The 72,089-nt window shown below is 34.6% G+C and overlaps 1 long non-coding RNA gene across 1 annotated transcript; it reads right to left on the bottom strand.

The window, feature by feature from the left end:
• Positions 1–21,890: 21,890 nt before the first annotated feature.
• On the bottom strand, positions 21,891–45,548 carry LOC116657452. Its single transcript, XR_004312523.1, has 3 exons — positions 45,459–45,548; positions 24,423–24,441; positions 21,891–21,901 (listed from the first exon to the last, which is right to left on the bottom strand). It is a non-coding gene; the product is annotated as an uncharacterized LOC116657452 (long non-coding RNA).
• Between the last annotated feature and the right edge of the window lie 26,541 nt (positions 45,549–72,089).

The raw sequence follows: 72,089 nt of genomic DNA, 5'->3' as shown, positions 1-72,089 counted from the left end.
GTTTCCCTTTTGCATCCTTATTTTTCACCTACCTTATGATAGCTCCTTTGGAATCTAGTATAATATACCTTTAGAGCTTATTTAAAAACATGGGGACTAGGTTCTACAGCTCCTTTGAAACATAGATCCTCTCCTCCCTCAGTGGCCCAGCATCTCCCTAGTTTCGTTAAATCATAATATGACCATAGTTAACAGTCTCGTGATCAGGAGAGGAAGTGGGGTTAGATCCTGAAGTCTTTGCATCCTCTCCAAGCAAGGGAGGAATGCTGGCCTCTTCTTAAGAAAAGAGAGGGAGCTACCTCTGCATATTTAGTAGGCCCAGGGAGATAATGGAGTTTCAAGGTTTCCAAGAACACCACGTCAGATGTCCATATCTCAGTCTGAGTGTCAGTGTCCCACTTCTCAACCTGACCTTGGCAGAGCAGACTTGTCAGGGTAGAGAAATCATCTTTCTCTGGAGCACTGCTCCTCCTATGATCTTCCTCTGACTGTAGGAGATAAATATCCCTTCTGTGTTGCCAAGAAGTCGCTTTGACTTTTAGCCAATATTGCTAAAGCAGGTATAACTGATAATTAATCACCCTCAGCCTTTCATTTTCTTTCTCCAGAGCATCAGTGGCACTCAACATAACTGTCTGATTCCATTGTTCTTGTAATTAGAATGTCCTACATTTCTCGAAGCCCTGAGATACTGCAACCACCAATACAGTATATTTTGCTGGTGTCCTGTGTTCATTTTCCACATTTGTTAATGTTATAACAGACGTACTTACACAGCATGCCAGGGGTTACTAGGGCTCCACCTGCTACCAGTGGTGAGGTCCTGATTGCCAGCCAGTCTTGAAAATATTCTTAGAGATTGATTCATCAGATAATTCTTGGCACCAAATATATTAGTTCAAGTTCCTTGGAAAAACAGACTTTGAGATGGAGATGTGCATGCAGGACTATTGTAGGGAGGAGTAGTGTTGGGGATTGCCCTTAGCCTAAATGCTTAGTGTAAAGTAAAGAAATAGGATTGGGCAGAGGGAGGACTTGAACTGTGATACAGTCACAAAGTTCTTAGCCAGTCCTATGGAGAGTTGGGATGTCCCTTTGTATTGACCCTGAGGCGAATTTGTCACTGTCTTACGACTTCCATTGTTGCTTCCAAGAACCATCCTAGTTTCCTAGCACCGGTCTTTAGATGTGAGCTCTCCTGGAGGTGAGGGCATGATCTGACAATTGGGTTCTCTTAGCCTGAGAGTTATGTTTCCAGAGGCGCTCAGCTGGGGGCCGTCTGCCACTAAACATAGGGCAGGTGGGTAACGTAGGGGTCAATCCGATAAACTCCCTAAGACTTTATTTTTTCCCCATCTCCCTTCTCCTTGGTGTTTACCTGGTTTGTTAATTCAATGCAGTCCTTAGCGTTACCTCTACCTCCCAAGTGACTTTTCACTTGCCACCAGTAATAATGACCCAGCTGCAATGACTCACATACCCATCCCCTCTTCCCTTGCTCCTGGATGGCAGGGTGCTGTTGCAGCATATGTAAAACGATGCGGACCTGTCCTGGCGCAGATTCATGCTGTGCAACTACAGTTACATTTTCACAATTATAAGCACAAACATATGAAATCACCTCAGGCAATGCTTTGACGGTTCCCTAGGGTATTGCTCAATTCTGAAGAACACTATGAAATAGCTTAAAAAAATATATGCTTGACTACCTAGCAGCAGAATACACAGACAGAACTAAGCCAGGCCTCAAGCAAAGTGAATTCCTTCTCCAACCACTTGACAATGTTATGAAATGGTAATGAAAGTTATGCATAACTAACAACTTAAAATTCATACCTATTGAAATTTCCCAGTGTAAAAAATAGTGTTAAATTCATTGAGTAAAACTACAGGAACAAAGAAAAGCCATCTCTTATATTTCTATCTCCCTTCAACCTTGGACATACTTCAGAAGAGAAGAATATGAGAAAATACTTTAGTCAGGAAATACTTTTGAACACCTACCATGTGCCAGGCACTATTCTAGGATTTGGAGAAACAGCAGTGAAAAGTGGTAGCAGGAAGAAAACTCCTGGGTCTTGCAGTATTTTTCACTTGCTGTTCCTCAGTTGTTCCCTGCTCTCTTCCATCTCCTGGCCCCTGTACGTGCCACTCTGTCATTGTTGCATTGTCTAACTCGCGGAAACCCACCTCAGCTCAAGTGTAACCATTTTTTTCCTTACTCCTCTGCCTTCTCTAGTAATTTCACCTTTTTAATATTTCTTCTTTCTCTTTTTCACCAAGTCTTGTTTATACTAGGTTTAAGTTCCTCCATGACCGGAACAATCATATTATTTGTTGTATCTCAAGCATAGGACCTCGTTTTGTTGGTGCAGTTTGACATAAATGTCTTCAATATGTGAAAGAATTCATATAGGTTGATACTTCTAAAGAGGAAAACAGGAACTGATGTGCTAATAATTAGTTATGCATCAGTTTTTGTTTGATCATTTCTTAAGAAGAAAGAAAATTAAGCCATCTATAATAAGAAGAGAAAATACATTTTATCTCACTTGTCACTTTCAGTAAATTGGTAATGATTTTCTGGAGTACTGACATGAGAAAAAAATCACAGCTGTGCTCAGATTCAGAGGGAAGGAGTAGCGTGACCCATTACGTAAGCTGGCGTTGAGCTCCTTTGAAGGGAGATGCCCATTTCTAATCTCTCTGTCTCTCTGGTCTCTTTCTCTTCCCCATCCCCGTCTCCCTCTTCCTTCCCTTCTTTCTTGCTCATTTACTTTCTAGCACCTTTCTGTGGATTACAGTAGTAAAGGAGAGAAAAAGAACACCATGTTTTATGATGTATTTCCTTCTTTGGAAGAAGGAAAACAATTCAACTGAAACAAAACCAAAAATTTTTGTGGTACAAAGTTTTAAAAGAAATTTATATTGTAGATCTTTATGTAATGCAGTCACAGTAAACTGTGAGTTTGTAGAATGCACAGACATCTTCAACAACTGACTCTCCTTGGTCTCTTTTCTCTGATACATTTCCCCTTCACTCTGTTTCAGAAGTCCCTACACACAGATAAGCTCTGTCACTAAGAAGAGCTTTATCTACCAATTTGAACTAGGAAAATCTCAGACCACAGCCTCCTATCCTTCCAACTCTCACTCAGGTTCTTTCTAAAACTGCTGGTTTTAGTTCTTCCCTATTTCAAAAAGTCTGCCACCCTTTTCTGACTTTATTTTCTTTCTTATTCCACATGGAAACTGTAACTAGTCTCTGCCCTCCATTTAATAGAGAAATTCACATCTCTGCAAATCCCCTCTGTTAGAAATACATAAGCAGACAAGAAATGTGTTCCATTTGGTTGAAAGCAATTTCATTCACAGTCTTTATTTCTTATTTCACATATAGCGTGGTAGCAAATAAATAATGTGGCAAAGGACAGGTATATAGAAAATGTTTGTGGAATAAAGAAAGAAAAATCATGTAGAGTTTTAATCAAGTATCACATAACATTAATTAACATTACTAACACTATATTTTTATTTTAATATTTTATATATACTTACATATAGAGTGTTTTTCATACTCAATCACACCTGAGATTTAAGATTTTTTATCTTCATGTTTAACTATCAGTACCCCTCCATCTGTTTTCAACAAGGTGAAAGATACAGCACAGATCAGTGACTCAGTGCAGCTGATAACTTCCATTTTAACTCCAGAGATGATAGTTTAGGAGTGGATTCGATACTCATTCTACAAATTCAGAGGTGACAGAAATTTAATTTAGTTTTTCTAATCTTGAACTTAATCTCACAATCTAGCCCTTGTTTTATTGGTCATGAGAACTTGAGTTCAGGTAAGAATTTCTCTCGGCACTTTCCTTTTCTTTTAGGCCACAGTTAAAAATGAGGGCATTACATCCTGCAGCAGTCAGTGGGGGAGGGGAGCCCGAGAATCCTGCTGTTGGAAACTGTATGCTGTCAAATGTTGAGCAGCACTTCACTCTACTCTCAGGTGCTGTTGGGAATACAGTGGGACGCCTGCTCAAAAACACGTCTTTCCAGTGTTTTCTCTTTTTCTCAGTGTTTTCTCACCTTCTTAGATACAAAGGAAAACTGTATTTCTCCCAGTGTACTTGGGAGCTGAAGGAAAGAGTGAAGTTGTGTAAAGCTCCTCATTAACTTCATATTCATCTTGCCAGCAGTGGTGTACATCTAACGCTGTTCACATCACAGTGGGATAGGAATGAGCTCTATGACAAGATTTCTCAACTTTGGCACCCTGGGCTCTCTGGGCTAGATAGCTCCTTGTGGTCCTGTGCACAATAGGAAGATTAGCATTATCCCTGGCCTGGATCCACTGGACTCCACCCACTCCCCCTACACACAGATCTTTACAATTAGAAAGTCTCCAGCCATTGGAAGTCACACCCAGTTGAGAACCACTGCACTCTTGAGGACACATTCTTTCTGTACTGCTCCCCACCACTTCAGTGACAGAACTCTAGATCCTTGTTAACAACCTGGATTCTTCTTTGGGAACTGGGAGTATAAATCTTCTCTCATCCTTGACCCCCTCAGATCTATCCTTTACCCCAAAGACTGTATTTGACTTGGTAGGGCCTGAGGTTCACAGAAATTAGATCATCATGCCCAGTAGACATACAGGACCTAACTTTTCTTTTCAACTCCCTCTTTTTCCTCCCTTCCTTTCCCTTTCCTTTTTTTTTTTTTTTTAATCTCCTCTTCTCTTCTTATATATCAAATACCATTCTCAGTGATTTACCTGATGGGTACAACTTGGGGTTTGAATATGAAAGATGAAGAATTTGACTCTTTTGTCTCCCCAGGGGAAATGAATACTGTGGCTCAAACTGCCCGATGATAGAAAGAATTAAAGAAACATAGAATACTGATGAAGGAAGTATGCATTAATGTCTCAAAATGTAATACCACTACTGCCTTCTGCAGCTTAATTACCAGCAGATCTGACGTATATTTTCAGTTCTGATTTTATTTAAAAACTAAGAAACATCTGAGTGCACAGAGATCAGTTTCAGGACATGCATATAGTGTGGTATTACATGACAATTGAAAGGGGAGATACTGGCCTGAAAATCAATTTTGCCATACTGGGAGTGATCATACTGCCTTCACATGGGCTTTTGTCAGTGTTACTTAATTACGTTACCAGCAAGAGATCCAAATGGACATTAAATAATGTTAATCCAAAATTGATATGTGTGTGTACAACAGAAAAATGGTGTTAATTCCTTTATTTGTTTATTTTGAGAAACACATATACAATCATTATTTTGGTTATCTGTTGCTGAATAACAAACCACCTCAGAACTTAATTACTTAAAACAAGAGCCAGTTTCTGTCCTCTATGATTTTGCAGGATAACTGGATTTGGCCCAGTGGTTCCTATGATATAAGTGATGTCATCTGAGCTTTACTCTTATGGGAGCTCAACTGGACTGGACCATCCAAAATGGCCCACTCATATGACTCATATGGTTGTTGGCTGGGAGCTCACCTAGAGCTGTTGAATACACTGCTTTGGTTATACCCACTTGGCCTCTACATTTGGCTTGGGCTTCTCAGAGCATGGAAGCTGGATTTGCAGAGACAAGAGGCAGAAACTGCCAGTCTTCTTATGGCCTGGGCTTTGGGGTTCCAGAACATCACTTTTACTTCATCCTATTAATCAAATCCATTTGCAGACTCTAAAAGGAGTATGAATTTCTGGGGCCATCTTTGGAGACTAGCAACCAATTATTTTAACAGCACATGCATTGAACAGTGGTTGTATTCATGAAGAATTAAGCTCTATAACATTTTATTTTTTAAATAAATGCTTATTTTCCCAAAAGTCATATAATATTGCTCGAATGTGTCATTCTTTGCTTTTGTGCCTATTCTGTGACAATGTAAATGTTTGAAGTTACATATGAAGACATGATTTCTGATTGCACGTTAAGATTTGTAATGTTTCTTATACTCTGGGGGATGTTTGATTCATTTGTAATGGAAATACGGACTCCCTTTGCTTTCCTCCAATTCAAAACATGTTTGAATTGTTTTCAGTTTTAAGGTATCATAAATAAATTCTCATACACTGCTATAAGGATTATAATTTCATGAAACCATCCAGGAAAAATGGTTGGCAATATCTATTATAGCTAAACGTAAGCCTGTTTTATGACCCAGGGTTCTACCTCTGAAGGTACCCAATAGAAGTGGGATGATTACTTTTTATCTTCTAAAGTTTAAATAGTCAAAAACAAGTCAAAGTTTAATTTTTGGCTTATGAGCTATCAGCTTAAGATAATCTTAGTTAAAAAAATCTAAAAAGTTTTTAGAAAGGATGCATTAAATGCTTCAATAATTTTACATTCTGTTCTCTTCTTTGGGAGATTAATACCTTTTTTGCAGTTGACATAATAGATCTCTGCTTTATATTAAAGAAAAGAATAGAGATTTAGTCATGACAGTGTCAGTAACTATGATGACATTGTAATTGTATGCTACTTGCAAGCCCACACATTAGCTTTCTGCAGTTTCATGAATGCTGGCAGAGGTCAAAGACTCCAGGATCAAAGGAAAAAGAGTTGATTACTGATGGTGCATTGAGCATTCTGAGCTTTGTGCTTGCATTGGTTCCCCTTGACGTCCAAGTCTAATGGGGTGATATGAAGAGGCCCAGGTGTATGCTGTGCATATAGTAGGTTTATATCATAGCTAAGGAACCCTGAATTTAGGAAACCCAAATATTTTATAATGGACTTGAAGAAAAAAACTATCCAATCTTTGTTCCAGAGGGGACATCATCTTTAGTATATAGTCAATAAACTTGCCATCTACTCCAGGGTGAGACTATGCACACAACCCTAGAAGAAAGCCCAAACTAAGGCCATCAGTGCTTTTGCTGGCAAGAGATACAGAAAGAAAGAGATCCATGGAAAATTATGTACTAACAGATAGAAGGTTAATTACTTGCTTTTACTATTTTCTCTGTTCTACAATTATTGAAAGTTTTGATTAATAACTGTCTTTAGTTATAGCTCCACATAATTTATAAGAGCCTATAGAGGAATTTGTTTTCATTTTTTTTTTTTTTGCTAACTTGTATGAGATTATTTTATTTACTGAATAAGCCCATTGATTAATACCCTCTAAAGTCATGTGCAGAATTGACGAGGTATCTTTGCACTGTATGTCACGTAGTACGCTGACAAAAGATGTTTGTTAATCATAGCAAAAATACTGAGTATACTTTCAAGCTTATAAACGAGCATAAATATTTTATTAGTTTGCCTTAGAGTGTTCTGAAAAGTATTTCAAACATAGGTGGGAAACCACTAAATATGGAGTCAGACAACAAGTTTTTACATACTATCTCCTCCACTAAAAAAGCGATTTTGCCTTAGGCATATGACTTTTCTAATAGTTATACTTCATTTTTCAAAATAGAGAGGGCATGACAGTAAGGATCCCATGTTTAGACTCTGGAATAAGTTACCAAGAGTTGAATTTGATTCAGTCATAACTGTTAATGATTTGGCTTAGATAAGCTTCTTGGTCTCTTTTTGTTTTTCACCTTGTTAGAATAGCACAATGTCTTAAAAAACACATCTTTAATAAGTGTCAGTTTGCTGAAATGTTTAGTACAGACTTACAAGACTTATTATGAGTTTTAAATGAATTAAGTGTGGGACAAGTGGAGAATATTTTGGATTATATACTATGTGTATACTAAAAGTTGATCAATTTATCTTTCTAGATTAACAGTCAATCAGAATTATATAAGTAATGAAATGTATATATATATATATATATATATATTCAAGTATAATCTATTTTGGTATCATTCTTATTGGCATGCTGTCTTATATATTTGGGCAATCATAAAATTAGAAGAGGAAGTCCTAGGAATTTACACTATCAATTCCTGTTCTAAAAAAAAAATTCCTATTCTAAAATATCTGAACTGACTTATAATGCCATTTGAGATTTTTTAAAGAAACTATCATACCATATTAATGTATTATATTATGTATTTAAAATTGAAAATGACATGTGTAATGACAGTGTTATATTGCCTTAGTTTACTTCGAAATGCTTCAGTATACAGAGTTCAACATAAATGTGTATATGCTGACTTTTAATCTACACTTTTCAGAGAGCTTACTTAATGGACGCAGAAACGCACATTCCAAAAGTGGTTACTTGTTATTTGAGCAATTCTGATTCAGAATCCATGCTTTTACTTAGTCACACTTACTCATTGTTAGCAAGTTGGTGAGCATGAGGAAGAGAGAGGATGGAAGAGGAGTGGAGGCCGGGGCTAAGGGGATGACTTCCTGTTCCCTTTTTGCTCTTGTTTTGTGTTAGCACACTAAGAGGCTAGGAGTTGGGGCAGTAGCAACAGCCCAAAATAAAGAAGCTGAATGGGTAGGGAGTAAAGTTAGAGAGGAAGAATCACCAGTGACAGCCAAAAAGACCCAAAGAGAGGGAAGCTGAAGTCCCTGCTGAACAGTATCCAAGGTCCAAGTGCCTAAGTTTGAAGATCCTAGTTTATTAATAATGGTTGGAGAACTTTCCACAAGTTTGGGAGAGTGATTTGCAGAGGAAGAAAATGTGCCCTCTCTCCCACCAATCCTTACTTCGATAAACTATGTATTTTCTCCTAGTGAAGTGAAAAATGAAACAAAAAGAATGGAAAGCTGTAAAGGTGTTGTTGAAGTAACTATCAGTGAAACGGAAGATACTATGGCATGGACCTTTGGTGAGACCTTTCTTCACCAGGCTGGGGCAAGAGCAGGAGAAGGGGAACGCTTATCAAGGAACCCACTTATAGTCACCTAGGTTTGGCTGCAGGCACACTAACACAGAGTTTATCCCTGAAAGCAGGAAAAAGCTTTACTGTATCCACACATCTACCTATGCTAGAGGGTGGTAATTGATTTATCAGCAGTTTACTGTGTTCTTCTCTGACATGCTAAATAAGGATAGCAAAGGTCCAAATCAGTTCACAATTTTCTGCCTAGGGGCTGACAGTGATGAAACTAGCTCTGTGGAGTTAGCAGTAGTATCAACAACTTCATGCTTGCTTTAGATCATTGTATTCCTATCCAGCCAGACACAACTGACCTTAACACTGCCACTATCTCCTATACTATTTGCATTTTGGACTCATCCATCAGTGATCTGCTAGCTGCTTGAAATTTTTTTTACCAATTTTCACTTTTACCGTGACTGCCTTGTCAAATGTGCCTTTCTCACTTCGCCAGTCCACTGATGTGAAACAAAACACAGATGCAACAGATACCAGCTAGCAACATTACAATCACTTCCCTCTTGTGTCCTCAGAAGACACATGTGAATTTGTACAGAGTGCTAACACACTGAGTGGTCTTTTCAGATTGTTCCCCACACCTCCCTGGATCTCAACCATAATTTTATTGTATTGCAACTTCTTAGTAGACACTGCATACAAAAAGGCTACAGAGATGGTGATTTAGGCAAAAGTTAAAACTTAACATTATCTCATGCAAAATGATTATCAGTAATTCTCATGATTCCTGGCTTGATGGCAAGAGACTAATTATATCAGCATTAGAAATACTTTGATTTTTCTGTTCTAGATATGTGAATTGGCTCTAAATATTCTTCAAGAACGTTTGCCGTTGTATAAACAAAAATATAACAATTGCTACCCTTTGCATTGGTGCTCTGCACATAGGACGTTCATCTGATTCTTTTTTTTTCTTGTTGTTTTTGCAACATAATGGTGAATTCTGTAATGACATTCCAACTAAAGGTTAGCTGGCTCCTGCTGCTAAAATATCATTGCATGTGTCTTGAATCAATCATACAAAGTGCTTAGGAGTGTCTGCAACTTTGCTGAGCTCACAGGAATAAGATGTGTTACTTAATTTTCGCCTGCTTGCTGGTACAGAATACATTCAGAGACTTGCTCTCATCTGGTAGCAAGATTGTGGGAGAGTCGAATTAGAACCCTCATCTCTAATTTCTAATGCCTATGAATATCTACCAAAAGAGCCCAATATTGTAAATGGCCAAACTGACTTAGTTAAGTTCACAAAAGCTAGTGTCATGATGAATACATGGCTGATGAACAGACTTAATTGACTGGCAATGCACCTCCCAACATGGAGGATACCTTATTAAATTAACTGTATTCCAGACATTTGACTTGAAGCTTCTAAGCACAAAAACATAATTTTTTCTGTCTTTTTTTCCCCCCAAAAATGAAATTATACATGATTCTCAGGGGGAGAAATTATATTACCCAGTTTCACATAGAATGGTATTATAATCCAGGCAGAACTATAGTCCAGTAATTTGCAGTCAGAAAATCAACTATCCAAGAGACTAAAATGTTTGAACAATGAAAGCAGCACATTCTTTACCCAGTGGAAAGCTTCATGGTCAGACATATTATAATCAGAAGTTGAAAGCAGAAACAGAGCTGCAAAAGTTAGTGGGCTAAGCCAATATCTGCAATAGTAATACCATAACCCACATAAAGACCCAAGCATTCATATTTCAGTCCAGGTGACTTGTCTTTTGAAAATACAGGAATGAGCACAAGGAAATCTCTGGGTGGTTGGATTATCCTTTTCTACGAGACCATTTAACCAACTCCTAGCATAGTATTTCCCTAAACAGGGTCAGTATCAATGATCAGATTTTCTGTAATTAATTACCATCACTCTGAGGTACAATAATTACTTTAAATTATAATTCCAGATAATAGTTCCATATAGCCTAGTTGATATGCTAGGTATTTATTTATAAATGTCTCAGGGAGACACTTTGTCTAAATTGTTTTATTCCCACTACCTGCTTATAACTGAATGAATAAATAAATTTGACCAGGGTAAGTCTTAAAATCTACCTGAGTTCCTGTATTTTTCACATTCTTAGGGGACCCCACACTGTACTACACAGATAATAACACAGCGTTTTATTGTGCACAAGTAGATGATCGATTTATATTCTGATTCAGTCCTTCTCAAGGGCTCCATGTCTTCATTCTCTGTTTAAATCTTCTTTGACTCATTTTCTGTTCTTCTTCTTGTGGTTTTCCCAGGAATAGTTTGAAGATAAGACAGGAAGATACTAATTGGCATGAAAAATCATACAATTTATAGAATACAAAAGAAGAAGGAAAAACATATTGTCCTTATTTCCCTTTCTGTGATTCTTCTGGAAAGAATGGCAGTAGACTTGAACTCTTTTCTTACAATTTTTATCTATGACTTATTTTAAATATGTTTACAATTTTGGTCATTATATATTGTCACAAGTCAGTTACATGACAGTTTAACCATGTCTGGAGCTGCAAAATCAGTGGCGTGTTCTCATCTTGATCCTCTCAGAATGCCACAGACAGCTCAGAGTTTACCACTGTCTTGCTCTCAGTCCTCATGCTGCCAAGAATGTTTTTTATGTTTTATTAAAGTGTAGCATTCTTCTGATTGTTAAATCTGCATTAGGATAGAGTCTGAGACCAAAATTTCCTGATGAGCCTCCTATAGAGTATGTCACAAGTGATGGCAGACACAGTAATGTTCACAGCAATATGGCAGCTGCAGAGGGAAGCAAATGATAAGCTCTAAAAATGCCAATTTTGACTTAAAAAGCTATCTATAATTCTCACAAGGTAAGAACCCTGCCTCACCACAGAATTTTCGGAACAATATGCTGAGGAATATGGATTCATATGCCCTTGAAACCGACTCTGAAAAAGTCTGCCTTAGAAACAAAGATCATGTAAAACACTCTTTTGTTTTGGCCTCTAAGCTCTAATCAGACAGAAAGCAGCACATTTTGAAGAGATGGTTTGCTTTTGAACCAATTACCAGTATCAATCCCGTAGGGAACTGACCTTTGCAAAGAAATTTTCAAACAACTCTTAAAGGTGTCTCATGGTAATCCCTTGCCAGACAGAACCTTACTAAAGTACAGGATGTTTAGAATTTTCATGTCTCACGTAAAAGAATATCATAATGCTATGGATGACTGTGTCAACTGGGGCTCATTAATTCTGATCACAACTATAGTTTAAAATCCTTAAAGCCCAAAGTGACTACAAAAAATGTAACCAATTTCATAGACAAATCTCCCATGTTGCACAAAATATTAAATATTTTACCTAAATGTTTCATATTGTGTACTTTTTCTTTGTGTCTTTCATTTTAATAAATGCTTCATATTTTTTTTTTTTAGTTTTTCAAAGAGACCATACGAACCATTTTTTAAAAATATGTATGTATGTGCATTTTCTTTAGACAATGTTCCTAGATCTCATTAGATTTGCTAATGGACCTTTAACGGTAGAAGTTAACAAACTGCAGGAAAATATTTGTTTTCTACTTAGAGATTATTATGATTTCTGCTGGTTGTACTCAATAAGATTTCCTTTCCCCATTTCCTTTTTGGATAATAGGATAATGCAGTTGTCTATGCTTAGACTATAGTCCCTGGAGTCCAGTTGTCTGGCTTTGAACCCTATGTCATCACTTAACATCCTGTGCAGCTTTGAGGAAGCTACTCACAGATTCGGATCCACAGTTTTCTCACCTGCACGCTGAGGGTAGTAGTGATATGTAGCTTCATGTGCTAATTATGAGGATTAAATGAAGTGGTATTAAAGCACTCAGGTCGATGCCTGGTGTATAGTAGAAGTTCATTATTTACAGGATCTGGAGATTTAATTTTTGTCAATACTGAAATATATGTTGGAGTTTTAAAATGAAAATAAATTAGATTTATCGTATTTCTCTATAGTCACTTTTTTCCTTAGCATTACACCTTTGTAAGTATACAGTGACCTTCACTACTAATGTACATCTGTCACTCATCCTCATAACATCATAGACATTGCCGACACCCAGAACTACACTGTTTCATAGGAATAAATTCAGCCATTCCACTGTCTGACTTCAACTTAAGTTCTTTCCAGTCATTTCCGCCTTTATTCCACTGAAACTGCTCCTCAAACTCATAGGACAATCGGCCTCTTGATTCCTTTCATACATTTGGTTTCCTCTTTTATTTTCCTTTTTTGCATTTTGGCTGCCAAATTTATTGCCCTTCTGTTACACATGTGTGCATAAACCATAAACAGCTTTCACTGGACTTTCTCAGTGCTGCTATAAGAAAAAGAAATGGGCCAACAAAAGTAATAAAAACTGCCAAAAAGAACATTTTACTTAAATGCTGTTTAAAAATGTTTTAATGTTAGAAAACTCATACAACTTCATTTATTCCTTTTTTGTTGTTATTTAAGTAAGACATTGTATTTTAACTTCTTTTTTCTTTATTCCAGTTTTATTTTAGAATGTTTATTGGCTGAATGGGTAATGAATATATGCATGAATGCATTTGGGGCAAGGCATAGTCATTTGGACCACTTGAAAGATGATCAAGTTCCATAGAAACCAGGTAATTTTCATTTTATGTCATTTTCAAGAAAATGTGCTAGATTATCTGAGCTTTAATATTTAAAATGAAGACAACTTGGATGAAGATATAGATATATCTTTTATTTTGGGATATATTTCACAGTGTTCTCATAAAGTAGTCTAGGATTGACTCTGTAATTTTTATGCAGGTAAAATTAAATCCTTTTAAACAGTTTCTTTATTAAAGGAAAGGGTCTAAGTTCAGTAATTCTGTGAATTTGAGCCTATATGCTATTTCTATCTTATAATTATTTGCACTGATTTATGTCATAATGACATGCCTTTGCTTCATATTTAAAAAATTCAAGCATTAACAGGGAAAATAATTTCTCCCAATCATTACAGTCCTCTAGTACAGTGTATTGTGGGAAAACGGGCTGTGGAAGCAACACAACTGACAGTAAGCAAGTTAGATAACTGTTTGACAGTCTGTACCTCTGAAACATACCTGCCTTGTTGAGATGCATACTTGGTAGCACTGTGTTCTGATTATTTTTTGGTATTGCTGAGATGAATGATGTTTATATTAGATTCCAAATACCTTTTGTTCCATCTTTCCATTCCTGAAAACACTTCCTCTCTGTGTCTAAACTCCTTTATTTCCATAAGTATTTCTCACTTCTCCTTAGTTATTAATTACTAATTGCTAAATACTGACTGCAAACTTTATTTCTTCATGTTTGAGATTTTCATAATTAGTAGATTTTTTCATATTAATTGTGGAAACTATGAAAACATGTCTTAGTAACAGATTTTTTGAACAATTCATGTTCAGTACTCTTTTTTTTTTTTTTTGATAATTCTATTTGACATCCACTGTTTAAGACAAACTAGACAAGTAACAGTTTTCCATCAGTCAGATACCAATGGAATGAAATTGAGGGGATAGTGACATGTTGGTGTTGTGCTCAATTTGAATTTGAATTAAACTGAAAATTTTTTTATACTACTTATTGTGGATGATTCATGAGTCTCCTTTGTGTACTGGTGAAAAACAAAAAAACAAACAAAAAATAATGTGTTGTCTTTTACTCTCATCACCCATAAGACTAATCCTTAATTTTTAATTTCTACAAGTTAAAATCAGTTTAAAAATTAATATTAGCACTTCATATTGATGCTAATGTAAATAAAGCATGTTTCTTCACTCCAACCCACCGCATCTACCTTCCTACAAGACTGATCTCTATATAATTGGTTACTCTTCCTGCTGTATTGTCTTCTCAGTCAATGTCTGGAAATTGTCATGTAGAGTATAGTTTTACTTTTCTTGTTGGAATTCAGTATTCCTCCTTTCCTTTCTCCAGAAATCAATTGAATGTTACGACTTTTCCTTTGGGACTGGTAATTTCTGGCAAATGTGTGTGAGAGGAATAAAAAGAAAAGCAGGAAGGGTTTTGATGAAGCAAAATTTTGAAAGAATAACAAGGCAAATCACATAGTGAAAGCTAAACAGCAACTATATATAATTTAGTGCTGCTAATTTATGTAAGTTTTCCTACCATGATCACTAAAACATAGACTCAAGACATCTCATATTTTTAATCCTCATTGCTTTCCTTGTCCTGACTAATCGTACAATCTCGAGTCTGAGTGTATTGTGATTATACTTCCTGAACAAATAAAACTCATGTAAGGTCTTCATTCATTTTACCTTCTCTACCTGCAGTGCTCTTTCATCTTTTTATTAATTTGGAAGTGTTTTGGCTTTAAGCAATAAAATGCAAATTAGAACCAGCAAAGAAAAGGGTAAATTCCAAAAATTCAAATCATTGAAAGTTCAGGAATTAAAATAGATTTTAGCGATGAACAGAATCTTGGAAAAACTGATTTTCTATCTCTCTGGCTGAATATCTGTTTCTCCCTGCATGTCCCTTTAATCTTTTTCAGAATGACATCCTCCCTGCATTTATAAATAAACCTCTCAGCTTTTGATGAATTCCTGTCAGCCTTGTAATTGAAGGAAACTCAATATTGTTATCTTTAACCCCAAATTTAGGGTTTCTATGGAAAGAGGTTCAAATTTGGTTAAGTGTCCAGCCTGGAACTAACCCATTGTGACCTAAGAATATGGGATACGTGTCAATCTGTAGGCCATCCAATGAGACTTAAGTTTGAAAAAATGCAAAAAGCACTGAAGTTTCCATAAGCATCAAGTTGTTGGAGGGAAAGCATGCCCTTTAACTGGAAAGGAGGGAAGAGTGTTGAGCATTAAATTCTTTAAGGTCTAGCATGAAAACATTTTGTTCATCAGACTTTTCAAAGCTGCACTAATTACTACTTGCTTCATATTCCCAGTAGAACTTCATTCATACTCATGTTATGCTAGTATCGAAATCATCATATAACATTAGACAATCTTACATACCTGTCTCCTCATAATGAGAGCTACTTGAGTTTGCCCCATGTCTTATTCATCCAATGATTTAGTAGTTCAGACACATTGTATCTGCTCACTATATATTTTTGAATAAATAAACTGTCCTGCACATTGTTCGATACAAGTACAATTTATGCATCCTTTCTTGTTTCTTCCCTTCTTCTTTCCTTCTATCATATTAAGCATGTTAAGCCAACTTTTCCCATAACTAATGCCTACACATACTCTCTATTAATCTGCATTATTTTCTTCAGAATGCTGCTCACTTTCCTAAATTGTCTTATTTTTATTCACATTTTTATTTAATATGAGTTTCTCCCCTTAAAGGAATGAAAGCTTTATGATATCAGGGTTCTTGCCTTATTCATCTCTGTATTCTTAATACCGAGAACAGTATCAGATATGTAGCAATTTCTTTCTATACAAATTAATAATACATGGAAAATTCAATATAAATCCTCACCTGCAGAGATTATTGTTTTATACTGGGTGAAAAAGGTAGCAATTAGTTACACAAAGTTACTATGAGAACTAAAATGTGCATAAAAATATTTCTTGGTGGTGCACTTGAAAAACTTTATTATAGTTGACTTTTGAATGAGTCTGAAAAGATGTAATGAAGTTGTCTAGGTGGAGCTAAGAGTGAAAGAGAATACCAAACAGAAACATCAACATGAATATGTGGTCCAAGTGACTCAGGCAGGCACAAGTCTTTACAGTGTTTGACAGGGAAATAGGGTGCTAGCAAGTGACCACTAAATGAGATGGGATATAATTTGAGGCAAGGCCTTGGAGAATTTTGAATTATAACCAAGGAAATAGTATTTATTCTTCAAATGCTGAAGAAGCATTGGTAAATTTTGATCAGATGATAATGAAGTCATTGCATGAAAGGTAATGTAGTGTGAACTAGGAGATAGGGAATAATATGAGGGAATGTGTGAAAATATTGTTGAGGCAAGATAAAAAATAATTAGTAACACATAGTGTCACACAAGGAAGACACTGAGGTTCTGAGTTTAGGTGACTGGGCAGATACTGAAATAGGAAAATATGAAACTAAGGAAGTTTGAGATGAAAAAAATTTCATACTTTGTAGAGTCATTGGGTATCTGGAGCTATCTAGAAGGATAAACTGAAAATTTGGGACTGGGAAACAGATAAATCCAGGCTAGAAACAGATTTGGCAGTCCTGCACGTAGAGGTAAAAATTAAAGTCAGATCTGTTGACATGGTTCAGATTAAACTCATAGAGATGAGAGAGAAAATGAAGAAGAGACCGATGATATATATATACACACACATATATACATATACACATACATACATACACACACACACACACACACATATATATTATCACATCTTCTTTATACATTTGTCTATAGATGGACATTTAGTTTGCTTCCATGTCATAGCTATTGTAAATAATTCTGCACTTAACTTTAGATAAGCATATATTTTTTTGAATTAGTGCTTTTATTTCTTTCAAGTAAATACCTAGAAGTGAAATTGCTAGGTCATATTTTTATTTTTAAATCTATTTTAAAATTTTTCTAGTTTTACCTTTTTGAGGGACCTCCATACTACTCCACGGTGGCTGTACCAATTTACATTCCCACCAGCAGTGCACAGAGGTTCCTTTTTCATTACATCTTATCCAACACTTGTTATTTATTGTCTCTTTGATGGTAGCCATTCTGACAGGTGTGAGGTGGTATCTCGTTGGTTTTGATTTTCATTTCCCTGATGATTAGTGACATTTAGCATTTTTTCATGTGTCTGTTGGCCACATGTATGTATTTTTTGGGAAAATGTCTATTCAGGTCCTCTGCCCATTTTTAATCAGATTATTCTTTTTTTATGATGTTGAATTGTATGAGTGCTTTGTATATTTTAGATATAAACCTCTTATTGGATATATCATTTGCAAATATCTTCTCCTATTCAGTAGGTTGCCTTTTTACTTTGTTGATAGTTTTCTTTGCTGTGCAAAAGCTTTTTAGTTTGATATAGTCCTGTTTGTTTATTTTTGTTTCTGTTTTCCTTGCCTGAGGAAACAAATATTGCTAAGACCAATGCAAAGAACATGTTTTCTTCTAGAAGTTTTATGGCTTCAGGTCTTACATTTAAGTCTTTAATCCATTTTGAGTTTATTTTTGAATATGGTGTGAGAAAGTAGTCAGGTTTTATTCTTTTATTGGCAGCTATCTAGGTTTTCTGACAACATTTATTGAAAAGACTGTCTTGTCTCCATTATATATTTTTGCCTCCATTTGCATAATTAATTGACCATATAAGTGTGGGTTTATTTCTGGGCTCTCTGTTCTGTTACATCGATATAAGGGTCTGTTTTTGTGCCACTCTCCTCTGGTCACCAGAGCTGTATGTTCTATAGGTCCCTCCTGTGTGGGCTGCGTGCACCCTTCTGATGTGGCAAGGCTGACTACTGTGGGCATGCTGGTAGGCATGGCTGACCCCAGCCTGGTTGGTTTCCGGCCCTGCCTCGTGCAGTGACTGCTGGCCTGCTTGTGGGTTGAAATGGCTGTGTGGCTCTGGAGTACTGGGGCTTATTCCTCCCACTGGTGAGCACATAAGCTTCTGATTCTGATAGGCTAAAGGAAGGATTCCAAAATTGTGTTTGCCAGCATCAGTGTCCTCATGGTAGAATGAGCTCCTCCAAGTGGCTGCTGCTAGTGTCTGTATTCCCAGGGGGAGTCCCAGTTGCCTCCTGTCTCTCCAGGATTCTCTCCAAGATCAGCAGGTCCATCTGATCCAGGTTCCTTTCAAATTACTGCCACCGTGCTGGAATTTGGAGCATATAGATTGTGTGCCATATCCTGTAAGAGCAGCATCTCTTTTTCCTACAACTCTTCAGCTATCCCATATGTAAGCCCTGCTGTCCTTCAAAGCCAGATGTTCTGGGGGCTCCTCTTTCTAGCACAGGACCCCAAGACTGAAGAGTCTGATGTGGGGTTCAGAACCCTCACTCCTTGCAGAGGACCTCTGCAACTGTGATTAACTTGTCTTTTTCGGATTGCTGACCTGCAGGTATGGGTCCTGACTACACAACATTTCTACCCCCCACCCCTATCTCATTGTGGTTTCTTTCTTTAGTTGTAGAAAGTCTTTTCTGCTGTTTTTAAGAGTGTTCTCATTGATAGCTGCTCTGTTAATAAATGTAATTTTGTTGTGCCCATGGGTGGAGATGAGCTTAGGGCCATCCTACACTGCCATCTTGGCCACACCAGGAATAAGGTAATATAAAAAAGAATATATATATATATATACACACACACACACACATACACATACATATAACATATACATATGTATGGCTGAAACATTATGCTGTACAACAGAAATTGATACAACACTGTGAACTGGCTATACTTCAATAAAAAAATAAAATAAATAAATAAAAAATAAGGTAATATAATCAAAATGATTATGTTATTGAATAACTCAATATAACATAGTGATAGAAAAGAGATGTGATTTTATATTCTTTCTTCCAAAGCAACTTGTCTTTCTTAAAAGTCGGCAAAAATTTCTCTATTGTCATAAATTCTTTATTCAGCCCATGAAAACTTGATGGCTCCCTTCTAGGTGCTCTGTACTAGGCTTGGCAATTATCTCCCCCCAGTCACCTTCCATGATTAAGATAACGATGAACTGATTGCCAGGCTTCCAAAGAAGATGGTGGAATTGGATCTCAGAGTGCAATGTAATCCACGCTGAGTTTTTCTTAATTTGCTATGGAAAAATCATTTATTTGTCCACTCAGCAAACAAATAATGATTACTTATTATGTGCTTTAGTCACTGATTGTAGCTTATTTGCTTACTAGGTTTGACTCTTACCAGTTAGATGAAATCCATACAGTTTATTCTTAAAGAAAACTAGCCAACTGTAATTTGTGGGAAATTCATAAAAATTGTTTAGAGGGCACTAATGCTGAGTAATTTAACATAAGATTGTGACACTAATATGAAAAAATTGCAAAGAAGTTGTACAGGAAGAAATTTCTATTTTCTACTTAATCAAAATATTTCTATCAAAAATGGCAACACTTACAAAAATAGAAATTGAAATGTTTATGGCAGGGCATAAAGATAATACTCAACTTGATTCATATGCAATCATTTTCATATTTGAAAACATTTTATGCCTGTCCTTTCCCACTTCTCTCCATTCTGTCTTCTGACAATCACAAGCTTTTGATTTCTGGTTTTAAATTTTTATTTAAGATATTTACTTTATTTCAATGAGGTGCTTTTAGAATAATGCAGTTCATCATTTTATTATATGTAGCACTTTAAGTTGTATTGTGTTAAAGCAATGCAAGCAATTGGCTAAAAAAATTTAAATTAAAAAATATGTAAGGTACTATAAAGTCTATAGTGAAAAGATTAGTACTTTGCATCATCCTTCCCTAACCCCTACTCCCAGAAACCAGGGCTAACCATTTAAATATGTTTAACTATTATTATTATTCATGGTATTTACTTTCATATTTACCAACAGCATGATATATTAGTAATTTGATGTAAAGGTATTTTACATTAGATATCAACTTCTTGTTAAAGAAAGTGCATTTTTATTGTACCGCTACTCCCTCAACTTTAACTCCCTGGACACTACCATGTATAGTTCTATTAGTATTTTTGTTTAAATAAACAGCTATATATTTTATTATATTGACTATATATTTAATTTTTAAAATTTCTGAATCAAAATTAAAGAATATTAAGTTTCTTTCATATAAAACTTACTGCTTTTTTTTTATGGCATTAGTGATTAACTTGTGTCTTGACTTGTTTTGTTTTACTTTAATCTCATTGCTTCCACATGCTCCAGCATATATGATAAGTACTTACCAATATTAGTTTGAAGATGTCTGTCCATGCTAGATAATCCAGCAGAGGTTTCCTGTTTTGTTTGTTTTTTTTCCTCCTGGAAGTTCCCTTATCCCTGTGCAGTAACCCTGGCTGTTCTCGTAGTTGATGGCACAGCTATCAGGCTGATACTTTCCTTACCTTATTCTGGATCATCCTTTACTCTTCTAGGCATTGGATTTCCTACTTTCTGGGCTTTACATTTTATAGTAGGTCCATAATAGACGCAGAATGGAAAGTATATATGTATTGGGAATTTTATATTAAGTAAAATGTCTCCTTTTCTACCCTCATGTTTGACTGCTAATTTGTTTGGTATATAATTTTAAGCTGAAAATTATATTCCTTCAAAGATTTTAGCCATGTTGCTAATGAGAAATTTGATGTAATTTGAATTTTTCTTTCTTTATTTGCAATATAACCTTTCTCTCTGGTGACTTCTTTATTCCTTATATTGTATATTTCATGATCAGGTGCCTTAGGTAGAGTATGTCTTGTGTACCATTTCATGCATTGTGTTGGGCAGTTAGGTACACAGCAGAATATACCTTTCTATATGGCAACTTCTTTGGTTGGCAATTTAAAAATACTGTCTTTGATAACAGTTTATGTGTTTGTTCTTTGTTATTACTTTGTTCAACATCTCTGTGACAAATGAGAACTTCTAATTTTATTCTTTAAATTTCTCAGCTCTTTTTTCCATTTTGTTTCTTTTTTTTATTTGTTTATATTCTCTTAGATTCTTTATGCGTTATCTTCTGATCTTACTGTTGAATAGTTTTTATACTATTAAAGTTCTAATTTCCAAGATCTCATTATTCTTTAGTGATTGCTCATTTTTCATATATTCCTATTATTACTTTATAAATGCAATATTTTGTCTCACTTTTCCTTAGATACAAATTGTAGAGTTTTTCTTTATCTATTACCTTTATTTCATCTGGGCCAAAGACCCTCCCCTATTTTTGATCACTGTGTTTTATGCTGGAGACTTCCTTTTATGACTGGCATTTATTGATGGTCCATTTATCATTAAGAGTGAGATACCAATGATGGATTGATAGCTCTGCATGTCTAAGTGGAGAAAATTGATTTTGGGGCTAGATGGTAATATAGCTTTTTATTATGGACTCTAAACATCAATGTTTTGAAGATTTTACTCTGAGACTCTTAATTTCCTTCAACAAAGAGTTCTTCAGTCCTGCCTTGGAGAAGTAGACCTGGCTGCACACATTTTTGAGACAGTGCAAAGGAATGGGGTTAAAGATAGTCTCATTCTTCAGACAGGAGCCTCTACATTGTCCTCTGGTATTCAGTGTGACTCTTCTCTTCCTGTCTCTTCTGAGCAGTATTAGTTATTTGGAGTCCTTCATAATCCTACTTGATCATGGAGTAGAGAGCTGAGGGCTGTCATCTGACTGAGAAAAGGAAATAGAATTTGGGGACTCCCACTGATCTGTATATAAGGCTTATTCTCATCTCAGTACTGTTACAAGTTCTGGTTCCATTATATGGGAAACTCCTCCTTCAAATATTCACACAGTGTACTCCCTTCCATATTTCATCTCTATTTTCATATGTCACCCTGTCGATGAGAACTTCATTACCACATTCAGAATTGACTCTGCCCTCCTGCTCGCTACATATGTGAATTCTTCAACTTATTTTCCTAATAAATACTTACAATTTCTTGATAATTTTCTTTGTCCTTTCCTTTAGGATATAATTTCCATGGGTGTGAGGATTAACTGCTAAAGCTCCAGGTGAACAAGGTCTCAAACATAGAAGCTAGTACACAAATAACTGTTGAATAAAAATGCTTGCTTTTATTTTAATAATCTTTGGAGTTTTCTATACGGACAATCACATTGTCTATGATTAAAGACAGTTTTATTTCTTCCTTTCTAAACTGTATGCCTTTTATTTATTCATTTTCTTGCCTTATTGCGCTGCCTAGAACTTCCAGTATGATGCTGATTAACAGTGGCTAGAGTAGATACTCTTATTCCTGCAATTAGAGAGAAATCATTCAATCTTTAACATTAAGATGTCATGTTGGCTGTAGATGTTTTTTCAGCTCTGTATCAACCCAAAGAAACTCCTGTTCATTCCTAGTTCACTTAGACTTTGGGTCATGAATGGATAAATATTGCCAAAATATATGGTTTTACTAGTGAAATGATTCTAAGATTTTTTTCTCTATCTGTTGATACTTTTGATTGCTCTTTTTGTTGTTGATCCAGTCTTTATTCCTTACATATACACCACTTTCCAATGCTGTATTATCTTTTTTATATTGCTGAATTGTATTTGCTTATATTTTCTTGAGAATTTTGTTCATTATAAAAAGTCTTTGGTTTGAGAATCAAGGTAATGCTGGTCTTATAAAATCAGTTAGAGATTATTTCCTTCACTAATATTTCCTGGAAGAATGTATGTTGAATTGATATTAGTCTGTTAAATGTGTGATTGAATTCACCAGTGAAGCCATCTTGGATTGCATTTTTCTTTTGGAATATTTTTAATTATAAATTCAATTTATTTAATAAACATGAGACTGTTCTGGTTATGTATTTCTTACTGGGCAAACTTGGTTTGAGTTTTTCAAAGGATTTTTCCATTTATTTTATTGAACTTATCAATAAAAGTTTTTAATATAGAAGTATTATTTTAATGTCTATCAGGTCTCTTGTAATGTCCTCTTTTCTATTTCTTATATCAGTAATATATGTCTTCTCTTTCCTTGATAAGTCTTCCTAGAAGTTTATCTACTTTATTCATCTGTCGTTTTCTGTTTATAATGCCATTGATTTTTGTTCTTAAGAATTTTTTTTCTATTTGCTTCCGTTTTAATTTGCTCTTTTCTCTAGTTTTTTTTTTCTTTTTCTTTTTAATGTGGAAATTTAGTTCATTGATTTGAGACTTTTAGTCTTTTTAAATATATGTGTTAATACTGTAAATTTCTAATCACTGTCTGGCAGCATTCCACGCATTTCAATATGTCTGTTTTTGTTTTCATTTAATTCAGAATATTTTGTAATTTCTCTTCTGGCTTCCTCTTTGAACTGTGAGTTATTGGGTATTGTGTTTTTATTTCCAGATATTTATGAGACATCTCTACATAGTTCATTTGCAGTTTCAAATCATTTTGGTCAGAAAATTTTGTAATGTCTCTGTCTCTCTTTATTCCAGGAAATACTCTTTATCCTTTGTCTGCTTCATCTGATATGACCACTGCAGATTTACTTGGGTTAGTACTTGAATGCTATATACCTTTCCATGTTTTTATATATATACACATATCTTTGTATTAAAAGTGAAGTTACTTTAGATAGGACATAATTGAGTCTTGCTTTTCTATTCAATCTGGCAGTCCCATTTAATTGGTCTGTTTATATCATTTGCATTTAATTAAATTGTTGATATGTTTGAATAAAATTTACAATCTTGTTAGTTGTTTTCTCTTTTTGATTTATTCCTTTTTTTCTTTTTCTTTTTGCTGCCTTCATTTGAATTTAACATTTTCATTATGTCTTTTTTTTTCTCCACTACTGGCCTCTTATTTCTACCTCTTTTTTTTTGTTGTTGTTGTTGTTGTTTAGTTGATAATCTATGATTAAAATATATGTCTTTATTTAACCACAATATAACTTCAAATGCTATTATATTGCTTCATGTGTAGTGTCAGAATCTTACTATTTTATATTCTCAAATCCTTTCTCTACTCCTTAGTGCTCTTGTTCTAACTGTTACTTTTATATAAGCTATAAATATATGATATATTGCCATTAGTTTTGTTTTAGACCAGGGTTATCTTTATTGTGCTGATTCAGACCTAGAATTAAACAGATGTTGGGTCTCTTAAGGTTTACGTATGTGACTTTCTGTGATTCTGTCTCTCCCTTAGTGATGTAAGTAAGACCTCTCATGGTCTGGGCTCAGGGGAGCTCCTACACCTGTCTAGTGGTATCAAGGACATTTTATTTTCTGTTCTCTTTCCCTAGCTTCTGTAGGTGTTCACCGTACAGTGTGAGTGACGGGGTTTTCTGTCTTACCTCCAGTGGCTTAAGGATTCCGTTCCACAGGGAAGTTGGGGTAATGGATCCAAATAGGATTTCTGCATTCCCTGCTGCGGTAACTGTCCCCTTTTCTCAGATCTGCAGCATTGAGAGAAGCTTTAACCAGTTTCATATTCTACTATAAATCTTTCTTGTGAGCATGCAGTAGGGTTCATACAGAAAAGCCTTCACTTCCCTCTGAAATTCTCAGTAGTTCTACACTTTCATGCCAGCCCCCAATCTACTTTTAGATAATTATTTTAAAAATTGCTTCTATGGTTCCCTTGTCTTCTTTCGTGCTCTGCTCCTAGTAAGCCAGTGTGTATGTCTGAGTCTCTCTTTGGTGTGGGTTGTATGCTTTTGGATTTCAGGATTTTAATTGCAATGTTACCTTGGTTTTTGATGAGGCTAGAAAAAGTTATGATTTTGAGAATTCTTGAGCATTTTCTTGTTAGAGTGAGAGCAATGCTCTTTCCAGATTTCTGCAACCTTAGCAGAAGCTAGGAAGAACTTTTTTAAAATTTAAAATATTTCAGTATATTACTATAAATTATTTTTGTTCAATAAACCTAATTTGACTGAGAAGGCTACCACCAGTCAGTGATATACAAAATGCTCACTGTGTGTAAATCTCAGTATCTCCTCAAATTACTACCATGGAAGAATCTTTTAAAAAGATTAACTTGGTGGCACTGTGCAAACATTACATATGTAGTGTTTATAAACTAGTCTATAATGTCTTCTCGTAACTCTTTCCATCATGGAATAATTAATTTGTGTTAAGTAACTCCTTCACAAAAATTATCTATAGAATGCAAATATATAAGCCAGGAGGATCATGACCTAATCTCCAGTAGACTCTAAAACTACATAAATCTATTAATTCAAATATTCAGAAAAATTTTTAATTGTCTTGCAGGTACCAAGCACTAATGAATATGGTAGATTCACAGTGGAGAATAAAGTACACATTTTTTAACTTCATGATCTTTAAATACTTAAATAAAAAATACCAAAATATGTTACATAATACAGAGAAAAAACACATTATAGAAATGATTAAAATATGAAGAAAACAGGGAGTAGGTGACACTTTACTCATGAGTTTAGGGGCAGTCACTCTGAATAAGAAATATCTACACTGTGTCCTTAAAGATGCTTAAGAAAGAAAGGGGTGGGGGGGGAGAGAGAGGAAGAAAAAGAAAGAAAAGAAAGAAAGAAAGAGGAGAGAAAGGAAGGAAGGAAGAAAGGAAGGAAGAGAGGAAGAAAGGAATGAGGGGAGGGGAGCGGAGGAGAGGGGAGGGGAGGGAGCGGAGGAGAGGGGAAGAGAAGGGAGGGGAGGAGAGGAGAGGGGAGGATAGGAGAGGAAAGGAAAGGGATGCTATTCCAGGTAGAGGGAACAGACTGTTGGTATGACCCTTCAGAGAGACAAGAACATTGTGCTTTTGAGGATATGGGTAAAGGTCACTGTAGCTGAAAACAAGGGAGCAGTGAAGGTAGGGTCAGATTTTGAAGCTGCAAAGATGGGCAAGCAGGGTCATATCCTTGGGATTTTGGAGGCTCTGATGAAAATGTAGCCTTTATTCCCCACGCAGTGTGAAGCTATTTTTTCACTTCAGTAAACAGCAGTTCTGTGTATCCAGTTGTAGGGATTTTTTTGTGTTTTGTTCCCTTGTACATCCTGAGTGCCATAAAGGGTGCTTGATAAATATTTGCAGTTAAAGAAATGAACTTGAAATTTTGCTTTGCACGAGAACTAATATGCAAATCCATTCATCTTTCTTTTGAATTAGCATTGTGTTCCTTCATCTGTACTTGTCTTAATGCATTCTGACAACTGTCCAGTTGTTGCTATTTGTTTTGACCATTCTATTCAGATTTTTTTTTACAGACTGCATATAGCTCTTTGGCTGGAGGAATTAAATTTTCAGTTATCTGTACATAGGTTTGAATTCCAAATTTATAGTGTAATTTGGACAATTTGCTTAATGTTTATGAACATTTGTTTTATTTGTAAAATAGGAAATTATTTTATCAGGTAATTTCTGTAATGAGTAAACAAAATATGTTAACAAGAGTTAACAAGAAAATACCAAGAAACTATTCAATAAATGGAACGTATTATTATCATTAACAGTAGCATTATTATTTTATACATTTTAATTGAAGTATAGTTGATGTATAATACTGTACCAGTCCTTACAGGTGTACAGTATAGTGGTTCACAATTTTTAAAGGTCATACTCCATCTATAGTTATGAAATGTTGGCTATATTCCCTATATTGTACAATATATCCTTGTAGCTTATTTTATACATAATAGTTTGTAGCTCTTAATCCCCTACCCGTATGTTGTGCCTCCCCCATTCCCTCTCCCCACTGGTACAGATTACTTTGTTCTCTATATCTGTGAGTCTGTTTCTTTTTTGTTATGTTCACTGGTTTGATGTAATTGTTAGAGTCCACGTATAAGTGATACCATACATTGTTTGTCTTTCTCTGTCTGACTTATTTCACTTAGCATAATACCCTCCAAATCCATGATGTTGTTGCAAATGGCAAAATTTCATTCTTTCTCATGGCTGAGTAGTATTCCACTGTGTGTATATATCTATCTCTATATATAGATATATGGATATATACCATATCTTCTTTATCAAGTCATCTGTTGATGGACACTTAAGTTGCTTCTTTATCTTTGCAATTGTAAATAATGCTACTATTGGAGTACATGTATCTTTTTGAATTAGTGTTTTTGTTTCTTTTGGATATAGACCCAGGAGTGGGTTATATGGTAGTTCTATTTTCAGTTTTTTGAGAAACTTCCATCCTGTTTTCCACAGTAGCTGCACCAATTCACATTCTTGCCAACGGTGTACAAGGGTTCCCTTTTCTCCACATCCTCACCAACATTTGTTATTTGTGTTCTTTTTGATGATAGCCATTCTGACAGGTGTGAGGTGATACCTCATTGTGGTTTTGGTTTGTATTTCCCTGTTGATTAGTTATGTTGAGCATCCTTTCCTGTGTCTGTTGGCCATCTGCAAAAGACAAACTACTGCGTGGGAGAAAATACTTGCAAATGATATGACTGATAAGGGGTTAATGTCTTAGATATATAAACAGCTCATACAAACCAATATCAAAAAAACAAACAACCCATTAAAAATTAGGCAGAAGACCAGAACACACATTATTGTTATTCTGGGGATGTAATTTTCCCATGGTGATGAACAGAAAAACATACCTCTTCCCAAGTAATTTTCTAAATGTTAGTCATCAAATTAATATTTTTAATAAAAAGATAATACTTCAGATATCTCATCAAAATCTTAAACCTATAGGGAGAATGTTGCATAAATTATGTAGAATATATCTGGAATTATTTAAGAATGCTCTTAAACACCAGGGTTTGTGACTCTGCACAATTAAGGAAAAAAAATCTAATAGATTTGCAAAAGATGAGTCTGATAAGGACTTAATTTTCAGAATATACAAACAGCTCATACAACTTAAAAAAAAAAAATCCAGAAAGGAATTTTAGGCAGAAGACCTAAACAAGCAATTCTCCAATGAAGACATACAAATGGCCAATGAGCACATGAAAAAAAATGCTCAATATCACAAGTTACCAGAAAAATGCAAATCAAAACTACAATGAGGTATCATCTCACACCAGTCAGAATGGCCATCATTCAAAAGTCCACAAATAATAAATGCTGGAGAGGGTGTGGAGAAAAGGGAACCCTCCCACATTGTTGGTGGGAATGTAGTTTGGTGCAGCCATTACAGAAAACAGATTGGAGATTCCTCAAAAGGCTAAAAATAGACTTATCATATGATCTAGCAATCCCAATCCTGGGCATATATCCAGAGAGAACTTTAATTTGAAAAGATACCTGCACCCCAGTGTTCATAGAAGTGCTGTTTACACTAGCCAAGACATGGAAACAACCTAAGTGTCCATCAACAGATGACTGGATAAAGAAGTTGTGGTATATTTACATAATGGAATACTATTCAGCCATAAAGAATAATATATAATGCCATCTGCAGCAACATGATGGACCTGGAGATTGTCATTCAAAGTGAAATAAGCCAAAAAGAGAAAGAAAAATACCATATATCACTTATATGTGGAATCTGAAAAAAGACAAATGAACTTATTTACAAAACAGAAACTGACTCACAGACATAGAAAACAAACTTATGATTACTAGAGGGAGAAGGGGATGGGAAGGGATAAATTGAGAATTTGAGGTTTGCAGATACTATCTACTATAGCTAAAATAGATAAACAACAAGTCTATACTGTACAGCATAGGGAGCTATATTTAATATCTTGTAGTAACCTATAATGAAAAAGAATATGAAAACGAATACATGTATGGATATGTATGACTGAACTATTATGCTGTACACCAGAAATTGACACAGCATTGTAAAGTGACTATACTTAAATAAAAAAGGAAGGAAAAAAAACATATAACAGCATTTGGATATTTTTATTCATTCAGCTAAAAGAATTTCATGGAAATTTAATATTAAAAAATTTTCTTTATTGATATTTGATTTCTTTTCCTTTTTACACCACAAGGGTATTTTCTTAATTAAAGTAATATAATCGAAATTATTGAAGACATTACATCACAGCTCATTTATATCCGTCTGCCAAATTCATCCCTGTCACTTAGCTGTCTTTCACGTCCCATGACTTTATAACTATTGTATAACCACAATTCAAATGGAGAAATTTATAAACTTGCTCTGTTGGACCTCAGTCTTAATTGTGAATTGAATTGTCACAGGGCATTTTCTTTGACTTTCAGCTAATTGAACTCACTCACCCTTGACACAAAAGACTAGCAGTCTTGATCCTTGATTGTCTATAAAATCCCAGGAACCTCTCTACTCTAAAAGCACTTTTTTTTATTGATAAGCTGTTTTCGCAGCGGCCATTCTGATTAAATATAACCTGTTTGCAGGGAAGAATTCCTTCACTATCTCTCCACTGGCAGAAGAGTTTTGCTGTCAATACAAAAAAAAAAAAATAAGTTGCAGAAATGTGGATGGAAGGTTAAAAACTTTCAAATAAGACAGAGGTGAGTTAAGAAATTGGGAGAATTACACCTCAAAGAAAAACACTTAAATCAAGGTGCCATCATTGCATCTCTGACTAGATACACCAATTATCAAATTCTTCTCCACTCTGTTAGAGAGAAGAAATCTGAGCTTCTTCACTTACTAGCTCAGGGAACTTAAGGTGCAGTTTTCCTAAGTTCAATTTTCTTATTTACGCTATACGTTTTTCCAACTCATAGAGCTAATTCTAAATTATGATTATTGATTACTTGGTTAAGGACTTTTGAGTATTTCAGTTTTCAGTGACACTCTCATTACTGACCTCTCATTTGCATGTTACTACTAAGCTTTACCAATGTTCCTGCCCCATTTAACCTCCTTCTTTCACTGAAGAGGAAGTTTGTTGTTGTTGTTGTTGTTATTTTGGAAGGGGAGACTTTGACTTGACCTTCTGGTAAGAGCAGAGAAACAACCCTGAAAAGATTGTCCTAAAATCTCCATACAGGGGAGCTAAGTTTGGTAGAAAAAGCACATCAGCCAAATGGGTCCAGATGGGTCCAAAGGGCAGAGTGGCTTGAAGCCAAGAGAAATAGCAGAGTCATTAATGGCTAGTAATTTATATTAAAATTTAATAATAAGTATATATCAAAGTCAATTTCAAGTTTGGCATAATGCAAGTAATGAGTTTATATTTTTATTCCAAATATATTAAACATTAAATCCATTGTTTTTCCTATTAATTGTGAACTCTTTTAAAATGAAATACTGGCATTTATAACAATGTTTTAATATTACACATAATATGTACCAAAGCATCTACATTCTCATTTGTTCATATACTACAGGTTTGAGATTAGGTATGTGTAAATTTGTCTTACTACTTTTCAAATTATAACATTGTGTATAGATGCAGTATTTGCCTTCTACTCAGTAGTCTGGTTTCAGATATTTTTCATGAATGTAAATATTTGGGTTAATTCAGACTAAAGTGCAAAATTTGCTTCTTTTAGGAATACTTGAACTTTAAATATGGTTCATTCCAGATGTCAAGGCTAGTTGTCTAATGACATCTTACAAATTGTGTTATATATGATTGGTCAAGCATTTTTAATGAATGAAAAATTCCACAGTTTTCATTAAGTTAAATTTGGTAGGAAATAGGTACTACTCTTTTTATACTTAAATATGGTCTTACATTTTATTCAATAAGAAATAGAGATAATATTTCATCAAAGGTCATTATTGATACTCTGTAAATTATAATGATTAATTTTACTTCATTAGACACATCTTGATTACTTTTGTAGAGCCTCCTTCATATTATAGTGAGAAGCACAAAGTCTTAGGATTCATTTGATGCTAATCAAATCTGTACCAGTGATATTTATTCTAAAAAGAATAATTTTCAGATAAGGAGAATTTATTCTTTATTTTCATTTTCAAGTAGCTATAATGTTACCTCCTCTGTCCCTTCTAATCTATCTATCATCCCAATAGACGATTTCCTCAAGTTCATGAAAAGCTATTTCCCACTAAGGAGACCGAAGGAAAGACCCACATTGACTTTATCAGCATACAACTTCTGTTTGCTCGTGTTGTAGGAAGAAAGTGTACAGCTACTTTTAAAAAATGAACTTGAAACAGGCAGAGGTTTATAAACAGATAGTTGGTGAACTGGCCTCAGGATAAAGGACTCTGAAAATGTTTTTAGGGAATTCTTTCCCAGCACGGTTACTTAGACTTTTACTTTCATCTGAGGTGCAGCTGGTCATAACAAAGGCAATCACAGCCAAGCCTCTGGGGTTCCCTTTCTCTGTCGTCACAATTGGCAGCCTGCTGAGTGAAATATCAATGCACTGAACCGTGTCAGGGCAATGAGCATAATGATAGTGACTCAGTGGTATAAATGAGGTTAATAACTGTGAGAAAGTGGAGCTTTGTTCTCACATCCTTTGCATTTTCTTCTCTGTGCAGTGTAGCTCTTTAGAAATATTGCCTGTCCATGGAGAGCTAATGGCTCTCGTCATAAAGCTAATACACTGTGCTTCAGTAGTCTTGGAACTCATTTCTGAAGTCACACTAATCTGCCTTTCCTCTGCTATGTTTTGTTTTTGCTCCTGAAAGATTTTCTTTTTCCCTAAGACTTCAAGCTGAGCGTAAAGCTTTTCTGCTGCTGCTTATGCCATTTCTAATCAGGGGTGACACTTTTGTTTTCAGAGACTATTTTTTTGTAATTTCAATTTTTTAATACACAGAGAAGCATCTAGGGAAGTAAATAAAGGGAATTTTGAAAATGTCACAGCCCTGCTGTAATACCGCCTGTGTGGCATCCACAGGCACTCTCCCTTCCCTTCTCTCTCCCCATTTCCTGACCCTCCGCATCTCGGAGGGAAGCTTGCTGTCTGGGGCTCTTGCTTACTCCCTGCATTCTGTCTATCTGACTAGCTACATTGAGGATACCGAGTCTCATGATAGACTAAGAAACTGTATAAATACGTACTTTTTTTTTTTAGTTGCCAGGGATTACCTAAGGCAGCTGGATCCATTTGATTGTTTTCTGCAGCAATATGACCCTTGTAATAGGATTTACAAAAATTTATTATTGTTATTGTTGTTATTGTTGTTTGCTCATGCCCATTGTTTGGCTTTCCTCTCCTACTCCTATGTGCTGAAGATCTGCAAGCATTTAGGGAATGAAACGAAGCAATACTGAAGGGAAATCAAATCACAAAAATGAAAAAAAAAATGGACTTCTAACATACATCACACTGACTGAAACAGGCTCAGCCATGAGCTTGTACCCTTCCCTCTTGGTAGCCTTTTCCTTTTCAGCGCTTTTGTTTCTTAAAATGCTTGTAGTAATGTCACAGTAGTAGTTATAAGGTTGTATAGTGCTTCCGACGTGCCAGGCTCTGCTTTTACATATATTAACTTCTGGAAAGTAGATAGTATTACGAGCTTCCCTTTACAGAAGAGACCAATCAAATAATCTGCTTCAAAGTGGTTCCACAATTTGCACCGAGAGATCAAGTAATTTGCTTGAGGTTGCATAGCTAATAGGTATTTACGTAGAATTTAGGAACAGAAGTAAGAGCATCAATTATGGTCAGTTAAGTCTAGTTTGAGGCACAATTTTACTACTTAATACTTTACCATGGTGAGAATAATAATTTGCCCCTTAAGCCTCAACTTCTTTATTGGTAAAGTGAAGTTACTGACCTTGATCTAATTATGATTTGATGAGGATTAAACATAAGAAACATATAGATACCCTCCTATTTTTCTGATGGGAGAAACAGTGCACATGGAGATTAAATGGCATGCATGGATATAGAGCATGAAAGAGTGAAGCTAGTGCCTGAATGATATTTTTCCTATGTCCATACCTTCCACGCCCTCGGCCAATACAATTATCCTCTCCAGGTATCCCCGTTCTTTGCCCCTCCACCTAGTGTCTGCTCTCCTCTTGGGAGCCGTTGATATGAATATTCTGTCACTCCCATCAGTATTGAAACTTGCTATTTTCCATGATGACTGCACCATTTTATATTCCCACCAACAGTAAGTGTACATAAGGGTTCCAGCAGGATAGAAGTATTTCTCTATATCCTTGCCGAACCATATTACCTCTCTCTCTTTTTTTTTTTATAATAGTCATCCTAACAGGTGTGAAGTGCTATCTCATCGTAGTTTTGAATTGCATTTCCCAGACAATTAATGATGTCGAGCATCTTTCATATACCTGTTGACCATTTATATATCTTCTTTGGAGAAATGTCTGTCAAGTCCTTTGCCCATTTTTTAATCAAGTTATTAGTTGTTTTTTGTCTGAGTTGTGGGAGTTCCTTTTATATATTAAATATTAACCCCTTAACAGATACATGGTTTGCAAATATTTTTTCTGAGTCCATAGATTACATTTTCACTCTTGATTATTTTCTTTGTTGTGTAGAAGGTTTTTAATTTGATGTAGTCCCACCTGTTTTTGCTTTTTGTTGCTTGTGACTTCGGTGTCACTATTCAAGAAAGTATTGCCAAGACTAAGGTCCCACTTTTTGTCCTCTATGTTTTCTTTTAAGAGTTTTATAGTTTCAGGTCTTTTGTATAAGTTTTAGTCCATTTTGAGTTTTTTATTTATTTATTTTTGGCATGGCATTAGAGTACAGTTTCATTCTTTTGCATATGTATATCCAATTTTCCCAACAACATTTATTGAAGAGACTATCCTTTCCCCATTTTGTATTCTTGGCATTCTTGTCAAAAATCAGTTGGTCATATATACATGGATTTATTTCTGGGCTCTCTAATCTGTTCATTGACTTATGTGTCTGTTTTATGCCAGTACTGTTTTCATTTTGTACTATAGCTTTGTAATACAGTTTGAAATCAAGACATGTGGTGCCTCCAGCTTTGTTCTTCTTTCTCAAGATACCTTCAGATGTTTGAAGTCTATTGTATTCCCATATGAATTTTAAGATTAGTTTTTTCTTGTCTATAAACATTGCTATTGAGATTTTATAGGAATTTCATTGAATTCATAGGTTTCTTTGGGTAGTATAGACATTTTAAAATATCACTTTTTCTAATCTATTAACATTGGATTTCTTTCTATTTTTTATGTCTTTAATTTCTTTCATCAATATTTTGCCGATTTCAGTTTACAAGGTTTTCTCCTGCTTGGTTAAGATTTTTAAGATTTTTATTCTTTTTTGATGCTATTGTAAATGGGACTGTTTTATTAATTTCCTATTCAGATAGTTAATTATTAATGTACGGAAACCCAGCTGAATTTGAATGTTGATTTGGTATCCTGCAACTCCACTGAATTTGTTTATTAAAACAGAGTTTTTATGTGTGTGAAGTCTTTAGAGTTTTTTACATATGAGATAATGTCATCTGCCAACAGAGATAATATTTTTTTTCTTTTCTGATATGGTTGCCTTTTATTTCTTTCACTTGCCTAATTACTCTGGTTGGGACTTTCAGTACTATGTTGAATAGTACTATGTTCCACAACTATGTTGAGTAGAAGCGGTGAGAGTGGGCACCCTTGGTCTGGTTGGTCAAGCTCACCATTTAGTATGATATTAACTGTTGACTTGTCATGTATGGCCTTTATTATGTTGAGGTAAATTCCTAGTTTGTTGAGAGTTTTTATCATAGGAGGGTGAGAATTTTGTCAAATGCTTTTTCCTTCTCATAAAATTAAAAATAGAACTACCTATTATCCAGAAATCCTACTTCATGGTATAGCCAAAATATGTGAAATCAGGATCTCAGATATCCGTATTTCCATGGTCTCTGCAGCATTATTTCTTAAGCCAATATGTGGAAGCAACATAAATGGCCATCAGTGAATGATGGTTAAAGAAAATGTTGTATATAAAACAATAAAATTACTATTTTTCAGTCTTAAAAAGAGAAGGAAATCCTGCCATGTGAGATCACATATACAAACTTGGAATGCATTATGCTAAGTGAAATAAGCCAGTTATAAAAGGACAAATACTGCATAATTCAACTTCTCTGAGGCATCTAAAATAGTCAAATTCATAGGTATGGGGAATAGAATTATGATTACCAGGGGCTGGAAGAAGGGGAAAATAGGGACAGGGGGAGTTTCTGTTCAGTGAGTACAAGCTTTCAGTTATGAAAGAAGAATAAGTTCTGGAGATCTGCTAACAGTATGCTTATGGTTGACAATACTCTGTTGTGTACTTAAAATTGTTGAGGGTAGATCTTATGTTAAATTTTTTTTTAACTACAATAAAAAAAAGGAGAATAAAAAAATGTGCAACTGTGTATCTAGTCCCCTAAGAATCGGCTTGCTTTTTTTCATACCAAAGTTAATCTAAGCACTAAAGATTTGCCAAAAGTGAGGAATGTAAAGGACTTCAGGACTTCTTGGCTAACTATGAATTTTAATAGCATTTAATGACAGTGTCATTGATATCTGGTCCCATAATGTAGAAGTAGTAAGAACTTTGACCTGGCAAGGAAGACACATTGCACCAGAAAACAGCTTGCTACACTTCTCCCTGAGATTGAATGCATTAATTGCCTCTTGCCTTGCCTACATGAAGTGCTCGGTACTGACCTTCAACAATGCTTTGAAAATGAGTATTAACGAAATAAATTGGTTAGCCCGTTATGTTCCTTTCTCAAAGAACTTTTAGAGATTTTGCTCAATTTAGAAACCTGATGAACAGACATCATTCAGGAAATAACTATAGTCTTAAGTTATTCTGATAAAGGGCCACTTTCATCTTCTTTAATTTTGTAATTCAGGATCATTAACATATTTCTCATTCTTCTTTATTGTTTCCCATGCATGTTCCATATAGAGCTTTAAAAACAGCCACCACAACAGCGAAGAGTATTCTAGACCTACTTGCTAGTTGCCAGACCAATTACACATTTCCCTGCTTCTTTCTGATCCATAGAGAATCCCTGTGTAAATCCAGTATATCCCTAGTTATACTTTAAGATTCACTTTCAAACAAGAAGTCCCCTAAACAGATGTATTTCACCCTCTTTGTTACACTTGCACTTTTTAAATCCCTGAATTATACAGCATTTTTATATCATATTGTGACTTTGTTTTTTTATTAATCTAGTTGAGATTATACAGCAATAAAATATTTAATAAGAACTTACCTGCCCTCCCCATACAGTATTCGGTTTGGTGGGCAATATGTGGTCTGAAATAGCCCAGATCCCAAAGGTGGTTCCAGTACACTTGGAAGAGGACCAGGAGGTGATCATAAGATAATATACTAAACTATATATAACTACTAGTACAAGCTACCAAACCCAACATGCTGTCAATAATTTCTGTGGAAGCTTCTCTGTCATTTCAGAAATGATGAAGAACAGGAACATGTAAGAATCTCTAAAATATTGGGAGATTTTAAAAAATTCTCTTCATAAGATGCCATGCCAGGCATGGATTATCTGGAGAGAATTAGGTCAGGATCTCTGGTTTGATGGAGTTGACTATGAAGCAAGGATGACAGACTGACAAACAGAAAGCACTTTTTCATGGTAAGTGCAATAATAAATAAATACACAGCAGGCTGGGAACAGAGGGGAAGGGAATTTGACCTTCCTGGTGTTAGTAAGGTCAGAAAGAACATCCTCACAAAGATAATTGCATCATAGACACAGACAGCAGCTTGAGCAAAGGCACAGAGGTGAAATATCATGAAGTTTCCTTTGAGCTGCAAGCAAATTCCCATAACTGGAGTATAAAGGGCAAGACTAGCATGACAAGAGATAAAGCTGGGAATGTATAATGTGAGAAATTTCTGCACAGAATAAATATGATGTTAGTCCTGCATTCTCTCAGATCAGACCTTGCACATTAGGGCAGGTGAATTAGGAGACTCCCTAAATCACTGACACTCATGAAAATAAATATTGCTGATAATTCTGTGATCACTCTTATAAGCTATAGAAACAATCCATATATTTACCCAATATGATCTATCTGAAAACCCTGTGTCTTTTCCTATTAAGTACATTAAAATCTCTACTTTCCTACTCACGTCCTCTGACTAATGTGGGAAGAAGGCTGACAGAAGAAAGAAATGGAAGCCTCCTTAATATCTGGACATTTTCCTTTGTGCTTTCATCAACCTGACAAGTGTTGAGAGTGACTTTTGGTGAATAATGAACTTTTAGAAGAAATCTCTTACATTAGCGCTGCAAACTAGGAGGATGCTGTGGCTTCAGTTAATACTCAAATATTTGTTAATTTTTAAATAATTGTGGATAGAATATCAGACCATTCACTTTTCATGTTTTGAGTAATTAAAACCATAATTGCACTTTTGTTATAAAACAAAATATTTCCTTTGCACTTTTTCATACTTCGTATTTCTCAGATTTGGTTATATTTGTAAATGAATGTCTTTATACCAGTGACTTGTTACTAAGTACAAGTTTCATAGTACACATTACAAAGTTTACAATGTTACTGGTGATTCATCTAAAGAAACAATAGCAAACTCATCTCAGTTTTATTTGGTCAGCAGATGGCAGTGTTTCTGAGTTGGTGAGTATGACTTCCTGATACCTTATCAAATTTGAAGTTTTGACTTTGAAATATAGGTTTCTTATATTCAGAATTCTAATCATGTGGAGTCTTATTGAGAAATGTGTTAATATTTTGGGAAAGATTAAAAGCAGTGAACCTGGGGAGCCTTGTCCTCACAATTCTCACCCACACTTGTTCCTTCTTTTGTCCTTCTTTCCCACCCTCCCCCACTTCATTTCTTCCTGTTTTCCTTTATCCGTTCTTCAGTTTCTCTTTCCCTGACCCTTCCTATATTTTTCCCACTGTTCTTGTATTCTTTCTCCTTTCATGTTCAGAACTATTCTGAAAAAGTCTTATTTGGCAAGTTAGAAATGAGTATAAGTAAAAACCATTTAATTTAAAAATCAGTCTTGCAAAAGAGAGTAGTTTTAGCAGAAGCCACCTGCAGGAGGAAAATATTTTTACTCTGAGAATAATACTTTTAAAGTCAGACTAATTGATAGATTGCTTGCTGACTTATTTAAATAGTCCAAATTATCTCATATTTAGTGTGTTAGAGTTTTGTTTTTTGAAATTCACATGACAGTTTTAACTGTTTTGATGAGTACAGTGTCTTTTAAGACTTTGAAGATTCTTGAAGTTGGATTTTACAGTGTTAGAAGTAATTTTGAGCTGTTTGGGAGGTGTTTGTTTTTCCTGAAGTTAAATTATTTTATTTGCATATCTAAAAGAAAGCCTATTTAAATGTTTTTCTTTACTTAGGATTCCATAGGACTTGCTTTTAAAGAAAAAAAATCTCTTATAGAGCAGTTGAATTTTGTCATGGGTATTTCATAGCTAATGATTGAATATTGAATAATGTTTGAAGCAAGAAAAATGGTGAACTGCGTAATGAACAAAGGCTATTTATTTTGATTCTGAAAACTTATTGTTTTATATAAGGAAAGGGGCATATCTTAATTAAGGCCATTAATAGCTATCAATCAATTAAATTTCATTGGGATTTTTAAAGTATGTTTAATTTTTAGCACTTGTGTGCTTCTTCTTAAGAACCTAAAATTAGTGAACATGTTTCCTTATGCAGGTGTAGCAGGTTGTAAATCCTCAGTCCATTGTTCAGACTAAAGTTTCTGCTAGGAGTGGGGATTTCTTATTATCTGTAAACAAGGCATCCACCCGTGAAAGCTTCAGTTATGTTTGAGGGAAAGTAACATCCTGGCTGAGTCAAGTCTTTGCCTACTGTATATTCAGCGTTCCTCTGAGTAATACCTCTTCTCTGAAGTGCCCAAGGAGGCTTCTGAAAATATGCCTGGACATGTTCCAGGATTGTAGGTGATTCTGATCGTAGTAGTTTAGAGAAAACCTGAGCAAACCACAAATATGTGGACAGAAAGATATACAGAAGCCCAGTGAAATTTACAATCTGAGTTAAAGCTCATTATCATGGTTTTTATCCAGATTTAAACTCCAGATACAGTATGTTTTTATTTTAAATGCAGATAGTAAAAATACCTAACATTTGTTGAAACTTACTATATCTCAGGAACTCTGAGCACTAAACCTACTCTCATTACTATTGTGGTACAGCTGAGGAAATTGAAGCTAAAAAGCTCACTCAGTCACATATTGGTTATTCTTTATAGAACAGGGACATATTGAATGTCTTTAAAACACAACCAGTCAACCAACTAACGAACACACGACACACAAGGAGACAGCATGATTAAAGATGGATTGTAAAACAGTAGGTCTGCGGGCACTGTGGAGGAATGTGGGTGGAGAGAGCACAGAGGCTCCTGGGTGAGCCAGTCAGGAGGAGGTAGTTAAGATCTGAACAGTGGCAGTAGTATGGAAAATTGAGAAGAAAGTGCAAATACAAGGGACTTCTGAAGTCGTGCTTGGCATAATTCATTTCTTTTGTTTTGAAAGCAAAAGAAAATGGAGTGTACTTACCTCTGTCATAAACTCTCTGAAGCTCTTTTCTGTTTACTCTGACTTCTACTCCAACATATACATATATTGACATGCAACTGATTTTAACACTTTGAAATTTCAATGTGTTTTTTTTTTCTTAGAGAGAGCTAAAATGAACAAATGTAGGTTGATTTAATTTGAAATGGATAACATCATTTAATCCCTCATGCCTCTCTAGAGGCACAAAATCAAAATACACATAGGCAGCCATTGGAGGAATGAAGCAAGCACTATTTTCTCCTTTGACTCTGAGGAGAAAAACTGAGAAGGGTAATATTAATGCTTTGGGAATGAAAGGTAGTCCACACTGGAGTAATCAAAAATTAAGACAAGTTTTAAAAATAAGAGTGCTCTGAAAAAAATAAGGAAAAAAGTGTAAAAGCATACCATGGACACAAACGATTGATCAATTTCAAAGTAAACCCCCCAAAAGTGGATGATTTTTTTTCTAATAAAGAGAATACAGACTTGAATTAAAAACAGTCTTACTATGGTCTGTTACCTTTAAAAGTTCATTCTTCTCTTCTTGCTGTGTGCTTTCGGAGAGCTCCAGTCATCCATGTCAGAGAGGTCACTCTAATGGAAAATTTTGGACAAGAGACTTGGGGAAAGAAAAATATTTCTTTTTGTGCCAAATAAGAAGTCTCTTCTAAGGAAATCAGATGTTATTAGAAGATGGAATATTAGTCCTATTAGAATATATGTTTTCCATAAATTCCTAGAATTTTGTGCATAAAAAAGAGAAATACATGCAGGCAGAAATACATGCAGAAGCAAAAGATGATACAGTAAATTATTACTATGTACCAGATACTTTACATTTTCTCTTCTCTGTGCCCTTGTTATTACTCTAATTTTACAGGTGAGAAAATTGAGGATGAAAGAAGTTAAATAATGTACACAAGCACAAACTCCAAACACTGCCCTCAGACCCCTCATTTATAATTACTTTTCTGTCACCTTGGCTATTTCACTCCCAATAAATGCTAAATTAAAATATTAATATTTCATGTTTAATGTTTAGGATATATTTTCTGAGGGCAATATTTCCTTGATTAAAAAACAGTTATGACATTATGAAAATAGCTAAAAATATTTTGTACGCTTCAGAATGATTACAAAGAGAAAAAATTGAAACATTAGCGTCATAGAAAACAGCTTATTCTCTACCTGCATCAGTGTTTTGCTGGCATATAGTTTTTTTTAATAGTGTTACATGTTTATGAAAAAATTAAAATGCAAATAAATTCCCAGATGGTCATTGATATTTGCAAGTCTCTAGATATTCATTATACTTTAAATGGTAGTAAGATAATTAGTTTTGAAAATATAAATGGCAGGCTGAAAATTAGCGTGATGTATATATTATAGGCCAAGTGAGAATAAGTGTTCAAGTGCTTTATGATCGGTCTGGCTCTGTTTTGGTGGGTAGATAAAGCCCTTAATATGTAGATTAAATAATGATTTAAGACTTAACTAAAATTTCAAGGACTTTTGTGTTGTTAAAAAATACATAAATTTTATTTTATTTTAAAATTAATGTACATTTTTAATATAATTGCATTTTGGAATAATTGTAAAATGGCATGAAGATTGCAGAAAAGTTGCACTTACAGAAATGTTGGAATGTGGGGAGGGAAGTAGCTCAGTGGTAGAGTGCATGCTTAGCATGCACGAGGTCCTGGGTTCAATCCCCAGGACCTCCATTAAAAAAAAAAAAAGATTGCCATGGAAATTACACAGCCTTTGCCCAGCTTCCCCAGCTGATGGTGTTTGCCAGGTTTGCTCAATCAGTGCTATTCTACTCATTGCACATAAATGTCAAGAATTGTGAGGGGTCTGAAGTCTTATCCTGCTTGTATTCTAGCAAGTTACCTCGACATAGTACTATAGATGCTGGTAGACGTCAAGAGACTTTTGGTCAGAGACTTTATTATTACTTGCTAAGATGTTATCACTCAAGACACAGCAGGGAACATTAGCTTCATAGTCCTGTTGTTTCCTCTTGCCCACTACTAGAGGAACAGTGGTGGGGATGATGAAAAGGCAGACCCTGATGCATGGCGTACACACAGTGGTTCTTTATTAACACTGAGTGATTGCATACTTAGAAAAGCCTAGATCTTACATGGGATACAATCTTTCTCAAGATATGTAAAAAGGCAAAGACTGTGGAGAATTATCTCCCAGCAATGAACACCTGTTATCATTCTTCCATTTTGAATCACTGAAAATAGTTCCAGACAAGATGCCCCATCAGTCTTTAATACAACAGCGCCTATGTTACAAGACAAGACATTCTCATACAAAACAGCACAACCACGCAAATCTGGAAATCAACATGAATGCAATATTACCATGCAATCCCCAGATTTTGCTAGCAGGTCAACAGTCTCTTTTTTTCCCTTTTGTTCTCAAAGATCTAATCTAGAATCATGTATTTTCATGTCTCTTCATTTTGTTTTCAGTCTGGATCATTTCCCCAGTCTTAAACTGCCTTTCACAATGTAGACTCCTTTCAGGAATGTAAGACTTTCCATCTGAAGGATTTCCCTCAATCTAGTTCTGCTGAATGTTTCCTTATATATACGTGTAGAATCAATTTGTGACTTTTCAAGAAGGAATGCCACAGGATGATGCTGTGCTTTCATTTCACCACATCATGAGAACAGGACCTATTCTCATACCTCACTGAAGGTTTAGCTTTGATCTGTTGGCTTGGTTGCAGAATTATCTGCAAATGTTCTCTACTGAAAAGTCATGGTTTTTCTTCATGTAACTTTTGGTGTCTTGGGAGAAATTACTGTGAATCTACTTTAACGTCTCCCTGCCTGAATCAACGTCCACTATAATGGTTTATTTTCTATTTCTCTAATTCTTCCTATATGTATTTTGCTTCTAACGTAAGAGTGAGATTTTCCTTTAGCTCCATAAAATTATCCATATGTTTATTTACTTATATCTGTATGGAGTCATGAACTATAATCTTATCTAATGTAATATAAGCTATTATTACTGACATTTTTGATGAACAAATTTCCCTAAATGTAGTAAGTAGGATCCTCTTTGAACTTACTTCTGTCTGCTTTTGACATGTTTCTGTACTTCTTTAAGAATTTTAATTTCTGTCACAAAAATGTGTTCCTGTTTCACCTGGCACTTTCCCTGCTTGAAGTCAACCATTCAGCCATTTCTTAAAGGACACTTCCTTCCTTCCAGTAGAGGATGGTATTTACATACCAAGATCGACACACTTGGTGTCCCCATTGCTACATGGGTATCATAGAACCCATAGAATTGCCCTCTAGACAAAGCTAGAAGTAAATGTCTAATATATATTCCTACATATATTTATATCTATACATAAATTGTGGAAGTCTATTCAGAGCAATTACACCAAGTCCAATGTAACACCTTCTCCCTTTTCAAAACTGTAAATCCCTTCTCTGATAGTGAGAAGCCTGGCTCTTAATATCTCATTATATTTATTTAGTTGCTCTGTCCTTCTAGAAACACACTCAAACTCCTGACTGCCAGTTACTTCCTCAACTGCTGGCCACACTGCAGTCTCCCTGGCTTTGCTGCCTGCTCTGCCCCAGCCCCAACATCAACTCCTTAGCAATCCACTTTTTCAGCGTCACTAATTCCTTGACTTTATTGCAGTCTTCTCTTCCATACTGAGTACTTGGTCCCTTCAAGGGAAGAGAAGTAGAAAAATAGGAGAAAATTACTTCTAATTGTTATTTTTTTAAATAATGTTTATTTAAAAATAATACTGTTTATTTTTTTACATTTGACTAGATTAATATTTTTGTAGTTAGAAAAATGACACTTGAAAGATAGCATAGAATCAATAAGATTGGGAGGCTATGTCATGCCACTCTACCTTGCCTAGAATTGTCTTAATGTGATTATATGCAAGTTTTAACATTAAAACCTCATTTTCTGAACTGTGGCTGATGCCCAACTATTTTATTCTTTCAGTTTTGTTACCTTAGAATGACATTCTACTAAATCAATAAAATGCCATTCAGTATAGTCCCAGTGGTATGGAGTTTCTGAGAAAGAACAGGAACCAGTGACTTATCAGAAGTAGTGTCTTTGAACCATGACAGGCCATGATATCGTTTCAGCAGAACTGGGGCAGTTGGGCCCCCAGAGTTGCAGATAAAACTCTGAGTAACTTAGATGCGGTGAAAAGGAAATGTTGGAAGTGTCTTGCTATCTCTTCAGGATTCCAGTGTGATTTTCTAAAGATATGTAGAGTAAAAAGGAAAACTGTATCATTTCTGAAATGAATGTGAAATGTCCATCAAATCTAATTCAACATGAATTGAAGCCTTAAAAAAAAAGAATATTCATAGAATCTCTGGTATTCAAAAGTATGAATACAGTGCTGGTGAAATGCTTCATGATTCAAATAATCTTCCAAGGGATGTGTCATATTCATGCTACATTGAGTAAAAATGTGTTAATTTAAAACTTAAAGACAATAACGAAATCAGGAAATACATATATTGTTGGAATTGTTGCCCTAAGGAAGGCTGGAACGGGTGTGGATAGTGAGTACAGCTGGAATGAAGTTGTAAACCTCTGCGTGGGGAGAATGTTAGTGAACCAACCGATGTTTAGGAACGTATACTGATCTTATACTAAATTGACAATGGTGAAGTATTAGGTGCTCAAAAATGTTAGCTGTCATTTCATGGTGTGGATATTGAACATGTGTTTTTGAGAAAAGAGGTGTTCATTTTCTCTACTACATACTAGATCTGGATTATGCACTAAGCTGATCAGGTGTCCAACATAAAACTTTCTTTAATCAGTCAAAAATATAAAAGAAACCAAGATTCTAGCATATATGTCAAGGCTAAAGTTTTAAACAAGAAGTTCATGCATCAAAGAAATTAAAGGATAAATCAGAAAATACCTAGAGATGTATGAGAACAGAATTACAACATACCAAAATCAATGGAATGCAGCAAAAGTGGTTCTGAGAGGGAAGTTTAGAGAAGTTTACAGCAATGCAGGCCTAACTCAAGAAAAAAGAAAAATCCCAAATAAACAATCTAACTTCGCATCTAAAGGAAATTAAAAAAAAAAGAAGAAATGAACCCCCAAATAAGTACAAGGAAGGAAATAATAAAGATCAGAGCAGAAATAAATGAAATAGAGAATAAAAAAAGAACAATAGAAAAGATTAATGAAACCAAGAGCTGTTTCTTTGAAAGTATAAACAAAATTGACAAGCCAGTAGCTACAGCAACCAAGAAAAAAGAGAGGGCCCAAATAAATAAAATCAGAAATGAAAGAAGAGAAGTTATAGCTGGCACCACAGAAAGACAAAGGATCATAAAAGACACTGTGAACAACAAATTGAACAACCTGGAGTAAATAGATAAATTTCTTGAAACATACAATCTTCTAAGACTAAATGATGAAGACAGAGAAAATCTGAATAGACCAGTCACTAATAAGGAGATGGAAACAGTACTCAAAAAGCTCCCCCAAAACAAAAGTGCAGGACTAAACAACTTCAGTAGTAATTTCCACAAAACATTCAAAGAATATTTAAAGCCTATACTTCTCAAACTCTTCCAAAAAGTTGAAGAGGAGAGAAACTTTCCAAACACATTTTACAAAGCCAGCGTTACCCTATTACCAAAACCAGACAAGGATACCACACAAAAAAGAAAGTTACAAGCCAATATCTTTTGGGAACATAGATGTCAAAATCCTGAACAAAATCTTAGCATATTGAATCCACTAATAAATTAAATGGATCATATACCACAATGAAGTGGAATTTATTCCAGAGATGCAAGGATGTTTCAACACATGGTATATCACATTAACAAATTAAAAGATAAGTATCATATAATCATCTCAATAGATGCAGAAAAAGTATTTGACAGAATTCAAAATCGATTTATGATAAAATATCTCATATTTTATGAGTGTGTATGGAGAGAATGTGCCTCAACATAATAAGGACCATAAATGACAAACCCACTATTAACATCATATGACAAATGGCTGAATGCTTTGCCTCTAAGGTCAGGAGCAAGACAGGGATGCCTGTTATCACCACTTTTATTTAACGTAGTATTGGAAGTCCTACCCACAGCAATTAGACAAGAGAAATAAATAAAAGTCATCCAAATTGGAAGGAAGGAAATTGTCACTCTTTGCAGATAACATAATACTAAATATTAAAAACACTAAATACTCCACAAAAAAGAAAGCTATTAGAATTAATGAGTGAATTTAGAAAAGTCGTAGGATGCACAATTAATTTTTAGAAATCTGTGACATTTCTATACACTAATAACAAATTAGCAGAAAGAGAAATTAAAAAAATAATCCCTTTTACAATTGCATCAAAATAATAAAATACTTAGAAATAAATTTTACCAGAGAGGTGAAAGATCAGTACAATGATGAAAGAAATTGAAGAAGATACCAAAAATGGAAAGATATTCTCTACTCATGGATTGGAAGAATTAATATTGCTAAAATGTCCACACTATCCAAAGCAATCTACAATGCAACTCCTATAAAAATTCTAATAGCATTTTTCACAGAAATAGAACAAGCAATTGTAAAATTTGTATGGAACTACAAAAGACCTGAAATAGCCAAACAATCTTGAGAAAGAAGAACAAAGCTGGAGATACATAGTACCCTGATTTTAAGGTATCCTATAAAACTACAATAAAACAAAAACAGCACACAGATCAGAGTTGAGATCTGATCTCAGATTGACTTTACCACACGAATATGGACAATCAATAACAAAGGAGCAAATACCCTACAATGGTGAAGGGACAGTCTTAAATAATGGTGTTGGGAAAACTGGACAACCACATGCAAAAGAATGAAACTTGACCACTGTCTTACACCAAACACAAAAATTAACTCAAAATGGATTAAAGATTGAATGTAAGACTTGAAACCATAAAATTTTCAGGAGATAACATGGAAGTGGTAACCTGATTGACTTTGGTCTTAGTGATGTTTTTGTGGATCTGACTCCAAAGGCAAGGAAAACAAAAGCAAAAATAAACAAAGGAAACTACATCAATCTAAAAACCTCTATACAGCAAAGGAAAGCATCATCAAAGCAAAAAAGGCAAACTACTGAATGGGATAAGACATTTGCAAATCACATGTTAGACAAGGGGTTAATATCTAAACATATAGAAAACTCTTTAAAACCCAACAACAAGAACAAAAACCAACCCGATTAAAAATGCACAGAGGACCTGAATAGACATTTTTCCAAATAAGACACATAGATTGCCAACAGGCACATGAAAAGATGTTCAACATCACTGTTTATAGGGAAATGTAAATCAAAACCACAATGAGATACCTCACATCTGTTAGAATGGCTTTTATCAAAAGGACAATGAATAAGTTATAGAGATGTGGAGAAATGGAATCGTTGAACACTGCCAGTGGGAATGTAATATGGTATAACCATTATGGAAAGACAGTATAGATTCCTCAAAAAATAAAGAATATAACTACCATATGACCCAGCTATTCCATTTCTGGGTATTTGAAGACAATGAATACACTAATTCAAAAAGATATATGCATGCCTACATTTATTGCAGCATTATTTACAATAGCCAAGATAGGGATACCACCTGAATGTTCATCAGTGGATTAATGGATAAAGAATATGTGATCTATATATATAGATATAGATATTATATATAAAGGAATATGTGATATATATGTACGTGTAAGTATATACACATAAAGATATATGCATATACACATGGATATACACATATACAATATATGTGTACTACTACTCAGCCATAAAATAAATTGAAATCCTGCCATTTGTGACAACATGGACGGACATGGAGGGTATTATACCAAGTGGAGTAATTCATAAGTCAGCCAGAGAAAGACAAATACTGTGATTTCGCTCATGTGTAGAATATAAAACAAAGAAACCAACGCGCAAACAAAATAAAACAAAAACAAATTCATAGCTGTAGAGATGAGATTAATGGTTACCAGAGGGGAAGGGGTTACCATAGCAGGGTTGAAATGTGTGAAGTTGGTCAGCTGTATGGTGATGAATGGTGACGAGACTTGTGCTAGTGCTTACTCTATGGTGTATACAGATGTTGAACTATAATGTTGTGTACCTGAAACATATGATAAAAAACTGTCATCCAAAAATATATGGCAGTTCCTCTTTATATAATTAAGTGAATATTTTTATTTTTTCTAGTCTTTGAGTGAGCTGTCATTTCAATAATAATAAAAATGATAATATAAGTAAGTCATCATTTTAGATTTTAATCCTGGGACTTCTACTAGCTCACTTCATATAACTCTCTTCTAAAACCTGTTGATTGTCATTTTCCCTTATCTCTTTTCAGTGACTATTTTGGCCAAGTGGCTCATTCCACCTTCATCTGCTTCCTTTTTTTTTCCCCCAAAATAACCTGCTTTGCCATTGTCTTTTTATTTATTTTTTCTCATATGTACCCAAAGAACTTGTCATTCAAATGATTTACTTGAGAAAATGTCTCAATTTATAGACATCTGATTTAGTTCTCTTATATTCATGCTTTTATCCTGTATGCATGGTTTTGATCAAATAGAGGGACTCCATCATCATAAGAAACGATCCTTGTTAGATTTATTGAAGTAAAGCAGAATCAATAAATTAATGGTAAACCTCAATAGTTAGTTGATACAATTTTATTACACAGAATGAATCAAGGCTTAGTAGATGAAGAAAATTCTCTTAAAAGTATTAAGGATCATTATATGTAAAATAATGATTAGCTTATATCTCTGTCTCTTGGTTATGTGTTAATTAATATGTAGACAAATACTAGAGAACATAAAATAGAGCATGTGAGAATGGTGTTCAATATAGGAAATGTTCCCAGAGAAATTTTGAAATATGTTCAAGATCTCTTAAATACAAGGCAAATATTCCTCTGAATGGAAACTTGAGAGCTGACTAAGGAATAAATGGGATGAATTAGGGAGCCAAGTTTATCTCCAGATTCTGCAGTAGTATAAAATTGCAACTGGTAAAGTTGGTCTAAAACGTTCCTTCAGTCATACAGCCACCATCAGTATGCAGTTGAGGTGAGTTATTGCATTCCAATGGACTTTGTGGCAGTATGTGCTGGGCAGAAACCAACTGTGCTGAACCTGATTTCTTGACACATACTATAATGATTTTCTTCATTATTATCTGTCATTTATCATTGCTTTCCCTGAGAAAAAGAGTTTCTGCTTTGTATGTATGGTTTACAGAGTTTGGTCTACTACCAACACAGAATGAGGAATAAAACAACACAATAGTGGTTAACTGATACTAAAAAGACTTCATTTCATATTATTTAATCATATGTGATTATTATTTGAATTGAGGCATAAATGACAGATTTGAATGAAGTTAAGAAATTAGTCTTTGTTTTTTGAGATTAGTCATATAAAAATAAAATTCAGTTCTCTGAGGTGAACATGTGCCTGAATAATAAGCTCCTCTTCTTTTTGCCTTTTGGTAGTTGTTCAAGGGTTTCTATAAAATTATCCAAACTAAAATAAAGCAATATTTTAGGAACACTTTGGATGTTATTTCTAATAAATTAATATTTTCAAATATAATTAAGGTTAGCTATATGGTGATTATTATTCCTATGATTAATTACTATTCCCATACACTCATTTGTCTCCAAATGCTGAAAGGCACTAAGTTGCTTTGGTTCCTAGCACTATGTAAAACAGCATCCGTGAAGTCATACAGAGTGGGTTCATATTCTCTCTTACTTACTAGATAGTGAAGGCAAGTAATTTAACCTTTTTGTCCAAATAACTTAATGTTTTTTAGTCCCAGTTTTTTTCTGTCTGTTAAATTTTACAAGATTAAGTGAGTTAAGGTCTGCAGTATGTAAGTACATTTAAAATGATCAATAATTGGAGGTTCTTGTAAATGTCATCATCATATAAAAATATCCTTCATAAGTATTCCCTGAGAAGCACATAATATCTTGGTAAAAAAAAATGTTTACAAATCTGCTTCCACCAGAATTAGTTAAATTCTAATGTTAGGATATTGTATTAATCTAAATCCAATCTGCATTGTCAAATGTATATGCAATTGATCTTCATTTCCTGACCTAAGATGCCCTGGAGTAACCATGTTCCTCAGTAATAAAGCTATTAAACAGGTCAAGAATGGTGGGTGGCAAGTCTCAAAATAGCTTGTCTTTTATGTTTGCATCCATCAAGATGAAAATGGAAAACTGAAAAACACACTTTATTATCTGTCAAGCATCATAAAGTGTTTACCTTTATTGTATTTAAAAATCACAATTTATTAACACAGGTTAAAAGAAGGGAGTAATATTTGCAGTATGTCATGAGTTTGTAAATGTGTTGTCCCTCTTTGTGTATAAAGCCATAATCTCAATTTAAAACTATTAGAGGGACTATGGAAAATCCATTGTATTTGCTTGTAAATGGTTTATAAACATCTATTAATGCAGATAACACTTGTTGAGAATCAATTATATATGAAGCAAGTAATTAGATCCAGGGTACCCACAAGAAAGTATACATGTTCTCTGATCTCCAAAAGCTCACAAGCTAAGGAGAAAGATTACTATCAAAATAACTGTATCAGCTCTAGCTAGATCACATTTATATCCCACTTAGTGCAATTATACTCATGAAAATCGCCTCTGCCTTTGTTTGTGTCTGAGTGTGTCTGTTGGCAGATGGAGTGGTAGTGATAGCAGGTTTTAGGAGGAAGAAATACATCAGAGTTTGCAAAGTAGGTGTCACAGTGAAAAATATATTCACAAAGCATACACATAGGTGTAATTTAGAAAGGACTTTATATATTATCGTGCATAGGTTGAATATGGAGAAATGATTAGCAATGAAAGTGGAAAATTCTTTCATTTCAGCCTCAGGAGTTTGGGCTTTATTTTTCAGTTGCGTAAAGTGATAGAAAGATTTCTGAAAAATTTATTCATTCATTCCTACATAGTTACTCATTCAATAAGTATTTCCTGTATATCTAATAAGTCCCAGACACTCTCTAAATGCCAGTAAGACAGTGTTAAACAAACATGCACACATATGTTGTGCTTGTGACGTTTAAAATCCACTGGAGAGATCAGATAGGAATTAAGTAATCTTACTGAAGTAAATATTTCATTTAAAAAGAAGTAAGTATTCTGAAGGAAAGGAAGAAAGTGCTATGACAACATATATCAGAACAAATAAATGGTGGAGGAAGTCAGGGAAGGTTTCTTGAAGAAGTGAGCATTAAACTTAGATTTTGAGATAAGTAAAATTTACCCAGAGAAAGGGGATGAGGGTGAGGAGAAACATTCTTGCAGGAAGAATAATGTGTTTATGTAGTCAGATAGTATGTAACTGGCTTGAGAAACTGGAGAAAGTCCATTGTGGCTGGAGCACAGGCTATGATAAACAGAAGCAGTTTCACATACAAATATTAAAGCCTCAAAGCTAATGTCAAATATATATTTTTCTCTTCAGAGAAATTAATATCAAAGAACTTAATAAAGAATTATACTGGTAGTGAGGGAAAGAACAATGCCCAGGTTTACTTTGTAGTTTCTGGCTAATGGCAAAGACTTTGCAGTGTCATCATTGCCTAAGAAACACAACCCTAGAAAATGACCAAATTTGAAAGGAAATGGAGTGATACTTTAGAAGAATAATTCTGTCACTAGTATAGAAAATAATTGGATATGGCAAAATAGGGGGACGGGAGAGGATGATTTATCCAATGATGAGGCTAGGCTGTTTCAATTATCTTTAACATGTAACAAAATGTGACTTAAATTTGAAGTTCTTCAGGCAGAAGTAATATGTTATAGGTCAAACCTTGTATCTACAAAAAGAAATGAAGAGTGTTGAAAGTGCAGTATAATTTGTTTTGTTTAATTGCTTTAGCAATTGCTGATGGTTTAAAGCAATAAAAGTAAAAATGCATTGTATGTTTATAATGTATGTCAAAGTGAAATATTTGACAATAGAGGTAAAAGGGACATAGGGAGGAATTAGAAATATACCATTCTAAGATTCTTACACTATTTGAGAAAAAGTATATTATTTAGAGATAGACTCAAGCTATTTTAAAGGTATATTTTTAACCCTTCTGGAAGTAATTTTTAAAGTTAATAAGATAGAAGCCTAGTCAAAAGAAGATATAAAGTGGAATCATAAAAAACGCTCAATTAACCCACAAAAGGCAGAAAAATGTTTGAAAAGAAACAACAAACGGTAAAGCAGACACTATAGAAAAAATTTTGGTCATTCTTCAAAAAGTTAAACAGAATCACCGTAATACCCAACAATTCCACTCCTAGGTATATACTCCCACTTTTTGAAAAAAGGACTTGAAACAGGTATTTGCATGCCAGTGCTCAAGCACTATTCATAATAACCAGCAGGTGGAAACAACCCAGGTGTTCATCAACAGATCAATAGATAAAGAAAAGGTGGTATGTGCATACAATGGAATATTACTAGGTTATAAAAAGAATGATGTTTTGATAGATGCTGCAACATTGATGAGCCTTGAAAATATTATGTTAAGTGAATAAGCCATACACAACAGATGAATATTGTGTGACTTGACTCCACTGATATGATATATCTAGAACTGGCAAACTTATAGGGACAGAAAGTAGATGTTACAAAGAATAGGAAGGCAGGGAGTGGGAAGTTATTACTTAATGAATGGATACAGAGTTTCTGTTTAAGTGATGGAAACCTTTTAGAAATAGTGGTGATGGCTGCACAACATTGTGAATGTAATTATAGTTTTGACACCAATGACAATGTGTGGGGTTTTTCACTACACTAAGCAATTCTCCAATATCAGCTGAGTATCATTCAGTCCAACTCATTTCTGACACTGTCTACCTAGAGATAGTGTCAGATCTCACAGTTTAAAGGCTCAGCTCTACAAGCCCCACCCCGTCCCCACCTCGGACACCAATTGCAAGCCCATGTTGCTGCCTGTGCTTCTAGCCAACTGATTGTAGATCAGAGGTCCGAATGACCCCTTTCCTGGGTTTGATTAATTTGCAGAGTGGCTCATAGAACTCAGAGAAACATTTTATTTACTAGATTCTCATTTTAGTATAAAAGGCTATAACTCAGGAGCAGCCAGATGGAAGAGAAGTATAGGACAATGTAAGGAAAAAACTCAAGGAGCTTTTGTGCCTTCTCCAAGCGCACCACTCTCCCAGCACCTTGGAAGCTCTCTGAACCCTATCTTTTTAGATTTTCATGTAGGCGTCATTGCAAAGGCATGATTAAGTAATGGACCACTGGTGATTGAACACAGTCTCCTGCGCCTCTCTTTCCCTGGAGGTCAGGAGATAGGACTGAAAGTTCAGACTTTATAATTAAGGTTGGTTTCCCTGGCAATAGCCAGGTTACCTAGGGACTTTCCGAAAGTCACCTTATTAACATAATAAATTACACACTATTGTTCTCACCACTAAAGAAATCCCAAGGATTTTAGGAGCTCTGTGCCAGGGACAGGATCTAAGGAAATAATAATAGCGGTGATGATGATAATGAAAATAATAGTAATACATTGTAGCCCAAGTAATAAAATAACTATCCACGCATTCCTACTAACAAAAATAAATGATGAAAAAAATTAAAAGTGAGGAAAAGAGATAAACTGTTCCTAACAAAAATTTCAATAATGGATTGGTAGGTGGGTAGGTAGGTAGATAGGTAGATAGATAGACAGACAGACAAAGAAATAGATAAACCCTCTTCTACATAGAGCTTAATTCTCCTCCCCTTGAGTGTGGGCTGGACTTAATGACTCTGTTACAAAATATCGAATATGGAATGGAAAAAATGGTAACTTTAAAGTGGAGAAAATTATCAGACACTCCCTTAGCCAAGTAATCAATATTCATATGACCAGTAGTAAGCAACATTGATGTCATATATACTTCACCTCTATGATGTTCTTTCCCAAATACATAACCTCAGTAAAATCATGAGAAAACATCAGACAAATACAAATTGAATGACTCTCTTAAAAAAATACTCGTATCTCTTCAAAAGTGTCAAAGTCATGAAAAACAAAGAACAACTGAAAAACTGTCACAAGCAGAAGTAGACTAAGGAGAGATAATGACTTAATGCAGAGTTGTATCCTGAATTGTATCTCTGAAAAAAAGGAAAAAATGACTGTACTAGAAAAACTAGTTGATATAAGAATAAATCTGTAGTTTAGTTAGTAGTATTACACTAATGTTGATTTATACTTTTGATAAATATACCATGAGTATACAAGATGTTAATGTTAGTGTAATCAAGTCGAACGTTATGTGATAACTCTCTGTACTGACTTTGCAACTTTTCTGTAAATCTAAATTATTCCAGAATAAAAATTTGGCAAAAAACTTAGCAAACTTATAGTATAATAAGTTTTCATTATATGTCATTGTATTACATTATATATTGTGTATATGTAATATTATATATTATCCTACAGTATAATAAGATTATATTAACCTCCTGTTGTGATGAAATAAAACACAGCATAAGCTATACAATATTCTTAACATAAAAGCCTTGTCTCAATTATGAGAGAATAATAATAATCACCTCTAATCATGAGAAAAATAATAAATTAAAAGTAGACTTGACACATTCTACTAGACAACAGTTACAGGTTTGGGGGAAAAAGTCAATACCATGAAATATGGCCTTGAAATTAAAAAAGATTGGGAAGTATATTAATTTCCCAGGGCCGCCCTAACCAATTACCATAACTTTGGTGGCTTGAAACATTATAATTTTTCTCTCACAGTTCTGTAAGCCAGAAGTCAAAAACCAAGGTGTCATCAGATATGTCATCAGGACTACATGCTCCCTCTGTAGTCCCTTGGGAAGAACCTTCCTTGCTGCCTGCAGCATCTGGTGGCTCCAGCTACTCCTTTGCTTGGTGCTGAATCACTCAAATCTTTGCCTGTTTCTTCACAAAGCCTTTCATTTTACATGTCTTTTCCCCTTCCGTGTCTTATGAGGACACTTGCCACTGGTTTTATTACCCACTGGGATAACTTAGGATAACCACTTGTCTAAATCTTTAGTTTAATTACATCTGAAAAAGCCTTTTTTCCCCCCAAATAAGATCACATTTACATTTATGTATTCTGGGATGTCAATATATGGAGCCAACATTCATTTCACTAAGGACACAATATCCAAGAGATACAAAAATCATATGCAGTGAGTTACACTTGGTTGGATTATGGATGAAACAACTTAAAAAGACATTAATGGAACAGTTGGGAGATTTTTATATGGACTGTGCCTTTTAGATTTTATTTGTTGTATCATGATGTATTGACTGTGATACTTTTGTTAAATGGGTGAATGCATGGGTTCTTAGTGTTTACATGCAGATATACGTGAAATTCAAATGATGTTTGCAACGTACATTCAAGATAGCAAAGAAATATAGGAGTTTCTGTGCATGTATCAAATAGTGGTATAAAGTAATGAGAGAGAGAGAATAATAAAAGACTATGGTAAATGTTAACAATTCAATAAATCTAATGAAAAAATACACTGATTTTCATTGTATTCCTCTTGCAATTTTTTGTAAATTAAATTATTTTTAAATAAAGCATTTTAAAATACGTAATAATCAGTGATTTTCTATAAGTTTAGATCATAGAGAAGAGAACTGTGACTCAAGATTTAGAGGTCCAATATTCTTCCTCTACTACTAAAATTTATGTAGGTAACAATCTTAGGAATTAAGTCTACTTACAAAAGCTGACTTCTCCCACTAAAATAGATATTGTTAAATATTACATGAAATATATTTCTTTGTTAAGTAAATAATATTTTAATGATAACTGAAGAATTATGTGGGAAGATTTACATATCTAAGCAAACAACGTTAAATGTGAAATATTAAGGTTTAGGTGTTCATAGAAAATCATGCAGAAGATAGTGAATCTGTCAAAAAATGTTCAGCTTCTTTTGGTTTTGCCAATAATATATCAGGCTTACTCATCTATAATAGTGTTTGAGAATCCAGAAAATTACAAAATAAGGCTCATTTCTCAAGATAGAAAATTAAATAGCTCCAGGGATAGGTAGATCAGTGTTACTCAGTCCCTGGATGTATATAATTGTCTCCTTTGTTGGACACAAGGCAACGTACCAAATGAACAGTTAGAGAATTGTAATTTATATCACTTGATTGTGTCACTTTTTCACATTCAAGGAATTTGCTGAATTTATTTTAAGGCATGACTGCAGGTACACTAACATGGGACTATAAGGCAGTAATTACCAACTGAAATGTTGTATGTAGGTTTATTCGTGTATGTGTGTGTGTTAAAGTATGCTTTAGAATTCCTGAAACAATTTGTTTTTGATTTATGAAGGTCACTAGTGAGTATATAGATCAAAGTTTGACTTGTTTTCAATAAGCATATTGATTAGTCAATCAATAGCAAAGTGCATTTCAGAATGCAGTTCTAAAGGTCCTCGGAAACACTTTCTTGGGTGGTATGTCAGAAACATACTACCCTAACCACAGAACAATTTCTTTGAAATTATGTCAAGATCTGGTATCTAAAAGAGTACAGAGAATTATAATTTTTTTTTTCGAAAAAGTGTCTAATAATGAAAGTAATATTTTTTTCTGTTAAAGAGTTTATTATTATCATTCTTGGTGTTCTATAGCTTTTTATTCTGTCTAATAAAAAATAAGTAAGTTGGAATTATTTGATATTATCCTACTTAACAAATATACTAGAGCATGTATACCCAAATTTATGCTAAAGCACTAAGGTACCTATACATGTCACTCACTCTTTTCTTCCTTTATTGTTTATTTCAGTGTGATAGAACATGGTGATCCAGAGCACAGATCCCCTACGGGGATGGACTTCTGCCTCTGCTCCTGGAAGGGTCATCTGCAGATTTCCCTCAGCTATTTCCCATGATGAAACTGCCTCAACTGCCATTTCACCATGAAGCAGGACAATCATGAATGGATGTCAGCTCTTAAGCTCTCAGTAAGGCTAACCAAGGATTTAATGGGGCTTCTTTTGCAGCTCAACTTTCCCCTCTGCTCAATTCTGCCCCCCCCAATATCTCTAAACACACAGGTATTGATTCCATGGGCTCTTAATAAGCATCTTACATGCTGAATTGTGTTCCTGAGTCTACTTTTTGAAGAACCCAGTGTACAACAGATATGTTAAAAACATGTTAAAAATTTTTGAAATGACTGATTATACTCATGAAAAGTTATCCCAGTTTTTTATAATAGACTTGGGTTATTCATTTTAATTTTAAAATTGTTTTAAGCCCTAAATTGTATTACTGCTTCATATGTGGAAATATTTAATTCTTTCAGGATATGAAGCTCTTGCTACTGAATCAGGATCTGGTATAACTTCATAGTGTTACCACAACATGTCTAAGAACTTAGGGGCTTCTGCACACCATCAAAATGGGACAACAAGGCCTGGACTTACCTTCCCAATTAAAACAATCATAAAACCAAAGAAAACAAAACAAAACAGGTAAAATTGGAAATAGTGGTTTTCAAGACATTGGACATCAGGCACTGAAGGAAGATGATTCCTGAGAGATGGGAAACAACAGAGACAGCCTTACCATTGCTAAATTTACTTCACTGAGGTAGTTTCCAGGCTATAGTGCAAGAAGGAAGAAATGAAGTGAATCAAGCAGACTCTTAAAAAATTTATACGAACATCTCAGTAGACATAAATTCATTGTTTTACAAAATCCAACATCATTTTTTGTAAAAATATTCAGCCAACTAGGGACAGTGGGGAAATTCTTCCACCTGGTAAACGCATCTATGAAAAATGTACAGCTCACATTATGCTTAATGATGTAATTCTGAAATATCCCCCACTAAGATCAAGAAAATTACAAGAATCTCAACACTTACCACTTCTGTTTGATATTGTACTGGCAGCTGTATTCAGTGAATAAGAAAAAAGAAATAAAATTCATCCAGATTGTAAAAGAAGAAATAAAACATGGTCAACTGTATAGAAAAATCCAGTGAGGTCTACAAAAAACTGCTAGAAATAATAAATGTAACAAGTAAATTTAGTAAGCTGCTTGATGCAATACTACTATTTTAAAAGTTATGTTTCTATATATTAGTAATGAACAATCAAAAACTGAAAGTTTAAAAAATGTCTTTTATGGTATGATCAAGAAATATGGAGCACTGAGGAATAAGTTTAATAAAACATATGAAAGATCTTTACACTGACAAATTATTTTGTAAAAAGTGATAAACTGATTCTAAAGTTTATATAGCTGTTCAGAGGAGCTAGGATATCCAAAACAACTTTGAAAAAGAAGAGTAAATTTAGAAGACTTTCTGACTTTTAGACTTACTATAAACCTGTTCTCATCAAGATATTGTGGAAATGATATAAAAATAGGCAAATAGATCAATGGAATAGAATATCAAGCCAAAATATACCCACACAGATCTAAATAGCTTATTTTTATTCAGATTACAAAGGCAATTTCAATAAATGATGCTGAAACAATTAGATACCCATATGGGAAAAAAAAGAAGAAACTCCAAAACATATCTCACATTTAATACTGAAATTAACTAAACATGGGTTGTCACCTAAATGTAAGAGCTATACTATAAAATTTTTGGAAGGAAATATTGGGGAAAACCTTTGTTACTTTTGTATAGGCAATATTTCTTATACTCAACTCTAAAAGTACAATCTGTAGAAGAACAAGCTAATTAATTGAACTTCATCAAAATTAAAATTTTCTGCTATTTCAGAGATTCTGGTAAGAGAATGAAAACTCAAGTCACAGGCTGGGAAGAAATATTTGCAAACTAAATATTTGATAAAGGACTTTGAGTATTCAGAACATACAAAGAACTGCAAAAAGTCAATAATAAGAAAAAAATAATAACCCAATAAGAATGGACAACAGATTTGAAAAGATTCACTTATTGTGAAGTGACAGTTACTGGATTCCACATAATGCTGATGGAATACCATGACAGTGGATAAGGCATTATGAAAGTCCACAGATGGCAGTTTTGGCCAAAGCATTGTGTGCAGGGGTGGAAAATTCATATCCAGGGTGAGTATCTATTCTGTTAAGGACAGAATGCTGATCCTTTCCACAATGGAAATGATCCAGTGTAATCAACTTGCCACCAGATTTGTGGCTGATCATTTTAGAGAGTAGGGCCATTATCAGGGAGTCAAGGTTGGTCTCTGCTGCTGATAGATTGTGCACTTGTCAGCAACCATGGCCAGGTCAGCCTTGGTGGGTGGAAGTCCATGTTGCTGAGCCCGTGTATAAGCCTAATTTGTATCACCATGGCCACTTTGTTCATGAGCCCATTGGGCAATGACAGACATGGCCAGGCAAAGAGCCTGACTGGTAACCAGAGAATGGGTCATCCAACCCACTTGATTATAAAAATCCTTTTGTGCTGAGGATCCTCTTTGGTGAGCATTCATATGGGACGGAAATAGCTCTGTGTTTTTTGCCCACTCAGAGAGGTCCATCCACAAACTTCTTCCCCAAATTTCTGTGTCACCAGATTTCCAGTCATGTTCCATCCATGTACTTGACCATCAAACTAAACCATGGGCTGCCGCCCTGGAATTGGCCATTATCCTTCAAGTGAAGTGCAAACTTAGGTGAGCTGCTCAAAGTTCTGCCCACTGGGAATATTTTCCTTCACCATTGTTCTTCAAGAATGTCCCAGAAAACGAGTGGTAGTGTTGCCACTCTTCACTTTCAGGTGGTGCCAGCATGTTGTGTAGGACCATCTGTAAGCCAGACTCAAGTCTTATCTTCCTCTGACAAATGATCACAGGGAGTTCCCCGTGAGACCACAGATGTAGGCTTGGAGAGAGAAGATAATGCAGCAGGAGTGGGGACTTTGGTCATTTGGGCCACTTCTTCACATAACTTACTTTTGCTTTCAGGGCCTGCTTGGGTCCAAACATGTATTTACCACTTCCATTTGATGGTGGAGTGCTGCTGTGTGTGTGCAAACTTATGGATTGGTGAGTTAGATAATACCCAGCTTCTGATAAACAGGTCAGGCCCTATAATAACTTGGTGGCCTGTGGTTATATACCCAGTCTGTACTAAAGTTGCAGGTCAAGAGCTGTTTCTCAAAAGAAGAGTAATTATTTGCAGAGGATGGAAGGGCTTTAATCCAAAATCCTAAAGGCCTAACAAAGGCTCAGTAGAACAAAGAAAGAAAATAACCCAAACACGCATCAGTGTTTCTACATCTCTTCCAGCATTTTTGTCATGCATATTTGATCAGTTTTCATTATTATTCCTATTTTGCAATTTTTGAGATATAATTAACAAATTAAATTGTGCCTACATATGTGTGTGTGTGTGTTTGTGTGTGTGTGTACAACAAGATGGTGATTTGATGTATGTATACTTTGTAAAATGATTACACAATAACCCTACCACAGTCAGGCTGATTTATGCATTCATCACTTCAGATAGTCACATTATAGGGGTGTGTGTGTGTGTGTGCGTGTGTGTGTGTGTGTGTGTGTGTGTGTTTAAAATGCTTAAGGCTTACTCTTTTAACAAGTTTCAAGTACACAGCCAAGTGTTATTAACTGTAATCACTGTGCTGTGCATTAGATACCCAAAACTTACTCATCTAATAACTGGAGGCTTATGTTTAACTACTATTTCAAAATCTCCCTCAGCCCCAGCCCCTCATAACCACTATTTAACTATCTGTTTCCATGAGTTCAAGATTTTTTTAGAATCTACATATAAGTGAGATTATACAGTATTTGTCTTTTTCTGTCTGGCTAATTTAACTTAGCAAAATGTCTTTTAGATTGGTCCATGTTGCTGCAAGTGACAGGATTTCTTTCTTTCTCATGGCTGAATAATATTCCATTGAATATACGTATATATTGATCTTGACATGCATGATATATGTCTCATATTTATCAATTCTTCCATTAACAATGCTTAAAATTGCTCCATATCTTGGCTGTTGCAAATAATGCTTCAGTGAACTTTGGAGTACAGATATCTCTTAGATATTGATGTTGTTTACTTCAGACCTATAACCAGAAGTGGGATTGCAAGATCATGTGATAGTTCTATTTTTAATTCCTTAGGGAACCTTCATACTCTCTTCATCATGGCTGTTTCAATTTACATTCCTACCAGCCTTGAATGGGGGTTTCTCTTCTCCACATCCTTGACACTACTTGTTATTAGTTGATTTTGGATAAGAACTATCCTAAGAGGTGTTTAGATCTTGTCTCATTGCAGTTTTGAATTGCACTTCCCTGATGATTAGCTATGTTAAGCACATTTTCATGTAGCTACTGACCATCTGAATGTCTTCTTTAGAAAAATGTCTATTCAGGTCCTCTGCACATTTTTGATTGGTTTATTTAGTTTTTTCCTATTGAGTTGTGTAGTTTCTTTATATCTTTTGGATATTAGCACTTTGATAAGTGCTTTGCAAATATTTTCTCCTGTTCCATAGATTATCTTTCATTTTATTGAGTGCTTTCTTTGCTGTGGGTATGTTTTTACTTTGATGATCATAGTCCAATTTGTTATTATTATTATTTTTTAAAATTTTCTTGCCTTTGCTTTGGGTGTCATATCCAAAAAATCATTGTCATGATCAGTGTCAAGGAGCTTTATCTCTATGTTTTCTCCTAGGGGTATTATGGTTACAGGGTTTAGATTTAAGACTTTAGTCCATTTTGAAATAAATTTTGGAAGGATGTAAGGTAGACGTCCACTTTCAGTCTTTTGTGTGTGAATACCCAGTTCTCCCAACTCCACTTGTTGAAGAGGCTTCCCTTTCCTCATTGTGTGTTCTTTGCTCCCCTGTCATGTGTTACTTCCATGACTTTATATCTGGGTTCTCTATTATGTCCCATCAGTCTCTGTGTCTTTTTTATGGCAGTACCATACTGATATGATTACTGTATCTTTGTTATACAGTTTGAAATTAGGAAGTGTAAAGCCTAAAGCCTTTTCTTTCTCGAAATTGTTTCACCTGTTCAAGGTCTTTTGTGGTGCCATTTGAATTTTAGGATTGCATTTTCTATTTTTTGTAAAAAATGACAGTGAAATTTTGATAAGGATTGTATTGAATCTGTAGATCTCTTTAGGTAGTTTACACATTCTTTTAAATATTAATTTTTTAATCCATTAACACAGGATCTCTTTTTATTTGTTTCTCCCTCAGTTTTTTTTTTTTTAATGTGTTATAGTTTCTAGCGTATGGCTCATTCACTTCCTTGGTTGAATTTATGCTTAAGTATTCTATTGTTTTTGATGCTATTATAAATGGGATTGTGTTCTTTATTTCTCTTTCTGATAAGTTGTTGTTAAGCATATAGGGATTCAACTGATTTTTGAATATTGATTTTGTGTACTGCAACTTTACTGAAATTGTTTATTAGTTCTAATGGATTTTTGGTGGTGTGTTTTAAGTTTTTCTATATATAGTATCCTGTAATCTGCAAACAGTGACAGTTTTACTCTTTCCTTTCTGACTTGAATGATTTTTATTTCTTTTTCCTTCCTAATTTCTCTGAGACTTCCACTGCTATGCTGAATAAAAATAGAAAGAGTGGGCAACCTTGTCACTGATCTTCATGAGAGAGTTTTCAGCTTTTCATCATTGAGTATGATGTTAGCTGTGGGCTTGTCATAGATAAGCTTTATTTTGTTGAGGTGTGTTCCCTCTATACCCACTGTATCAAGAGTTTTTATTATAAATGGTTGTTGAATTGTGTCAAATGCTTTTGCTGCATCTATTGAGCTGATTATATAATTTGTATCCTTTGTTTTATTAATGTGGTGTGTCACATTGTTTGATTTGCAGCTATTGAGCCATTCTTGCATCTCTGGATCATGGTGTGTGATCCTTTAATGTATTACTGAAATTTGTTTCGCTAATGTTTTGTTGAGGATTTTTGCACCTATGCTCATAAGGGATATTGGCCTATAAATTTCTTTTCTCTTGGCATTCTTGTCTGGTTTTGGTATCAGGGTAGTACTGGCCTCATAAAATGAGTTTGGAATTTCCCCTTTTCCTCTGTTTTTTGGAATAGTTTAAGAAGGATTGATACGAATTCTTCTTTCTCCTTTATTTCTGAGGGACTGTTTTGCCAGGTAAAGTATTCTTGAAGGGGAGGGATTCTCTCAATTCTGCAAAGCCATGCCTGTTACTGACAGCTCCTGTTTGCTTTCATAGGATAGTGCTGAATGCTCAGGGTTTGTGTGCTTTGTCCCAATCCTATAGAGTCAGGCGGGCTTCCTGTGCATGCTCACTAGCCATCTACAAAGTCTCATACCCACTGCCCTTAGGAGCATGCACAGGAAGACAGCCATATTGTGGGAGTGTGTAGGGGAAAGATGCACAGAGCACTGCCCATGCCCACAGTTGGGGATGGGGGTGGTCCACCAGGAAGTTGACCCAGTGTTTCATGGGCTGACTCTCTGATGGAGTCCGTTAAACAATCAGTAGGATCTGAATCCCTTTGATGCCCTTTGAGGGCCATAGCTGCTTTTCTCTTAGCTCCTCCCTATCACCAGTTACACAGCACACATTAGTTTACTGGATGGGGTGAAAAAGAATTGGGACCCTTTGATAGCCTCCTGCATGCGCAGCTGGGAAAACCAGGTGTTTACCCACAGGCTCTTACTCTCAACTACGGGACAGATTGACAGCTGAGAAGGTCTTTCTTGGCACTGAGCTGTGCTGCCTTGAGGGAGGGGTGACGCAGATAAAGTTGAAACCATTTGCTTTACCCAGTGTGTCCACCTCAGATTTTTCTTTGCTCCAGGGATGTGCTAGAATTTCTCCCCTGGACTCCTAAGCTTCCACAAAGGAACTCTCATCCATTGGTGATGGTCAAAATCAGTGTTATTTGTGGGGAATATGGTGGAAAACTCCCATTCCACTATTTTGCTCATGTCACTCCTTGTTTACATGTTTAAATTATGGTATTTATGAATTATTGCAAATTGTTTTCCATTTATTTTAAATTATTATTATTTAAGTTTTAATAGATGTTTTAATAGTAGCATATTTTTCTTCTATAAGTGATTCAAAGTATACTTACATATTCATTCATTTTTACCACCTAGATTGTTGCCATTTATTGTTGTCTAAATTGCATCCTCATAAAAAAACACTTTAAAAGAGGACAGTGCAACCATATTTGCAACATTTTACCAGAAAACATACATTATCTTGTCAGATGAATGCTATAAAATTTAAAAAAAGACAAAACAAGCCAAAAGTCATGAATTTGTAACGGTCTGGGGCAGATTATGTCCTCCTCAGTATTCCATAGACCTGCCACACCCTCATTGACTTAGTGATGTGTTATGACTTTATTCAGTTGTGATAAGCTCCTCGTGCCTGACCTGACTTCTTTTGCTTTTGAGATGTGTAATGAACAAGTGAGAAACAAACACACCTCAGCAGAAAAAATGAAAACACTTTTTAATGGGGAAAGAAAGTATCTAAAATATATTGAAATGCTTCATTGGTGAAAAGAAAGTTGATTGTACATTAGTTTTCTTCTGTTGAGTACAGGAAGTTATTCAAAGAAGGCTTTCTTACAGAAGGCCTCCAAGTATGCTAACAACAGAAGAAATAAAAATTGGATAATGTTAAAAGTAAAATAGTTAGAAGAAACAGTGTGTGATGTTACAATACTGACAGCAATTACTAAGAATCTTTGTAGCATCAGGAGTGGAGTTTCTTATGAATGGCAGAGTCGAGCTTTATCTTTTGAAAAAAACAAAGTATTTTCTAACCTAAAGATCATGGTCATGGCCCTCTTAATACCAAGAATGTTCAAAGAAAAATTGGGGATTTGAAACAGAAAAACATCTATGCTTTTGAAATATTTCTCTAATACTAGAATAGACTTCTAGTCCTCTTTATGACATCCAATCTACTGCACAGCCAGTAACCTTCAAACAAAAATATGAGTTCAATGCTTTAAGGAGCTCTCCTTTAAATAAACAGTGTTAATATATTTTGTGATTGATTAGGATGCCATATTTAAAAAAAGAAATATATCTCATGTATATGGAACCCAAAAATGTATTTTAAATTCTCATTTCTTGTTGAACTCTATAAATTAGTTCCAGAATAATAACTAACTGGTAACTTACAGTAAATTATATATATGGATTTTTTCTCATACCTAAGGTAATATGCACTAAATATTAGATGAGCTTTCCAGTATGGTTTTCCTACTATTATGTCATTAATTTGAGAGAAAAAATTGCAATTAATCAATGATTACATGAAGGAGTCAAAGTGTAAGAAATGACAGATGAGTCAAACAGTAACTTTTCTAAAAGATTTGATATTTCATTTATCCATAACAGTTCTTTCAGGAGCACACAAGCCATCAATCTAATGGAATAGAATGGAATGGAACACTTCCCACTTATGGTCCACTGTATAGTGATCTGGGAGCCAATTCCACATCCCTAGAAGGGTCACAGGACCTTTTCTGGGTCAGCAGTACTTCTTTAACAAATCCTCCTCTACAACTCATAACCAACACATTTTCTTTCTAACTATTATACTTCTTTTCTGAGTAAACACATAGTTGCTGATTAAGTATGTTGTGCTGTTAACCTTTCTGGGCATACTGGGTATTCAACAACTTCCTCTGAATAATCATGATACAGGTTATCCTTCATCTCATCTAAGGTAGTCTTACATTAATAAATACAACTTATGCTTCCATATGTATTCATTTCAATTATTTTTGAAGCTTTAGCCTATTACCTTAATTCTAATCTCACTTAAACATTGTGCTTGGGACCTGAGACAACACATAGTGATATGGTAACTATTGTCAAAATCATAGAGGCATTAAAAAAACCTGAGTAAGAAATCTTATAATTCAAACATTTAGGACCATGGAAACATATATTCTAAACTAATAATCCACTGAACAAAAAGCTTAATTTTGCATTTCTAACGAAACTGATATAAATTGATATACTATTTGACATGACATTATTTAGCTTACTGTCTTTTTTTTTTTAACTCACATTTCAATCAGTTGCTTAAAAGGTCATGTTTAATGTCACATTAGCACTTCCCCAGAAAGATTTATTTTTGTTTAGATTTAGTATGGTAAGATAAAAACTTTCTGGGTATTCATTCCAAATGGAACTTTCCAAAAGTTCCATTCAAGATTCTAGTATAGCTTCACCAAGGTGTCCATCTCTAGTCAATGATAGCCAACTGCTGTACAACTTTATAACATAAATAGTGCACAGTGATGTCTATTCAATGAGTCTTTCTCCTTTGATTCTTTAGATTTCACATACCAATAGAAAAATAGATATTAGTATAGATTTAGATGTGATTATATAATGAATCTAAATGCAAAACATTATTCAGATAATTTTTTCTTAAAATTAAAATTAAGAAACCACATGAATTGATGAGTCTTTAAAAATTTTTTTTGAACATCTATGTAATTCTCATTCCTTGACCCACTTTCTCCTTTCACTGGCCAATAGCTTCTTGAAGCATAACAGAAAGCATTATTACCCAACAGTTTCATTGAGTCTTATTGAGCATGGCTGTGTATAATAACCATTTCTTTTATATGTTGTGCCACTGAAAACAGTCATCCAGGGCTTCAGTGAATCAGGCCAACATATATTATGGCAACGGTCCCTGCTATTTTTGACAGTCTGGTGTCATTTCTTCTTTTCTGTTGTTGAGAAAACTTCAATTTGGCACTGGGGAGTGGCTTATCATTTACTAAGCAATTCATGTAATTCAAGCCCAGAAAAATTCATAGATTGGTGCATGAGTATCTGTGCTTCTCTTCTCTTTGGCCATGATAATTAGTTTAAGGCGCAAGAGACCTAAGGAACATTTGCTGTTGGTTTCAGCAGGAAAAATATTTCCTGATCTTTTGAGATGGGAGAAATAGCTTCTCTTACTGGTTGACATAAAAAATGGAAACATGTAGATCCCATGGCTACTGGTATACTTTTGATTTCTTAGGAAGTGTTAGGTTTAAGTTGTAGTTAATACAATGGAAGACATAGAGGAGAGAAAGAATAAAACTCTTTTCATTGGGTTTTTGTACACTACTAGATTAATTTTCAGTTATAAAAAAGATGCCAAAAATATCTCTTTATTTTTAGGCCAAGAATTCCTTGCCAATACCTCACCAATGCATAACCAATAAAGCTCCATTCTCAAAATCAAAATAAAGCACAATTATGAAATTTTGTGGGTTTTTTTCCCCTTCATTTTTACAAGTCTCTTAGTTCTGCATCCATGATGTATAATTTGGTGATGGAATATATATCCTTTTTTCTGAACTGATAATACTCAAAATATTTCACACCTAATAATAAACCACATAATATTGGTATTTAATATTTTCACATAAATCTTTAAGATATGAGGAATGGATGTTTCTTCTCTTCTATATACTCTAAAATACATGGAAGAGCACAATATATCTTGATAGAGGAGAAGAAAAATTATTGAATACTTTGGTTGATGAGTATCACATTTTTTAATGTGTTAAGAGCATATTAATTAGATTATATTATACATGCTGCCTGATAATGAAAATGATGGAACTATTAAACTAAAGTGTGCTTTAATTTGTCATTTAATAGAGAAGAAAGCTGTGGTGAGATGAGAGGAATTGCTATACCTTGTATGCATATTTCATCACCCAGGAGATAATTATTCCTATGATTCAAAGGTTAAAAAAAATCAATTTTAAGACATTAAGAAATTAGAGATTTTAAACTGCATTTAAAAATATTTTAGACAGTTACAATTTTTTCTATGCTATGGAATACTGGTTATTAACATTCACGAATCACAACTTGTGATCTATATCTTTTTATCCTGATGTTAAGCAAAATATTATTAATACCAAGTACTAGTAATCTTTTTGGAAACCATGGTCTCATAACAGTCCTTTTACCACAAGCTCTTTGCTCATATGTTTATATTTCTATTCATCTTTTACCAATCAGTTTGTTTTGTTTGTTTTCCAAAGGAGGCTTCATAGCTGAAAATGTGTGTCACTTTTCCACTTAAATGACATAATGGCTGGATATAATAATCAAAGGTAATGTGTCATTGTTTCTATGATTGACTATTATCATGCTGAATTCTGAGGCTGTCTGATTTTTTTCCTCATGTTTATAATTATTTTCTACTTACATTCCTGGAAAACTTATTTGTGAGACTTAAAATTCAGTGACTAAACAAGGTATGTCTGTATCTCTGTCATTACGTTTCAGTTTCTTACTATGTGTCCATTCAGTTTGTAGATCTTGTTCATTCGTCTTCATCTAAACCACTGTCCTCCAACTTCTGTATTTATAGTATTACTTATCTAGCTCAGTTTTCCACTTCTTATTTTCTCCATATGTTTTTAATATACCCTCTGAAAACTGTCACTTAACTCCAATATCCACAAGTTTATCTTTTAAAATTTCCTTCTCTCTCTCTTTTCTTTTTTTTTTTTTTTTTTTAACTAAACTTAAACCTGCCTCTCCACTTAGAATAATGTCTGTCTCAAAGCTTTCTCAAGTGGTGAATTTTTTCCCCAGCATTCTGGGCTTTTCTTGGCTTGGAAGAGAGCTAAGTGTTCTGCTTGCTTGTAATTTCCCTTTTTTTCCCTCCCTTTTTTCTTCAAAACAACCTACATCCTTGAAGTTTGTATTGTCAGACCATGCACTATCTATACTGTATTACTGCCAGCCATCATATTTCAAATTACCCCTTCCTTTTTGTTTTACTGAAGGCTTAAGATTCACTTGCTCAGTCTATTTCTCTATTCTTTTATTCCTTGCATCTTTCTTGTTGATGCTGGAAATCAAACAAAAACCTGGCCTCTTTATTTCTTGGATTTATAAATTCTCAGCATCTTTTGACAACCAATCTTAGCTACTTACTTTTTAGGAAGGCTTTTGACTTCTGACTCCAATATTCTCAATTTTCAGTCATTTGACCCTATTAGAAACTTCAAATTACTTAATCATTTTAAACCTATTCATCACTTCATCCATGTCCTGTTTTCTTTCTTTACCTATTTTAAATTCTATGTCCTAGAAATCGATTCACTCTCACTGACATCCTTAATGCCATCATCTTTCCACCTATCTGCCAAAACCCTAATCCTGCTTATCCTTCGAAACAAGCATATTTAATGTTGAGCCTGCACATGTAAAACTGTTTGTCACAGGAGAAAAAAAATCACACAACTGTGTTGCCATGTTTTATTTAAAAAATTTGTACCAAACATCAAATAGATATACCATACACCTTTCAGCTATATGATTGCATTCCCAGGCAAATATGCTTTCTCACTTTCCAAAGCAACCATTTCCTAATATTTGGTCATCACATCTCTGCTATCAGTTTGATAACCATCAATATCTTTGGCTTATCTCTGCTAAAAAATTTAAGAAATTGGATGAGAAATACGTGGTTATTCTACCACCAAATCTAACAGCTTGTTTTTTCAATGTATATGCACTTTTTTCTTTCTGTAGAAAAAGCACTCTGGGAATCTGTACTGGGTACATGTGCCTGACTATCAAGAAAAAATTACAAGGCAAGCCAAAATGGAAAAATAAAACACAATTTGAAGAGACCAAACAAGCATCAGAATCAGACATAGCTGAGATGTTGGTATTATCAGACTGGAAATTTAAAATAACTGATTAATATACTAAGGACTCTAATGAAAAAAGAAGACAACATGCAAGAACAGATGGACAATGTAAGCAGAGGGATGGAAACCCTGAAAGAGAATCAGAGAGAAATACTAGAGATTTAAAAAAAAACAACTGCAACAGAAGTGAAGAATGCCTTTGAAGGGCTTATTGGTAGACTGGACACACACAACTGAGGAAAGATCTCTTAGACTGAGGATATATCAACAGAATCATCAAAAACTGAAAAGCAAGGAAAACAAAGACTGAAAAAAACAAAACAGAATATCCAAGAACTGTGGCACAACTACACAATGTGTGTAATGGAATACCAAAAGGAGAAGAGAAGAAAAAGTAACAGAAGAAATATTTTCAAAAATAATGACTGAGAATGTCCCCAAGTTAAAACAAGTGGAGAAATATTTCATGTTCATGGATATAGATATAAAGACTCAATATGGTCAAGATGTCAGTTCTTCCCATCTTGATCTTTATAGTCAATGCAAACCTCATCAAAATCACAAAAGTTATTTTGTGGATATTGAAAAACTGATCCTAACATTTTATGGAGGCAAAAGATCCAGAATAGCCAAAACAGTGTTGAAGGAGAAGAAAATTGGAAGACTGATACTACTTTAGTTCAAAACTTACAATAAAGCGTCAGTAAATTAAGATAGTGTGGTATTAGTGAAGGTTAGACAGACTGATCAGTGGAACAGAATAGAGAGTCCAAAAATAGATCTACATAAATACAGTTAACTAATCTTTAACAAAGGAGCAAAAACAATGCAATGAAGCAAATACAGTCTTTTTCAATAATTAGTACTAGAACAACTAGACATCCACATGCAAAACAATCAAACAAAAAACTGAATCTAGTCACAAGCCTTGTACTCTTCACAAAAATCAACCAAAAGTATATCAGATTAACCAAAAATAGATTCTAAATGTAGAATGCAAAGCCATAAAACTTCTAGAAGATATCATAGGAGAAAGGTAGATGATCTTGGGTATGAGGATGACTTTTAGATACAGCACCAAAATCACAATCCATGAAGAAATAATTGACAAGTTGAACTTCACTAAAATTAGAAGTATCTTCTCTGCAAAAGACAATGTCAAGAGACTAAGAAGGCAAGCCACAGACTGGGAGAAAATATTGGTAAAGACACATCTGATACAGGACTGTTATTCAAAATATACAAAGAACTCTTTAAACTCAACAATAAGAAAACAACCCAATTAAAAAATGGGCAAAGACCTTAATGGATCTCACCCAAAAGGATATACATGTGGCAAATGAGCATATAAAAAGACACTCCACATCGTACATCAGTCATCAGGGAAATGCAAATTAAAACAGCAATAAGATAGTTCTACATGCCTATTAAAATAGCCAAAATCCAGAACATTGACACCAAACACTTCTGAGATACGGAGCAAAAGGAGCTTTCATTCATGGCCAGTGGGAATTCAAAATGCTACAGCCACTTTGGAAGACAATTTGGTGGTCTCTTATAAAACTAAACATATTATCATCATATGATCCATCAATTGCACTCTTCAGTGTTTATCCAAAGGAGCTGAAACTTATTTCCACACAAAAACCAGCTCATGGATGTTTATAGCAGCTTTATTCATAATGGTCAAAACTTGGAAGCAACCAAGATGTCTTTCAGTAGGTGGTTAAGTAAATAAACTGTGGTGCATCCAGACAGTGTAATATTATTCAATGCTAAAAAGAAATGAGCTATCAAACCATGAAAATACACAGAGGAATCTTAAATGCACATTACTAAGCAAAATAAATCAATATGAAAGGGCTACATATTGTATGATTCTAACTATATGACATTCTGGGAAAGATAAGACTATGGAGACCAATAAAAAGGTCAGTAGATACCTTGGGTGTGGGGGTTAGATGGGATAAATAGACAGAGAACAGAGGATATTTAGGGCAGTGAAAATACTTTGTATGATGCTGTAATGATGGATGCATATCATTACACCACTGTCCAAACCCACAGAATGTAGAACACCAAGAATGAACTGTATTCTAAACTATTTACTCAGGGTCATTATGATGGGTCACTGTAGGTTCATCATTTGTTGCAAAGTCACCACTTTGGTGGAAGATGTTGATAAGAGAAGTTATGCATTTATGGGGGTGGGGATTTGTAGGAAATCTCTGTATCTTACACTCAATTTTACTATTAACCTTAGACTGCTCTAAAAAAAGTCAATATAAATTCTTATAAATTCTAATAAAGTCATTAATTTCTGAGTTTGCTTGCAGACTCAGGTCTGTGTTTCTCAAAGGTTACT

This window comes from Camelus ferus, chromosome 2 (assembly GCF_009834535.1).
Source record: "Camelus ferus isolate YT-003-E chromosome 2, BCGSAC_Cfer_1.0, whole genome shotgun sequence".
Taxonomy (NCBI): domain Eukaryota; kingdom Metazoa; phylum Chordata; class Mammalia; order Artiodactyla; family Camelidae; genus Camelus; species Camelus ferus.
Note: the sequence above shows the minus strand (reverse complement) of the source record. Positions and strands in the feature narration are given on the sequence as shown.